At 38.9% G+C, this 71482-nt stretch overlaps 3 protein-coding genes across 4 annotated transcripts in view; all 3 read left to right on the plus strand.

The window, feature by feature from the left end:
- The first annotated feature begins 470 nt into the window (after positions 1 to 470).
- On the plus strand, positions 471 to 19941 carry LOC136553598 (interleukin-1 receptor type 1-like). The gene is made up of 14 exons (XM_066545252.1): positions 471 to 548; positions 1188 to 1451; positions 2499 to 2641; positions 4347 to 4578; positions 6129 to 6318; positions 7249 to 7423; positions 8589 to 8654; positions 12503 to 12623; positions 13937 to 14082; positions 14863 to 15006; positions 16068 to 16232; positions 16967 to 17885; positions 18766 to 19048; positions 19660 to 19941. Exons 3-12 carry the CDS (start codon positions 2551 to 2553, stop codon positions 17341 to 17343), a joined length of 1707 nt encoding a protein of 568 aa, XP_066401349.1. The 5' UTR covers positions 471 to 548; positions 1188 to 1451; positions 2499 to 2550; the 3' UTR covers positions 17344 to 17885; positions 18766 to 19048; positions 19660 to 19941.
- An 11294-nt stretch (positions 19942 to 31235) lies between these two features.
- On the plus strand, positions 31236 to 43412 carry LOC136571243 (interleukin-1 receptor-like 2). Its single transcript, XM_066571585.1, has 11 exons — positions 31236 to 31283; positions 33350 to 33419; positions 35893 to 36136; positions 36436 to 36622; positions 37394 to 37556; positions 37835 to 37900; positions 38445 to 38565; positions 40125 to 40273; positions 40564 to 40707; positions 42074 to 42235; positions 42735 to 43412. Exons 1-11 carry the CDS (start codon positions 31236 to 31238, stop codon positions 43124 to 43126), a joined length of 1746 nt encoding a protein of 581 aa, XP_066427682.1. The 3' UTR covers positions 43127 to 43412.
- A 23544-nt stretch (positions 43413 to 66956) lies between these two features.
- IL1RL1 (interleukin 1 receptor like 1) overlaps positions 66957 to 71482 on the plus strand; it is a 16336-nt gene continuing 11810 nt past the window's right edge. For both annotated transcript variants that reach the window (XM_066571586.1, XM_066571588.1), the window contains exons 1-4: positions 66957 to 67023; positions 69254 to 69455; positions 69723 to 69891; positions 69972 to 70134. In XM_066571586.1, coding sequence (XP_066427683.1) covers positions 66957 to 67023; positions 69254 to 69455; positions 69723 to 69891; positions 69972 to 70134 — 601 coding nt within the window. The remainder of the gene's footprint in view (positions 67024 to 69253; positions 69456 to 69722; positions 69892 to 69971; positions 70135 to 71482) is intronic.

Raw genomic sequence — 71482 nt, forward strand, 5'->3', positions numbered from 1 at the left:
GGTTTATAGGATTTTCTTCAGGGACTCGAGAAAGGTGCGGGATGTGTTTGTTTTTCTTTTTCAGAAATGCAGCACCATCCACTTAATTGACTTGGACCATTTGTACATGTTTGGATCCTTACAAAACAGGCTAAAAGGTCTTGCACAAAAGTTGCAGAAAAGTATTTTAGAATGCAGAATCCTTAATTCAGATATTTTAATTCTCATATTTTATGACAAATGAGATGCCTGTTACTTATTTCTTGGTATTCTTGGTTTCCTCTCTCCTCCTGAGATTAAGACATTATTTTTTTAATATTTTACGTCACTGTTTTTGATAAATATAATCTTGTCTGTATGAGCTATTCAGGTTCTTTTAAATGCCTCCTAACAGCACATTGAGAATATTACTGGATACTTAATAACTTAATTTGGATTTAAATAAAAAATGTGTCACATTAAAATTCTCATTACTTCATATTGACAGGTATCAGGAGTTAAAATGACATAGAAAAATATTCAAAGTATGGACTGTGAAATTAACTCCTTACACTTGATACTGAAAGAAGGTACTGTTTTCAATTTATTTGAATATTGATAAGGCTGCCTTTTTCTCTGGGGTTTGGATACACTTGTCTCCAGTTTAAACAAGTACACTTCAGATTTAGAACAGTTTATACTGTCTCAAAGTTGAACTGGAATTTAGCTTGCAAAGACCTAACTATTGCAGGCTTCTTTGACTGCATTTTGATGTAGCTTCACCAGAATGCCCTAGATAATGGGTTTGTCTTAAAGATACAACTTTTCTGCAGTTTGCAAGATTGTCTGGAAAGGAGACACAAGAACTAAAGTTTGTGGTCATTGTGTCAATGTCCCAATACCCTTATTATAATGCTAATTATTATCTTGCCCTAAATTTAAGTATTTATTTCCTTTTAGTTGTTGAACCTTTCTTACAAGATTGCTTGACAGATGTGTAACATTGCGTTGTTTTTGGCAGAAACTCCTTCTCTGGAAGATACTTGGAATTCTTGGTCACTCTCTACTGCAAGTTTTGTTGCTCTTTTAAGTCATCACTCTAATGTACAGGGGCATGTTCTTGCTTTTACATTTATGATGTCTGTAGAAAATCTAGTTTTGTATGTGTATGCTGCTGTCCAAACTACATGTTTTGTAAAATGTTTTTTCCCTTTCTCTGCTTTTTACAGGTAAACTGAAACTCCAAAAATGATGACCTGCTCATTGGCAAGTTACAGGAAAAGCAAGACAACTAAATAAGCACTGTGGTATGAGGATTTAGTCAGATAAACTGTCCAAAAGAGCTATTTACCTGGAGGCTGTTATATTAAATTACTGAGCTCTGCACTGTGTGACCCTCACTAATACCCCAACACTTCTGCATATGAAATGCTTCAAAAGAAGGAACTTCTGTGGCTTATTTGTGACTGAAGTGAATTACATTGGATATAAAAGTTAGTCACAGCTTACTTTTTCATGGAATAACTTATCTGCTTCCTGCCATTTGTGGCTGGGTAGAAGGCAAATATTAACTAGGACCTGTGCAATAAATGTTTTGCAATGGAATGCTACATGTGAAACCAGCTTGCTTTAGAGTGAGAGACAGCAGCATGCAAAACAATCAAAAGCTGAGGAAAGGCAAGGCTACTGAATGCAGATCTTAGCCTACAATGACTGCCAGAAGGGGAAGGATTTAATTGTTTGCCACCTGGTTGACAGTAGAAAGCTTGGGGAGATCTCTGATGACACCTTACCAAAAAAATGCTGGTGTATCTGAGAGGGAAGCAGGGCTTGATTAAGGTTCAGAGTTTCATAGAATCCACTTGTGGGCTATGAGGGCAGTGGTTGTGTGTTCAGTCATGTCTTTGTTGGAGAAAACTGAAAAAAAGACCTGAGGTGTGAATTGAAACTACAATTTATGGACACTTTTTTTTTTTGTGTCTGACCGCAGCAATTCATATTAGCTGTGGTTTCCACAGATATTTGGCTTTAGATGCCAGTTTTAAGTGGCAGATGACAATGAAGTTAGAGTATGCTTGTCCTTCTGCAAAGAACTGCAAGTTACTGTTCTTAAAAGCTGCCTCAGCTGTATAAGAGCAGTTCAAAGAAGGAAATCTTGTACATCTCTGTGATTGTGACTCCTGAAAGCATTTGGAAAGAAGAGTAAATTAATCAAGCTTGTTTTTAAATTATGCAGTATAGCTTAAATCACTATGCTAGCATAATTTTTCTTTGCTTGAGGGTTTTGGTTTTTTGGTTTTTGGTTTTTTTTTTTTGTTTAACTATGCTGGTAAAAGACTATTACACTTATGCAAGAGTTATTCTATTGGGATAGTTCTAGTTCCAGGAAAAGTTCTAGTAGAAAGCTGAAAACTGAGCAGCTGTTTGTGAAGGCCAAGAGTTGCTGTAGTTGAAATCTTCAGTAACTGGGGCTAAATTACCAAATCCATGTTTTCCCTCCCCAAGATGACTAATGCTTCTTCTGATTTTTTTTTCTTAAGGAGTAATGCAGGGTGCAGAGGGCAGTGCAGCTTGAGCACTCTTACCACACCAATGGAAAAAACTTCTGCTTCGCAGCAAAAAATGACATCAATATTTTTGCTCATTGGTCATCTCATTGTACTGATACCTCTTTTCAGTGCTGGTAGGTTAAATGCTCTGTTGAAATTGCCATTTTAAAAAAGAAAATTTGCATGAGATGAATTGTGTGTATTTAGTAGGAAAGAGTTACTGAGAACAAGTAGTGAGTTTGGGGTTTGTTTTTGCTTTAGCATATTGACAATAGCTGGATGCTTCTGCTGGGTTCAAATTTCACTGGGGATGTCATGGAAAAATGGAGATAATTTTTTTTTTAATTTAGGGCTCTGAGGCTTTGATTAGCCTCTCCATGTTTCTTATGAAGAAATCCCAAAGTGATAAACTTCCTTGACCTAAGGTTAACTATAGAGTGCCTTCTTCATGAGACATTCTGTATGTCTAGTTCTGAAAGCAGTAAGGCTGAGTTTTCTTTACAATTAAATTAGTAATATTTTTAATGATAGGTCTAGTATTTCAGTAAAGTTTAAAACTACATAAGTTAATTATGCTTGTCTTGCTACTCTTGGTATAAGCAGTCTAATACTAATGTCTGAATTAGATTGAACTATTTGGAGACTTACTTGGAAGTCTTTAAATGGGAAGGCAGTGATATTAGAAAGATTAGTGAAGATTTTATTTATTTTGAAATTGAATATGTTAACTTTGTATTTGTACAGCCATTCAGCAAGATTTAGTAAAATCAGTTCAACCAGATGTTTTGCAGTTTCATAAACATTCAGTGTTGGACATAAAATCACTGAATGCTTTGGATTGGAAGGGTCCTTAAAGATGATCAGTCACCAGTCCAACCCCCCTGCCATGAGCAGGGACACCTTTCACTAGACCAGGTTGCTCAAAGTCCCATTCAGCCTGGCCTTGAACATTTCCAGGGATGGGGCATCCACAGCTTCTCTAGACAAATGCATGCAGAAGCTTGACAGTTTTACAATCTGCTTTAGCCAAATGGTCAGCTCAGTTTGTGCTACAGTAATATTCTCCATTAAGTTTTTGTTTGCATGTTTGGACTCTTGCAACTTCTTGCAATATCTGTCCTTTTTCTCTGATTTTTTTTTTTTGGCTGGTGTTAAGAGAGATGCTTGCTAAGCTGCATGATTGTGTCCTGTCAGCTTGTTACACAGGCATAGTTATTAAAACTGTGTTTACATTGGCCTTTTCTGTGATGTTCTGAAAAATGGGCCTTCTGGTTAAAGGCGAAAATGTAGGAAGGAAATAATACATTATAGCCAAGACTTACTAATCTAAATACTTTTTCTCTCCAAATTTTTTTCCCTGATTTGTTTTTGTCCCCACAGTCCTAGTGGCAGAATACTGTCAGGAATTCTGCACTGCTGCTGTTTGCACTGTGCTTTACATAGATAGTATTTACTTTAAGAATCTGGCAATTCTGCAAAAGTACTAGCATGGTTAAATAACAAGGACATGACAGGTAAGTTGGGAAGCTTGGAGTTGCCTGATGAATCCCATGGATCATCTTACACTCTGTTTTGCAATGAGGCTGTTTGACTTGCATGTGCTTGTTGCTGGCTACTACAAAGAGGGAAGTTGTGCCTTAAGCTTGTAAAATATGTGATCATGTTCTCAACCGGAAGGTGGTAACAAACAAAAAATAATAGCCTTGTATGGTAAATTGTTACAGAAAGTTTTTCTAATTCTGTGTAACTTGGAATGGGCATTAATACTTCCTAAACATAAAAGTATAGAAATTAAAAGTACTGCTATTTTTTCATTTTTTTCTTTTTTTTTTTTAACAGAAGGGTGCGTTATTTGTGATTACTTTGTGCTTGTTGGAGAGCCTATAGCTATTACTTGCCCAATAATTACATTGCCAGTGCTTCACTCTGATTACAATTTGACATGGTATAAAAATGGTAGTGCTACAGCAGTGACCACAGAGAGAGATGCCAGGATCCACCAGCGAGAGGGCTTGCTTTGGTTTATTCCTGCTATGCTGGAAGATTCTGGACTTTATGAATGCAATGTAAGGTAAGGAAGGAAAAAATGGATTGCTAGTATGATAATTTGCAAGTGTGATAATTAATTTGTGAAACTTGAGTGTACAAAACTTCTTGTTTTAGGTAAAATGCTTGGATCAGTTGAAAGTGCTGTTTTCACCATGCCTTTAGTTTCTGCATGCTGCCTGTGTTTCTCTGCTATTCCATGCATTTAGTACTACAAAAGTGGTTCATACAGAAGACTCTCTTTATCTTAAACCATGACAGTACTAAAAATGGTCTGTGGGGGTGGTTGGTTGCTTTGTTTTGGATGAAGTGTAAGGTCACAGGAAAATGCCTTAACCTCTTTGGCTTTTCCTGTGTTCAAACTGTTGTTTGATACTGACAGATCAGAAGAACACTGGTTTCTTTGTAGGACAAGGCTAAATGTAGGAAAGTTCTAAGAGGAGCAAACGGTGCATTTTATCACCACACAGACTTTCTGGAGAGCTTAGCAACTTTTTGGAAGTCTTACTAGAAGTCCAAAAGTTAAAAGACTGAAAACAGTTTTTATGATTTATTTTAAAATATTTTCATTACTGGTCAAAAATGAGAATACATTAAAAGGGCAAAGCAGTGTGCTAGACAGCTTTAGAGACTGAAAATAATGTGTCTCTACTACTACTCAAATAATCTGAGTGCACAGAGAACTAAGAAGGAATAGATTATTTAAAGAGTATCTATATCTAGCTTTTTTAGTACTTTAAGCTCTGGCTAGATTAATCTAGCCAAGCACTGGACTTCACTATTTAGGTTGTCAAATCTTTTTTACAATGGTTGAAATTCAGTGTGTGCTGAACAGGAAATTAAGTTTGGGAAGACATACATAAAATGTTCCTTTCTTCTTGGTGTTCCCACAACACACTGAGAATAGCCAATACAAACTTTTCAGATGGCCCTAAATTTGATTTAGGAGTGTGTAGTTACATGTTCCGGTGTGCATAGAGTTGTGCTGGAGGAGTTTGGGCTGTGAATGATCAGCAAAAACTTCCAATGTCGCAGGCACATTCCTTCACTGGAGTTTACCATGAAACCAAAATTGGAAGTCAGAATACATGTAATCCATGCAAAGCTACCCAGCTGCATAATTTTAATTTAGCCTTTCCTGCTATGGTTTTAGTTACTTGAGATATGAGATGTGTTCCTGTGGGCACCTCACATCCTTGGCTTACATAATATCAGCAGAACAAACAACTTGCTAAGGTTCAGTCATATTAACTGTAAGCAACATTTTGTGCATCAGACACTTAAGCCTTAACTGCAGCTCTGAGAAGTCCTGATGTCCCTTCTCATGTGTCCAAAGCAAATTCCATTTCTGCTCACAACACAAACTCAGAGCTTATTCTCATCTCTTCACCTGGAACAGCAGCTGAGAGGCTGAGGATGGTGTTTACAAACTAAGGGAATATAGCAGGGGTGTTATAGAGGAAAGGCTGGTAGAGATGCTGAAGTCTCTCTCCCTGACTTGCTAGAAATTAATTAATTAATTAAATTAATTAATTATTAATTAATTACATGACTTGTCTGCTGTTCTAATTACAGGAGCCTTAACCACTCTAACAAAAAAACTATAAACTTAACCGTTTTTAAGAACGATAATGGATTGTGTTTTAATGGAAAAATGAAGTTTGAACAAAAAGTGACAAGCGCGAATACTGGAAAGGTTATATGTCCTGATCTAGAACAATTTAAAAATGAAGACAATAATCAGCCTGAAGTACATTGGTATAAGGTACTGAGCATGTATATTTCATATATACAAGATACAAAATGTGTTATTTAAAATGTCTTATGAAGTAACTGTGAAAAGCAGCTTTTGGAAGGGAATGTTTATTTTCTCTACAGTTTGAGTGTGGCATGAGTATGAATAAGATTTGTGCAATTCTGGTTTATCCTTTGATGATTTTATGTAGATCATAAGTTTTAAAACTTGTATGTTTCTGTAAATAGAAGGCTTTGCATAATTATTTCAGTTTCTCAGAATATTAGGCATTGTTGATCATGCTGTGGTATTCTTATGCTGCTTACTTTGGTTCTATAAAAGTGCTCTGTAGACTGTGCAAGCTTGAAAACATGTATTTTATCTGTTTTAAGGTAAAAATCTAAACAGTTCAACTCCTAATTCTGATGCTGGTATTAAAGCAGCTATATGGGCCTATACATGTTAAATAACCTATGTGCAGCACCTATACATCTTTTGAGGTGAAGAGATTCTCCACTGCTTGCAGGTCAAGGAGGAGAAGGAAGCTTTTTTCCCAGAGTTTATTGCCACAGAAATGGGGATACACCCAAACAGCAGGAGGCACTGCTACAGCAGCGCTTTCATCATAGAGAAGTAGGGGTGGAGAAATGTGTTCTCATAAACTCTGCTGCATGTGTAATAACTTCTACTACACCTGAGATAGAAAACTGTCAAGCTGTGAACTAAAGCACAGCGTCTGAAAACTTAAAGGGTTGGCTGCAGTGATTTTTTTTTAAGTGCAAATGAGCAAGGTGTTATCAGACTTTGTTAGACTGTAGTAATGCTTGGAAAAGAATCCACATCATGGCTTTCAAAGAACTCAGTGTTTGCCAAATATTTTAATCATCAGTAGAGTACAGTAACTGGTTTGTCAGATTTTTTTAGTTCCCTTTAAGTCACAGGTACCTTTGGTGTGTTTAGGAGTGTAAACCTGGATTTCTTGAAGACAAGCGACTTCTTTTGGCAGAGGGTGAAAATGCTGTCTTGATTCGTAATGTAACTGTGCAAGACAGAGGAAACTACACATGCCAGATGGTGTACAAATATATGGGAAAACAATTTAATGTTTCAAGAACCATAAGTCTGGAAGTTAAAGGTGAGAGCATGAGGTTATTTCCTTTTTGGTTCTGCTGTAAACATCTGTATGCAGGCATAAGATATTTGGCAAGCTACTTTTCAGCTCTGTGAAATTAGAGTTGTAAGCCTTTAATTTATTCCTGAACATAAAATTGAAAGACAGTGTCGTATGTTGCTACCCTTGAGCATTCCTTTTGAAGAAGAATTGTCATGGGGAAATGAGTAATGCAGGGTTAGGAATGAGAATTAGAAGAAAGCAGTGGTTCCTGGTGTGGAGGTATTGCTTTTGTCAAAACAAATAGTGCACCATTAAAGTAAATAAACTTAAAAATAGATGATTTTTTTTCCCGAGACTATCACAGCAAATGACCTGCTTGAAGCCCTGTTGGTGAACTTGCTTCTCCATTGATGGGAAAGGAGATGTGATAAGCTGTATAAATAATAAAAAAGTTAATAAACCTTCCTCTGGAAGGGGTTGGCTTACTGTTGGCACTTGGTTGTGCTTTTCTGCTGTCACTCTGCCAGTAGTGTAATTTATTGCACTTATCATTGTGATTATGTCTTTGTGGGCAATGTTGCTGGTGACCTGACTAGTAACATGATAAAAGTCCTATCAGAATAGTTGTCTGGAGAAAGCAGGTCCATCTTTTTAGGTTAAACCAAAATTCTGACTTTATATAGGAGATATAAGAACAGTGGGTTGTTTGCAACAAATCTGTATATCGTGCAGAATGATACTATTCCAGCCCAGTTTAAGTATGTGTTTTTTTAAACTTTTATTTAAAAAAATATTCATCTTATCTAGGAAGTCATTGATACAACCTTTTTCCTCTTCCTTATCCATCTCCAAAGAAGTTAACTGCATTTTTTGGTTTTATCTTTGTTTGTTGGTTTTGTGCTACTTTCATGTCTGCTGCCAGTAAATTTGAGATTTTTTTAAAGCATTTTAAAGTTGTTTTTTTTTCTGTTACCTTGGAAGCTAAAATAGAATAACTTGGAGAGAGTAGAGCAAATATCTTATGAGACATTTCTGTTGTAAATTTGAAACTTGTAGTAAGTAAGGCACTACAATAATACCAAACAATAAAACCAAACCCACTGTAAAACCAAAACTATTGTCAGTTGAACTTAGTTGTGGATCTTTTCCTGCCTGAAGGTTTTATTTTTCTTTGTTTTGCGGTTAGAAAAACCACTGCAGATGCAACCAGAGTTTATTTATCCAAGGAACAATACAATTGAAGTAGAACTCGGTAAGTAGTGACTATTTAAGAGATCATTAACTTTAATGAAACAAATAAGCTCCTGGTCTTTTTAAAAAGATATGTGAACAGTTCCACAGAGTTCAGCAAGACTGGGGGATAAGAATGTGGATTGAGAATATCTGGAAGACAGAGGATAGATAATAGAATGTGATTCCCGCAAATAATTTCTGGGGGGAGGTAACTTTGCCTAAGATTGGAGTCTCTTGACCAGCAATGTTGTGCAGGATGCATTTATTTATTTTCTGTTATTTCCATCTATCCTTTTTACCATTTCTCAGTGTTTGTGTCTTGATGTATCCTCAGTATCTGTGGAAATATGGCTTATGTACATGTAGCGCATTAGGATTGTTGGCCGTTGACCCGTTCAGTAGCTCTTTTTCTTCCTGTATGTTTCCTGTCTCCCTTCCCTCTCCACAACCTGGATTTTATTCCTTGTTTTAGGGTAATACAGATTTTGGATACTGATGTTTTGTGAAACAGTGAGCTGCTAGTTGATGCATATCCCAGGTACTGTTTATCTTGGAAATTTATTAAATAAGAGATTCTGGGTATAAAGAATAACTTCTTCACAGAGAGGACAGCTGGGCAGTGCAGCAGGCTGCCCAGAAAAGTTGTGATGTCTGTCTTTAAAGGTTTTAGAACCTGACTGAATAAGTCTCTGAGCAGCCTCATCTGACCTCAGAATCAGGCCATACCTTGAGCAGGAAATTAGATTGAAGACCTCGCTTTCAGAAGAGAACCTCAATTGTTTTGTAATTCTCTGGGCCAAGTATATGGTGTTGCAGTCTTTTCCCAAGTAAAGTTACACGTGTTTAAAGTGCACCACATATCAGACACTTGTGTTCTACTGACAAAGTCCAGGAGAATGAGATTCGAGCTGCTTAAACTGCACTTTTAAAAATCATTTTGTATCAAAGGGGGTGGTTTCAAACAAAATATTTGACTTAAAAGGGCATTAACTGATTTTGGAGAAGCGTAATTGGCTATTTACTAGAATTTCTTAGTACAGGAAACAGTTTTGTAATCTTTAGAGGAATTAGATCATTAGAGAAGCTCTGAGCAAAGGTTGCATTTGGACTCTTAACACCACATGGGAGGTCAGGCAGGAGCATTGTGGATTATTTTTACGTGCATCACCCTTTTGGAATCTCACATAACACATCTACTTTTGCTGTTGCTTTTTCTGACATTAAGCTTGTAAATTGTGTGCAGCTAGTGTTGTTTTCTCCTATTAAAGCATCATGTTTCTTTTTGTATCATGTGAAACATTTTTGTCTGTCCCAATTCTAACTTTCAGTATGTATGTTGTTAAATTGGACATCACTGAAACACTAGTGGGTTGTGTGTGTGTGTGTGTGTGTTTAGGGTTGTTTTGGGGTTTTAGTGGTTTTTTGTTCTGTTCTTTTCTTTTTGGCCTCAATGGCTTGTGAAAGATAAAGACTTATTCTGAAGTTGCCAGGTTTTGGTGAGGATTGGTAGATTTTGACCAGAACTGTGATTGTGCTTTAACAGAAATTATGATCTTCCAAAGTCCAGAAGGCTTTTTTTTTAAACGGTGAGAATATTTAGGATCTGATACAAAAACTATTATTTTAAAAGCTTACAGTCCCGTGATCTTCAGATGGTTATTTAATTCTGTTGAAGTAATCTAGAATCACTCAGCAGCCCATTCTTTTCTGGTAATTATATCTTCTCTGTCTTCATTACAAAAAATACATGCCTGAAAAACTTTCAGTTCTTTCACTGTTAAGGAAATTTGTTCACCAGATTTTGGATAATACAGGGAGACTTTCCATAGTAATTATGTTACCTCATGTAACCCTAATTTTTGTGTGAAAACTTGACTTTTTGTTTGTAACTGTAACTATGGAAGAAATGAAGTAATGTTACAGTCGGACTTCTCTGTACTGTATCTCCCACCCGTGAAAGTATCATGTAAATCTCATCCCCAGTTTTGGCTGGTAGTTATTTAATTCAGAAAAGTTCTTAATGATGCAGCCTCTACTTAGGAGGAGTCTGATCTGCAGGCTTTTAAATTTACTGAAGGCAGTGTCAGGGATTTTTTTCAATGCTTGATAGTATTTTCTGAGCAATTTATTAGTCCAGGGACTGGCTGTGACTCTCAGCCTGAGTCATTAAGACTGTGTTATGGGACAACTTGTTTAGACTCCTTATTGTAGAATTTGGTCCATATTTGTTACAGCTTGGACACAGCATTAATTAAAAGTTGTGCTGGTGTATTGTTAGGTGCTTTGGACCACCTAGGATGAGCAAACCTTGATTGTTTTACAGACATTAGAGTAATAGCCACAGGTGAGACTAAAAGGAGACTCCAGCCACAAAGTGGGTTTATTGTGACAACTGAGATCTACAAATGATTCCCTATTACAGGAACACATAGGGGGGACACTTCTTAAAGGAATTTGAGATTTGGTTTTGTTTGTTTTAAAATGACGTTGCCATTCAAATATTCAATATTCTCTGTCCAGTACCTTCAATGGGGTACTGGGGGAAAAAAATAAAACCTCCTACTGCATGTCTGGCTGTGGGGCAGAATCTCTAAGCAGCTGCATGAACACTTGTATGGAAACAGCTATATTTTTTTTGAATGAGAAGTGGCAGAAGGTGGTGTAGAAACTTAACAGTGCGTTCATGAATGTGTGGGCATGGAATGCTTGAGGGGGTTTTATTGAATAATTGTGCAATGCACTAAACCACATCTTAAAAAAAATTAACTATTGTGGTAGAAGGACATGAAGGAAGAGATTGGGGAGCATCTCTGATTTCTGTGCGAACTCTTGTTCAAGTAAGTGCTTTCCATGTGAGCTAAAGGTTTATTCCATACTTTTGTTAGAGACCATCCCTTGGTGGAAGCATCTAGATCTGATGCGGTTCTAGGAAATGAAAGACTAAGATCTTTACATAGGCCAGCTGAGAGAGCCCACCTTCTGCTATCAAATCCTAACTTCCATGGGTAAAATACAGAAGGAAAGGAATCCAAGAAAGCTGCTTACCTTCCTGTACATGGAGCTCACTGAGGTACATTGGCAATAAATACATTTTGCAAATTGGCTTGCTTAATACTGAGGTGTTCTGTAAGATCTGGACTCTTGGTGGCAAAGGAGCTGAGTGACAGGTGAGCTTGCTCTGGAGGTAAAGTGTGATAATATTCAGAAACCAACCCAGTGGACAGTGCTGGCCAAAAGATCCTGATTTGGTATAAAGATATACAAGGTCACTAAGAATGGGATTCAGCTCCCAGATGTAGGTTGTCTGCGCATGGGTATGTGCATATGATCTGAGGTCCTTAACTCAGGCCAGTATCAGCAGGAGCTCAATTCAGTGCCTACACAAAGAGTGCTGTTTTGGGTGGTCTGGCTACTCTAGCAGTGCGGTTTTCTTAAAGATCTGGAGTCCTGTCTGACAACTCCATATGGATACCTCGGATGCTTGAGAGCATCTCAGATGTCACCATAGGTGTACATGCAACTGATTCAAGCCCTGGAGATCTTTCAGTGGAGTCTGGAGAGTCATTCAGTTAAGGTATCTACTTTAATGTGAGTGGACTTCAGCATAGATGAACGCTGTTACTAGCTTAGACACCTAGCTTGTATGTAGATGTGAACATTTAGACACTTATATTTAGGATGGAATTTATACCCAGATTGTAGACACCCAAATATGAATTACAAATGGATGAGTTTTAAGGACTTTGCTTTTCATAAAGTAAGTAGATTTCTTTTATATCCCTCCTTTTCCCAGCTATTCCCTCATCACTTGATTCTGCTCCTATTACAGGACCTTCAGTTTCTGTGTTTACATTTGTTTTTTTGTAGGCTCTCATGTAGTTATGGAGTGTAACATATCAAGTGGCATAAATGGCTTGATTCCATTCTGGCAAGTTAATGATGAGGATGTTGATATCTTTGATGAAACCTACATGGAACAGTTTTATGAGTAAGTATCCTTATACATTGAATTTGTAGTGCATATGTAGGTGAAGTAGTCTGCAGTAATGTGCAGAGAATTCATTATAAAGTAGACTACTTTGCCACTAGTCATTGAAAGGCTGATTAGAAGTCTGTATCAAACACAAGTATGTTCTTATTGCTTGGTTTTAAAATAATAACATTTTATTATAAATAATGTGTCTGATACAAATAGAATGAAGCAATCATGTAGATTTTTATAATACTATTGTGAAATACAATTTTGTAATACTTATGTATTTTTTCCTTATGTGATTTTTTTTTAATAGTACGTTAAAGCCTGTCCTCTATCATTAATATGGGAAGGATATATTGTTCCAAAATAAAATGTCACCCAACGTACTTTTATTTGTGAAAATGGTCCTTTTTAAAGTACAGACACAGCTGCTAATCCTCAAGAACACAAGGCAGAAACTCTTGTTGCAGGACATTTAGGTTCCAATGTTTGACTAACCTGAAGTAAAAAAGTGTTCAGATGGAATTTCAGATGGGAAAGTCATTCAATTTGTGTTCATAGCCTCTTGTCCAGTCAGTGGATACTACTGAAAGGAGCCTGGCTCCTCCTTCTCCACGCCTTCCCCCATCAGGCATTAACTCACATTGATGAGATCCATCCCCTGCCCCCAAACCTTCTCTTCTCCAGGCTGAGCAGTCCCTGCTCTCTTGTATGACAGATGCTCCAATTCCTTATCTGTCACATCACTGCACATGACTTGCTCCAGCAAATCCATCCATCTCTTGTACTAGGCAGCCCAAAACTGGCCCTACACTCCAGGTGTGACCTCACCAGTGCTGAAAATCACTGAAGGATCATTTCCCTTACCCTGCTGGCAGCGTATTTCCTAATGCAGTCCAGGATGCCTGGGATCTGGTTATTCCTGCTCATATGAAGGATTTGCATTTTGCTTTGAACTTCATGAGTTTTTTTTTTTCATTTGTCCATCCTGTTAAGGTACCTCTGGATGCTGGCTGTTGTATCAGACATCCCTCTGAGTTTTGTGTCACCTGCAACACTGCTAATGGTGCACTCTGTCCAGCTTGGGGGGGGGAAACTCAACAAACTCAACCCCAAAAAAAACTGAAAAAATTAATCCCAGTATGTTTTTAGTTCATGAAATTGTTAGTTACAGACGTATATTTATTGTGCTTCACTAGCTTCTTAGGTTTATAGGGATAAAAAAATTAATATCTTTGTATTTGTGGATAGATGAATCTGTCTCGTATTCAGCATAGATATGCAGTTATGTACAGATGTTTTCCTTGTACCTTTTCTTATGACAGAGAGGGGTTGCCTCATGGACTTGCTGTATCTGGAACAAAATTTAACATTTCAAAAGTGACAGTAAAGGACTATGCTCATAAGTTCTTCTGCCACTTCATATATGGTTCTCAACAATTTACAGCCTACATCAAATTAGAATACCCAGGTAAGAGATCTCTTCTTGATAAAATGGTGATCATTGGCTTACTTGTCAGTTAGTTTGACTATGCCCTATTAGAATTAAAGCTGTGTGATATACTTTTATGTAAAATGGGCAGTGCATCTCAGTACCTTTCTTTGTGAATTTTTTTCTCACATTCTTAGCAAAATGAAAGAAAACAATGCTTTTGATTTGCTTTGTCTTCTCTCATTCAGTATTTTGGGACTGAAAGTGAATATGAACTCTAACTTGTTACATGACTATAATTTCTTCATAAAGATTGTCAGGGTAGGATTTAACTTCAGAAATTCTTTAATGCATTGACTAAAACATGCAGTTTGTGGGGGGTGTTTTAATGACAGTAAATGAGTAGGTTCACTGAAGGCAGAGACAATGGAATGCTAGCTGGTCTGGGGAGATTAGGTCAGGAAATCACCTCCCCACCTTTCAGACTTCCTTGCTTTCTGACTGATAGAATTTTGTACAAGAATTCTCATTCTACTGCTGTGCTGGGTTATATGTCAATATTTTATTTTGGTGTTTCAGCTGAAGAGAAGCCTCATTTATCATATTGTTGAGGTATTTTTTTCTCTGAAAGATAAAAGTAGGCTTATCAAATAACAGTAATGTCAGAAAGCATAAATTAAACAGCTTGTCCTGTTTTTCACTCTTTTTAAAACAAAAGTATTTTAATGATTAAACAATTTTGTACAATCCTTGTCTTTCCCTGGTTCTAGCTTATAGTTGTACTTTATTTGTTTTCTTTCCTATTCTGTGCTGCTGCAGCTCGAAACATTCAGGGGTACTTAATTGGAGGAGGAATTTCCTTGGTATTTTTAGTGTTTTTTACTCTCTTTATCTACAAGATCTTCAAAATTGATATTGTGCTTTGGTATCGGGACTCCTGCCATCCTTTCCTGGGGAAAAAAGGTATGTTTATGTAACAGTGCTGAGTGTTGTTCTGAGCTCCCACCTTTACTTGCACAGCAGTGAGTTACTCTCATGGATCATGATTGGTCTTCCTTGGGGTTTTTGAAAGGATAATATTGTTTTCAGGATGTTTAGAATTAATTCAGATGAAGAAAGCTGGGAAAAAAATGAGCAACTTCCCAGGCATCCAGAACTATAATTTCTTTTACTGAAGACCCACCCTAGTGGTTTGAATACTGCTCTGACAGCAGTTTTTCAGATCACTTTTAATTACTGTTGTTACAGAAAGCAATAACACATTAGAAGTGTTATGTGTTTTTTATTTTCTATAGATGAAACAGGGAAAATATAACTTGGTGTAGTTTTCTATTTAAAGGCACTTCTGATTATTTTACTTTCTGGAAATTTTGCTTTCCTGGCATTGAAAATAATGTTGAAAGGGTGTTGTCTATGAGAGTATGCTGAAGTATGGGTAATTTCCAGCCATCTGAGAGGAGATACTTTCTGTTTCTCTAGCCATGTATCTTGTGGAGGTATTGATATTCTCTTAGATTTTCTTCAAAGTCCTTTAAATTATGTCTTTCTGAAAAGTTTGATCAAAATTAACCAAAACAATTAAGATCTTGAAATTTGACACTTAATTTGTTTTTGTTGTCATGTCTAAGTGGTCGCTGTGGTTGAAACTCCAGGTTGCAACACCACCTTGAGTATGATGGCAAATGGAATTTTAAGTATCAGTTGTACCACTAGGTTCACTGTTTTTCAAATATTTCAGTGATGAATTTTTTGTTTTTTGTTCAAAAGAGAAAGTTTCAACTTAATTTTTCAGGTCTCTTTTGCCTATTCAGATTCAGCATCCTGAATTCTAGAAGGCCTGATCCTACAAATATTTCAGGCTTTGTATAATCCTACATGCTTAGCTAATATAGGAGGATTAGGACCTAAAACAATGATTCAAGTAAGGGAAAACCCCTCAGAGTTTAGAGATTTCCCTTGTTTGCTTGCTTGGTCTTGTATCTTTAGAATTTATTTTTATGGAAGTTCTATTGTTCACTCCTTAGTTTCAGATGAGAAGATCTATGATGCTTATGTTCTGTATCCAAAGAACAGAGAAAGCTGCTTGTATTCATCAGATATTTTTGCCCTGAAGATTCTGCCAGAGGTCTTAGAAAGGCAGTGTGGATATAAGCTCTTCATACTTGGGAGAGATGATTTACCAGGAGAAGGTAAGGTAGCTGAAGACAAATTTGACTTGAGTTTTCTTGTTGACCTGAGAAACAAGCAGTCAGATGGGAATCTAAATCTCTCTCATCATCAAATATCAAATGAACCTTTTTTTTTTTTTTTTTTTTTTACATTGAAGGATTTTGGTAGTGGTTTGAGAAGGAAGGGTTCCCAGAGAAGTAGAATCTAAAGTGCTGCTTAAATTTTTCAGCTTGAAAAAAATGCAATAGTCTGTTCGCAGGGTTTAGCCATGGGGTTTTTGTATGGTATTTACCATATTTCACTGTTTGTGACTTAACTGACTGGAATACCATTGATGGGGGGAATCTTTTTTTCCTCTTCCACTTACCAGAACAAAACCAGTTGAGCACATCAGAAACAGTCTGTTTAAGGTGAAAAGCTCCTGTGGTTCTGGAACTTGGGGTTTTTTTTGCATTTGTACCTATGATGGTAATAAAATGGCATTAGCAAGATAAGTAGTAGATAGTTGGTAGCTCTTCTCTGTTCGTGCAAAACAAGGATATAGACGTATAGACTCTGATGGGGTAAGATTGTGTTGCATTGGCCAGATTTCTATGGTAGGCTAACCCAAGGTAACTGCTTGCATGTTCACATCCTGTTTTGATGTAAAGTGTGTTGGCTTAAATATCAAACAGTTGATGAATCAGCTGCAGAATACTGGTAACAGAAAATAGAAATGTAAAACCTTAATTTTGCACAACCTTTTTCTCTACAGCTGTGATCAGCGTTGCTGATGAAAAAATCCGTCGAAGTAGGAGAGTGATAATTGTTTTAGTACCAGAGCCCTCCTGTTACAGCATTCTGGAAGATGAGTCTGAAAAGCAGCTAGCCATGCATAGTGCTCTTATCCAAGATGGCATTCAAGTAATTCTCATTGAACTTGAAAAAATACAAGATTACACAACCATGCCTGAATCCATCAGATATATTAAGCAAAAGCATGGGGTTATCCGATGGAAAGGGGACTTTTCAGAAAGGTCCCACTCAGCAAGAACCAGGTTTTGGAAGAAAGTGCGCTACCAGATGCCATCCAGAAAAAGTGGCTCTTTATCACAGCTGCATTTGTTACCAAAAGACTTGAATTTGCCTTAAATAACAAATGAGAAATTTAATGACTGATTCAGTTCACACAGTTGGTGATGGATTGACTGAAGGTCCCATGTATCTGTTTTGTGCAATCTCATCCAGATTTACTGGGGTGAAGGTAGTATAGTTTCATCTACAGATGTGAATGTTTTTTACTTCTGGCTGGATCAACAGAACACTGAGAAATATCAGTAGCACATGTAGGAAGCACACAAGTACTTTTCCAAGAATGATTCTGTGAAATTCCCTTGTATTAACAAAAAATTGTCAAAAACTTGAAGCCAATGAAGAAAATTTGATTTTTTTTTCTGCAATTAAAGTTTCAATATGAAGGGAATTACACTAATTATTGTTGTGATATTAGATAAGGTGCATGGCTGGTGCCAGTAAATGTTTGTTTCTTTTTTTTAATGAAACGACACAAACATTTTCTTTGTTACAAGTTTGTTATTTGCCTTGTTCAGTTTGTGGAAAGATAAATCCCCATGTTACTGCATCAGTGTGTTATCATCCAGGAGAATTCACAGAATTCACATCCAGGAGAAAAGGTAAGAGAATTCCAGCCCTCTAAAAGTGCTGTTGAACCTGACAAAGCTTAAATATTCTTACTTGATCTCTTTTACATGTGATAGATCAGTGCCATTTTGAGTCACTTTGTCACATGCAGATATTGTAAAAATACCTTTGTAATCTGTATCGAGTAAAAAAATTAATCTCCAGAAAACTTTCTTTCCAGTTAAATGGCTTAATAAATTTATTTACCCAAGTGGAACAATTGGCTAATGACACAGAGTCTGTCATGGGAGGTGCAGGATGGTTGACTTCATCCACCTTACCTTGAGGACCATGTCAAGGGGCAGAGAGAGAGAGAGATGCCCCTGTGTTACCCCCTGCAGCTGCTTGCTTTTCTCCTTTCCCTCTGCTCTGATATGTAAGGAATCTGAGATGATTGTGTGCTGAGGGCTGCAATCATGACTTTCCAAACAAAAGGGAAAGGAAGTTGTGTAAAATGTTGAATCCTTTCTCTTTCATATTAAAATATTTTTAATAGTATTTTGTATGCCCGAAGTGTTAACTCTAAAGTTATGTTTGACTTGAGGCAGTGATGTAGTTTGCAATGATCAGTTCTTTTTTTTGGGAAGGGAATTTATTTCTATTATTAGAAAAAATCATCATACCTCTTTAATGCTATGTTTATAGCTATTATTTTTATAGAAACAGGAGATGAGAGCCAAATTCCCCCTGTAATTTCAGTCTGTCCTTGAACGTTATGCTTTTAGGTTGTGAGATCTTGTTGTATAGGGAAGCCTCAGGAACTGATTGTTACTGCTGCTTACAACTCTGAATTTTTGTGTCCTATTAGCTTTTTTTCTTGCAGCACTTTTGCTCTCCTCCCATTCAAACTCCAACCTATATTTTCTCTTGCAGCTCCTTTATCTTGAAACAAGCAACTTGCTTTTGTGTCAACCTCCATCACTTTCCAAGCTCGGACAGAAGGCTCTTACTAATACAGTATTAGGCAGAAATTTTCCCTCTGGATCTCCACTTTTTTGTCTGAAAAAAATTACGTTCTGCAACCTTCAGAATTCATCTATTAATTTACACACTGCAGTGTTGGCTTTTCTTCTTTCATGGCTCAAACAATTTTCTTATGCCTCCATACTCAACCAAACAAAACTGTTCTGGGTGATAAGTGACAAAGCCAGTAGAAGTAAGTTCTTTTCCCAACTAAATTAAGTGTGTGCTGGAAACTAGAAACAGTGCTTTTGAGAGACAGTGCCTTCTGAGCTTTGTGAGTTGTGTGTGTTTGGCAAAATAGAATAAGAATCTCTTAATTTCTAGAGGAAGGGGGGAAAGTGCATTTGAAATGTCAGACTAATTCACACTGTTATGGTACTGAGGTGTTTTATTGATGAATGTCATGTATGTACAGACCTATGCAGATGCTCATAGTCTTTTCCCATTCTGTGTTTTAGTCACAAGAGAAGTGTCAAAGGATGATCAGTCCTAGTCATGAAGTGCCATATTTACTTAGCTGTTCATGCAGTCTGCCTTTATATATGGTGTGTGTTCTGTGGCAGCCTGTTGTAGGGTAAAAGAGCTTTGAGATCCACCTGAAGTTACTGAAAACCATCTGAACAAGGCTAATTGTTATGGTTCACACTGATAGAATAATCAAACAGGACAGAAACTATGGTTTGGTCACAAAATTCTTCTTTAAGAAGATCCCTGTATCAAATGTGAGGACCAGACACTGACATTATGGTATTTGTACTCTGAGAACTAGGGTGTAACACTGACTTTGTGCTTTCACCTTGACAGCTCACAGTCATGCAGGCCAGCCAACAGAGTTCCAGCGACCTCAATCCTCCTAATTACTTCTGCTGACTGGAACAGATTGAAAGGAGAACTGCTACTTGTTATCCCTAACTTTAGGAATGGAAGGTTATTTTACTGAGCCAAAATAGTGGTTTTTAAAAAACACTTGTTCATTTTGATATATTTATATAAATAATGCTAAAGTTTTCATGTGTGTTATGTAAAGGCACTTTGAGGAAGAGTTCATTTTAAAATTTAATAAAGGCACTACATATTTTTTTCATACACACTGCTGTTTCTTTTGCCCTCTTTCTCCACTAAAGCAGACTGAGAATGGACAATGGCAAGCAGCAGTTGTGACTCAGTGGCTTAACAAGACAGCTATGATAGATCTTCATTCAGGCTGCTGCCAGTCAATCTGGCTGTGGTACAACACTAGCACAAACCACCTCACCCTGCCTGGGCAAAGAGAGGCTGTGAGCTTGGCTCTGCTCTCTCTGGTACTCTCCTTGCAGCAAGGTGAAGCTACAGCAGCCCCAAGGCTGCTGCATTGCTCTCTGGGAGTGGCATGGTCCTCAACAGTGCCACACTGAGCAGCCTTTTGCTGCAGCTCCTCAGGAGCTGGGGAAATGCAGGAAGCCTCAAATGGGGGCAATATCAATTGCTTCTCAGCAGCAGTGGGGAGGCAGCCTTCTCTGCTCAGCCCCTGGGGCAAGTGCTTACTCTCTCATCTGCTCAAGGAAAGCCAGACCCTTGTGTTGTATGGGTTGGGGTAGCCCAGAAACCAATTGTGTCCTGAGCCGCATCAAAAGCAGCATGGCCAGCAGGGTGAGGGAGGTGATTCTGCCCCTCTGCTCTGGTGCGGCCTGACCTGGAGTGCTGCATCCAGCTCTGGGGTCTCCAACATTGACCTGGAGCAAGTCCAGAGAAGGCCACCAAGTTGGTCAGAGAGATGGAGCACTTCTCCTGTAAGGAAAGGCTGAGAGAGTTGGGATTGTTCAGCCTGGAAAAGAGAAAACTTTGGGGAGGACAAATAAAGGTCTTCCAGGGCCTGAAAGGAACTTACACAAAAGATGGGGCAAGACTTTACAAGAACATGTACTGACAGGACGAGGGGGAGTGGCTTCAAAGTGAAAGAGTGTAGGTTTAGATCAGATATCAGGAATGAGGGTGGTGAGGGACTGGAATAGATTTCCTGGGGAAGCTGTGGGTGCTCCATCCCTGGAGGTGTTCAAGGCCAGGTTAGATGGAGCTTTGAGCAACCTGGTGTAGTTGATGGTATCCCTGCCTGTGGCAGGGGCTTTGGAACTAGACAATCTTCAAGATCCCTTGCAACCCAAACCATCTCTATGATTTTGTGAGTCTGAGTAGTCTGGCTGACTTGTCCTTGCCTCCCAACCTGAGTCTCACACAGGCTCATGCTGATTGCAGTGGCTCCAGGGCATATATATGGGGCAGTGAAGAGGGGAATGCTGTGCTCCTGCGCCTGTCTCTTCTGCAGAGTGGTTTCACTGTGGGATTCAGGTTTTCAGCAGGTATGAGTGATTTGTCCCAAGTTATACCTCATCTTTTTTTTTTCCCTTATGTCTGAAGTTTCTTACATGATAGAAAAAAAAAGTAGTGAAACCAGAAAAATGAAGAGGGGAGGATGGAGGGGAGGATGGAGGCAATGGTAATTATTCCTTTTTAGAAGATTGCTTGTTTTGTGTTAGTACATCAGACAGCAGGGAATTTGATTTTAAATGCAATGCACTTCCCTAACCTTGTGCACTGATTTCACTAGAAGTTAATGATGAAATAGTCTTTAGGAAGTAAGGATGAAATAATGTAAATGTGACACACCAAAATGCTTAGTAATGGTTTTGTCTTCATTACGTGACAAGCTGTAACAAAATATGTTTAAATGTATTAGCACTTAGAAATACTGCTGGCTTTTATTACCATATTATTTATTATTTTGACTGACAAGCTTGAATATTGTATGTCCTTATCAGTAGTGTTTCAGAGATGAGAAAGAATACACTGCCCATTCACTGATACAGGGTGCAAGACATTAATCTGACTGACTCTACCTAATTTTTAATTATGGGATTTATTTTATTATGTTTAGACAAAAGGGGAAATGAATAGTCATGTGATCTTTTTTATAGCATAATTAAAATATTTTTAGTCATCTAAATGAATTGTGATTAAGTTGAAACTATATTGTGGCAGCACACATATCAATTTTCTTTTCAGCTTCTACTTAAATAGTAAATGCATCCTACTGTAAAAAAGCAAAGGTGTTTAAGTAAGAGTGACTTTTTTATCAAGCATTTGTATTTCTTGGTTGTTTAAATATGCTAGGTTATTTTCTCTGCCCTTCTTCAATTTCTAAATTGCATTTAAAAAGGACACCTTAATTTTTTGTCCATATAAACACACAAATGTAGGTGATAAAGTGATAGTTGTCTTGGCTAGAATGGCTCTAGAAGCAAAGGTGGCTCAGTGCATCTGAAGAGCATCACTGAGCCCCAGAAACTTTCCCACACACCTTGTCTTGATGGACTCCTCCAGCTCTGCAGGGGTTGTAGCAGGCTTCTCAGCAGCTAGTGGGCAAAACCAGCAGTTAACTATGATACACAAAGCGGGAAAAAAACCCAGTTTTCAGAGATGTTTTAATGTGAAAATGCTAATGTGAAAATTGCTATTGCTAAGTGGCAACAACAAATTAAACTTTCAGGAAGAAGAAGAAGGAAAGATAGGGAAATAGAGAAGAAAATATCTGGGTCACAACCCAGAATTCCAGCACTGTCTCTGGTCCAGTTCCTGTGGATGGTGAGTGCAGGGTTCACACTCTGCCCCTCTCTGTTTTGCTACTTATAAACCAGTCCTTGCCCATGTGCATTTTGTAATTCTTGAACTTTTCAGAAGGAGACTGGGGGGTCTCGTGGTTTCACATCCCTTCCCCTGACAGATACAAGTGCACTGCTGTCTAAGACTTGTTTTTAGAAATAGTTTCCCAAAATAAGCAAGTTGACCCCAGAAAAGCACTCTTCTGCCTCCACAAGACCCACTTTTTTTTAACTGCACCTTATCTAGATGGCATGGTAACATTCCTTTTACCTTCTGCCAAATGTTTGAGAAATTAACTCGTTCAGGTTTCCAGTATCTCACACTGATATGACTGAAAAAGGAGTGGAAGGAATTGCTTAATGAAAATCACATATGGTTGCTTGGGAAAATGTTATTTACATAAAAGTTACTAGTCAATCTTCACTCTTGTGTAAAAACATGATACAATTCCATTGATTTTTTCTGTAATTTCTTTATCTAAATCCAAAAGTTTGATGTGATGATTCTCTGTATTCACGAGGAATATTGAATTGAAACACCCAAGAAAATTGTTTTCTTCAATTATAGTAATCCTTTCTAAAATATAAAGTTGTAATAGAATTACTAACACTTTTTTAATAGTCTTGTGTTTAGAAGCACATTCAAATTCAGAGCCTAGGAACCCAGACATTACTCAGCTGCTCTTTAGCTGGTGCTTCTTGCAGACATGTAACTATGGACCTGATGCTGAGTTCACAAATAGTCTATGGACTATAGGTCTGGTTGAATTCAGAAGAGAGAGCTGGACTAATTAACAGGATTTATTGGCTGCAACATCTTTGGTTCTTTTGGATTGCCAGTGATAAAAGCATTAATAGCTGAAGAATAGCTGTATATAGCACTAACAATATGATTGCAATCACAAGCTGAATATCATGGATCAACACTCAGCATAGCTGAGGACACAAGATTTACCAGAAAGTATCCCTTCTGGGGAGGGCAAGGAGGACAAACCCATCAAACCTGTCCCTGCAATTTTGTGTCAAATTCTCATCCCCCCACTTAGGTATAAAATATACCTCAGTTTCATATCTTACTAATCACTATTTTGCAAAGTGCTCCAAGTGGGGCTGCAGTCAAACCTTGCATTCTTTGTTGTTGCATTATACATAATATTTTTCCATAGGAGGTGTACTTGGTTTGTACAAAATACTCCAGGGTATCAGGTAGGAGGATGAGATCCTGTGGCTTCCAGCTTAGTCCATGTTTGTCGCCCATGACAAATCACACAACGTCCTTTTAGTTTCCGTGATTACATTGTGGCTCCTCTGACTACTGAGCTTTGCATTATCCAACAGTGCTCTTGCCACCAGTTACTCTTTTCTAGTCAAATGATGTTGTTTATGAATGGAAAGTGACAATGTGAGGTGAAAATCACCATCCCAGAACTTAATCAACACTTATCAGTTCTTGGATGGCAAGTCTGGTGAGTAGCAAGCAGGTCGCAGTATGTGGTGGTTCATAAGGCTGTGAATGTGGGCAGTTTAGGTGCCCTGCTAGTACTGCATCACACCTTCATTGCCTCAGGGCTGGAAGGAAAGCAGGTTCAGGCAGCCAAGTCTTCTGGGGATGAGCAGAACCATAAATAAAACTTTTGAGAGCTGTCTGTGACTCCAGTATTACAGAGTGTTTTAGTTCTTCAGTGCTCTTCAGCCTAGCTGCCCAGCACAGCTGTATCCTGACTCCACACTGGGATGTCATGTGGATTCAAACCACCTCTTTGGCTTTTCATGGAAGAAAACCCAGTCTGCAGCCAGAAGGGGGTCATGAGCATGCTCTGTAGCAGAGCCCCAGCATGCAAATGGTCAGTGCTTTGAGAGGCTGAAATATTATGAGAATTTCCAGTGCAAACCCTTGATTAACATAGAATTAAGATTGACAGCCTTCAATTCCCATTTCACAAAGACCCAATCTGTCAGAGGCTCCTACTTCATTTTTCAGTCCCTCTTTTCAACTTTTGCTTGATTCACTCAGGAACCCTGAATGTTGCTCCTTTCCTGAGCAATCTGTTCTGCCTAGACTACCAGTGTAAATAAAAATATGGTTACAGTTTCAGTGTTACAGACTTTTTCCAGCCAACCACTGCTATGACTACAAACGGAGCAATTAATAACAGAAACCAGCTGTTTGTAAAAATCTTCCCTAATGTTACAGAAATGTTTTCTGTTGGCTTTTTTTCATGCAACTGAAAAAGGCACCAGGGAGTTACAGAAGTCTTGATGCCATATCAGTACCATATTGGTCCTTAGAATAGGTAATTATTCAAACAGTGAAAGGTGGTAGTGTTGGAGCTTGTTTGTTTCTGGCTTAAAAAGAAAATAATGGAAGCTTGGTAGCTGGATTGAGATGATAAACTAATCAGCAGATGAGGTACAGTCAAAAGACTACTTTTCTTTTTTCTTTTTTTATTAAATGAATAATTTTAATGTTTGTCTACTACATAGGTAAAGTATTTCACAAGAAAGCTGTATCTTAATATAAAATAATATTGTTCAGGTATTTCTAGTTACAACAAAAGGAGTTACAACATCCTCCTTTTCTTCCCTTGTCCATTATAATTTTGTTAGATCTCCTAGGGATTTTTTGGTTTAATGCTATATTCAAACATAACAGCCCAAACAAATGGAATGATATTTTAAAAATAGCTATACCAGACACAAATATGATAACAAATAATAAGAATTCATCTGCACACCTGTTTTTTTTGTTGTTTTTTTGTTTGTTTGTTTGTTTTTTTCTGTTCATTAGCAAAAGACAATGTCACTCTATTATCTGCTAGTGAAATTTCTAGGCTAGTGCTGTCCCACTTGTTTTGGTACATATTTTTAGGCTAGTGATTTTTTTCTCAGATAACATTTTGTATTTGCATCTTCAGGAGGAAAACGAACTTCTTTTTCCAAGAAATCATATTGAAATTAAACTTGGTAACTACAGTGGAGCTTAAGGGGGAAATGCCAGAGAGGAGACATGTCTGATGGGGAACATGCAAAAAGATATCTGTTAGAAATCTGGCATCTGGTAGAAACTTGTTTTAATGATCTACAGTGAAGTTCTTACAAAGATGCTGGAGTAATTTCTTGACTAGTTTTAAATAATAAAAGAACCCACTGCAAGGGGGAGATTTGACTGTCTCTGAATTGCCCTGAATTGCCTAAAAGAAACCCTTTTAGGAAGTTAGAGACCTATATTTTGTTTTGCATTTTCTTAAAAGTTGCGGTGATTGATGCAATACTTTCATTATGTACTTCTTTCCTGTTTCTCATTTAGCTCAAAGTTCTTGTTAGTTGGTTGTAGGACTCCTTGTACCAGCATTTTTAAATCTTACAAGATGGCATTAAACCCTGTCCTCTGCCTGCAGAAAGGGGTTATGGTTGTGTAATTGCACAGATAAAGTGCAGTATGTACAGATAAAGTGCAATCCTATGTCTGCTGAGAACATTTTAGCTAAGTAATTGTGAAGACTTGCAGGTGGCAACCTCATGGAGAATTTTGTTTGGTAATTTTCATGTAATCTTTTTATCATTTAAACGGTAAGGCCAAATCCTGCCTTCCAGTTTTTAGAGGACTTAATCTCAAACCTCCTAGGTACAATTTTATGACAGCGAGTGTCACATGTATTTGATTATAAATGCATTTTTTTCCTTGTCTGTGACCAAAAAATTGGTAGTAGATACCTGTGCAATGTGTATATATAGCACCTGGAAGGCTTGGGCTTAGGAAACACAGGATAGGAAGGGGCTGCCCCTGCCCTTTGGCTAGCTCATTCCTATCTCAGGTATCCAGTTATATTGTTCTCTCTGTGAGTTACCATGCTTTGTCCTAAAAAAGGAGTTGTTCATTGGTATATACTGGATGTATTTTTATAGGCAGAAGTTGTAATCTGTCTTCAATTTAACCTAGATAAGCCAAATTAACTTAAAACTTTCCTGAGATGTAAGCTTCTTATTTCCCCTAGTATAACCACAGTTCAGTGAAGTCTCTTGGGATTTGTGAACGTATTAACAGGACAGAGCACAGCATTTCATCTGAAAGTGGGCCAGTACCCCAAGAGTGTGGTCAGGGATGTGTGGGCATGCAGAAGTTACTGATCCATGAGAGCTGATGCAAGTGGGTGCAGGCCCTGGGCTGTGCTGGATGTATCCCGTGCTGCAGGTACAGGTGGAGCCAGCTCACCTGTGTGGGGGAGCTTTAGGCAGCTCGCACTTTGCACCTGGTGATGGCTCCACCTTTTGTCTCAGCTTAACTTGAAGTAAAACAGCCTGTTTTCATACACTGTCCTTTTTCGTGCCAGTGAAGATGATGAATAGAGTTTTCTACTTCTGAGGACACCTTTTAAAACCCTAAAGCCTTCAGTGCTGGCAAATGTCCTCACAGATAGGATTTGCATGATGCGGCATGTGCTGATGAGAGCTCTGCCTGAGGCTGCACAGCTCTGGGTTCCCAGCATTGGAAGAGACATGAGATTATCTGTGCTATCATCTCCTTTTACCTTCTCAGATTATCTCCAATAATCCCAATTTTAACCAATATCTCATGGATTCTGAGCACTTTTCTCACTGGACTCTATAATAATGACTTGCATCAGTGCATTGCAGGTGCCTTTACTTCTCTAACTCTACCGGAAACAGTTCACCTGATTTAAGGCAGCATTTAGTATATTTTTTTAAAATTTTATTTAAAAGATATAATGTACTGGTGAATCATAGGAATCTTGACCACAATTCTCCTTAATCTGTGATTCTGGATGACAAATGGTTATTTTTGTGTTTAAAATTAAAGAAAATAAAATAGTGATGTAATTTCTGAGTGCAGGAGGAGTAAATAGGTAAAAATCAGTATGAGCCAAGCTGTAGGGTCACATGCTTCTTTTCTAACTACTGTGCCATTAGTAAATTACATAGGAAAATTTCTGGTTTTTTTGTATGGCCAGGACTAATGAAAACATTGATATGAAGGCTGTGGCTAATCCTCTGGCAAGTTCCCTCCACGGCAGTAACTAGTGCCACACCTTGGCTTCTCCCTTTTCAAGCATCTGCTGCCATCTTTTGCTAGGTGGCTTCCCAGTCAGCCCTGCAGCTCTGGCTTTGCAATGAAGTTCAACTTTCTTTGCTCACCATGACAACTGGTTACCACAATGAAGGCAATAAGGATATTGAAACAAAACAACAGAATAATGTGATGCAACCGAACATTGCAACATTACTTTTATATTTCTAATTTCCAGTTTTCCTGTCCTAGCTTAATGCCTCTAAATCAAAATATTTGCATACCCTGCAGATTATACTGTTCTTGAATATTTCGTCCTCAATAGAAGATTTTTCTGTTCTGAAATCATGTATTACATATGTTTTATGCAGATTTAAGTGTACACTTATGTAAATAGATACCTTTAAGTTATGTAAATAATTACCTGCAATTACATTTCTTGATATTTTTATTCCTGTAGCTTTAAAAGATTTGTACATACAATGGTAATCCTTATGTCTTCATCAAAGTTACCTTGTGCAACAAAGCTTAAAGTATAAATGGTATAAAAAATTACATAAAGTACTTTAAAACTCTGTTAAGTTTTTATTTGCCCTGCTCAGTTTCAGATCAGAAAAATATAGGATGAATTCATATGTCAGTCAAACCAAAAAAAATATGATGGTTGCTATAAACCACAGTTTTGCCCTAAATATACTTGTAGTTGTCTTAGAGACATGGTATGACTCTTCTCATATAGAAAGGATGATTTACCAGGTGCAGGTAAAACATGAGATTACTGGATTTTATAACTGCCTTAAAAAAACCTAACAACTACATTTGCTTGTCATTGGCACTTGTCCTAAAAAAATCAGGGCAAGTATTGCCCTGATTTTTGCAGTTCAAGTCAGTTGGTGTGGAGGACCTGATGACCACACAAGGCATGCTTGAGAAGACATAATTTCAGACTAACTGCTGTCAGGTACTGTTGATGGGTCACAGATGTTTTCTGGTCATGCAAAATAATACAAAAACTAAAAATCTTGCATAATCTTGCACTGTTTGAGAATTAATGAGAAACATTTCCAATATTAAATATGGATAGAAGTAGTGACCAAAGAGAAACAAGCTGACTGTATAAATCCTTCTGTGTTTGCCAAGTCAGGAATGAATTAATTTTCGGTGTACCTCCCAACAGCTTTGGAAGTGTTACAATGTGCCTCCAGCTAGCACTACATACATTGGATTGATGTGAGACAGTTTATGCGGCCACGGCAGGGCATAAGCTTTCACCTTCACTTATCTGCAGCTAGTGGGCAGGATGTTTGAACGTTTCCATTTGATAAATATAATAAATAATAAAATAGTACCAGAACATTAAATGAAAGAAGTACCAAAGCAGGATGAAAAGGGGTGGAAGGGACAGGACATGTCTGGATTATTCTCCACAGTTTTTGTAGAATACTTGTAATTTGCTTCGCAAATGTTATTATGTATTTTTAACAACAATGAGAACATCTACCTTGATAGCTCTGTAGTTCATGATTGTTGCCTGCTTTGTGAAGAACATAATAAAGAGCTTTCCCCTACCTTAATATCTAGTTTAGTAGTTAGTCAACAAGTAAGTGGCAGTGCAGTGTTAAAATAGCCCACATTAACAAAATAGTTTGAGGAACTTCTGCTTAGAAAAACTCCGGCTCTAGCTGTGTTGTGAAACAGAGAACTAAGAATCGCCAGAACCTAGAGAACATACCGTTCCCAGAACAGCCAGAAGTTAAGTGATCTCTGTAAAATACCAGGACTACTTAGTAGCTGTTAAGTTTGTAGATAAAAACTTAGGGACTATATGAGACTAACCTGTAGGTTCAACTTCCAAATATCTCAGCGTCAGTCTGGGCAGGTCAGACCAAGCAGCCAAAACCGCCTACTGAATAAGCAAATAAATCAGCTGATGTCCCCGAGATGCTCCTGCCAACAACCTCCACGGAGTCCTGAAGGGCTCTTCCTCTTCCAGTGACACGGTCTCTTCAACTAGGGAGATTTGCACCTGTTCGTACTTTGAAAACAAACAAACAAACAAAAGTCAGTCACCTCAGATCTTGCAGTCTTGGAGGATTTCCTGCGGCGGAGGCTGAGCCCATCCCGCAGCAGCGAGGGGCTGGGGTGGCTGCTCAAACGCTTTGTTTTTCGGAGCTTGCGTTTAACCAGCACCGCTTACCTGACCCGGAGCAGGGAGGGGACGGGGGCTGGCCCTGCCCTGCCCTGTCCCAGGGCCACCCCACCGCTCTGGGGACAGCCAGGTTTGCGGGCGCGGAAGGTGAGGCGTCGCTGGGAGGAGCCGCCCGTGCCGGGGCAGCGCCGCCGCGCTCCCTCGGCTGCCGGGGCTCTCTGGGAGGCGGCAGCGGGGCTGCCCCGCTCCCGAGGACCAGGTAGGGGACTCCCCGGGCCCTGGCCCGGCCCCAGCGAGCCCTCGGTGTAACGGGGCCCAGGGTCTCGCCCGGCCCCGAGAGCCGGGGGCGGCCGCGGGTCCGGGCGGCGAGGCCGGGGAGGTGCGGCCGGGAGCGCTGCGCTCCGTGGCTCCGGTAACGGGGCGGGCGGCCTCAGCCGGGCCGGGGTGATCCGAGCAGCACATCCATGGAACTGCTGCGCCCGGGGTCGCACTTTGCTCCCACGCCTCGCTTTTGGGGCTGGGAGGTGGCTCGGAGCGAGGTATTGTCTGCTGGGGAAGCTGGGGCTGGGGACACTTTGGGAGTAGGGGTGAGACCTCTTGTAAAGGGTCAGCCCTGACCGCGGCTCGGATCCTGACCCAAAGCGAGCGAGCGCCTGTTCTCCGCAGCCCTCGGCCCGGGCCGGCCTCCCCGCACCGCCCAGCAGCCACAGCCCCTTCCAAGCTGTGAAGCTTCCAGAAACACGTCGCAATTTAAATGAAGCGTATTAAAGAATGATTTCCTGCTGTACTCACTGAGGGATGCCAGCGTTTCACAGAAGCACCATAGTCGCAGTGCTGTCACTACATCCTGACGGGGCTAACGCAGCTCTTCCACTTTGACTGGGTATGTCCAGTGAAGAAATGCATGTGTTTGCTGTCATCATTTCTTTCGTGATCAAAAGTGAGAGACTTGATTCATCTCTTTAGAAGAGGCATGGTGTACCTTGCAGTTAATAGGCGCATTTAAGGTAGTTCATACTAATTTTTTATGATTTAAAATATTCCTAGGTTTATATACCAGAAATAGTGTGATACTCTGACTTTTGGTTGGTTCTCTCAGTTCTGAGGACTGTTACATGTTTGAATCAGTTTGTGCTTTTGAATGAGATTCAAATAAACCTGCCGCAAGTTTGCCAGAATCACTGAAACCTGTGATCCTTTGAAGTTTTAGGGAGACTTCTTTTTTCAATTGAGTAGATCAACTTTGAAAGGACTAAAAAGCAGATTCAAAGGTGATTATGCCAATTTAATGAGAAATTTTAATGAAAATTATGCCTACAGGCCATCATCTATGCTGTGATTGTAATTCAGGTGCACATATCATTGAAGACAATTGATGGGGGTTTTTTTGGGGGGGGTGGTTGTAATGACTTTTTTAACTGCAATTGATAAAAATATTTCCTTTCAGAGTGAAACTTTATGGACACGGCTTTGCATACCTGAAATTTTTTCCCCTTTGGGAAATCTGGGCTGAAGTCTGTTGTGAATGAAAAGCTCCACAGGTCGATTGAGTGCTCAAGATGTGGACAGAATGGCTGGGGAAAGGGAGAAATTTAACTGTTTATCATGGCAGAATGGGGTAGGAAAAACATTTGCAATTGGTTCTGCAGTTGTGTGTATTTTATTTTCATCCTTATTTATGTGAATGCATGCACAGAGAAGAGCCTAATTTTACTATCGTGTCTACTTTCCATAGAAATGGAAATTTTTTATCCGGGAAAGTGAGAGATGAGGGAATCTCCTCAAAGTAGTGTGTATGGTCTTGCACAAGGCTGTATATACGTTTGCAAGTCTTCTATGTTGACAAAAGGGCAAATTATAAATTTAAATAGAAAGAACATTGAAATTATAGACAAGCAGGATTGTGCAAGACTTTCTTTCAGGATTTGGTAAAATACTACTTCTGCATCTGCTAAATCTACTGGTGGGGCAAAAAACTTTTTGAGAGAGCTCTTGTGAGACAGACCACTAGAACAAGAGCAAGGTAATTTTGTAAGAGAGCAGAGTTCGTGAAAAAGCAGTGATTCAGAGAAGTCATAAAGGAAACACCTGCTCATAAGTGGAGTCTATTCAATCCTGTTTTATCTTTAAATTATATGTTACAATATTTTCCTCTTCTTTAAAATAAAAAATGATAAATTTTAAGAGATTCTGTGCATCATGAATAATAGTAAAAGTTGTAGCTTTTGTACGAACTCATATAACCTGCCTCCTGAGATTTTAATGTTTTGTGTCAGGATTCTTTCAGGGACTCATCCCATCTTAGAGCTAGGCAAGAAAAGACCTGCCTGGTAATTTGAGTGGAGATTTGCTAAGAGGGAGGAGGAAAGAGAAAGGGAAGAAGGGAAGCAGGCACTGCAGGAAGCAGTGTGGATGACTCAATAGATGGCACACTTGTGAGTCAGTCTGCTGAAGTGGGACACAGCAGCCGGAAGCATCATCTTCGACTCTTATAGAAAGTGATGATGAGAAAAATGTTTGTCATGACAGGATTGGGTGCTCCTGCTCATACTTCAGTTGGAATCGTTGCATTTGTCCTCTCACTCTGCTGTGAAGCTCTGTGGTAGGCTGCATAGAAACAAAAACAGTAAAGCAGGTCAAGTTAAGCAGGAGCTTGCCAGAGGCATGCAGCTAAAAGATACTTCTCCAAATGTGTTAGGGATCAGAGGACTGCTAAATAGTCCTGACAATCATTCTCAAATATATAAATAAACATGTAAAAGATAAATGCCTAGATTTTAGGTGAAGAAACATCACTACTGGAGTCCCAAACAACTCTTCAGCATGTATTTTGATGATCTAGACAGAGGGAATCTGTTTCAGTGGCAGAATTTGCCAACAATACAAAGCTATTCAGGCTGGAACGTGGAGGTGTAAATTGCAAAGAATGGCACAAAGATGTCACAATAGTAAATGACTGGGTAATAATAGCAGAAGAAAATTGTTGTAGAGAAATAAAAGAAAAATTTAAAATTAAAACATATGGCCAAAATCCTAACATCATGTGCTCAACAGCTGACTGAGTTTGCCTGATTCTTAGTACCCAGTGATGAGATCTTGAAATTTTACTATAGGCCTATGGAAATATCAGATCAATACTCAGTAGTACTCAAAGAACAAAGATAGGGTTAGAAATCATTAGGAAAAAAATACGGAAAAAATATCAATAATTGTCTTTGTTCATAAATCCATAGTGCACTTATGTTTTGAAGACTGTATGCAAGTTATGTCCTGTCCTCCCCATCTCAGACAGGCTATAGCATAACTGGATGCAGTACAGAAGTGGGTGGGAAAAAGTCAGACTTATGAAATCAGATTCCATCTAAGTGAGAGTTAGAGAATCTATGACTGTAGCTTAGGAAAGAAGTGCTTTCCTAAGCACTAAGGGGAGGTGTGTACTAGAGATGTAAAAAAACCCAAGTGCTTGACAAGCTGAAATAGGAGATGTTCACTCTTTTTTAGGAGCTGTCAGGTAAAACAAGCAGGTGACAGGCTCAAAACAAGTTAAAGACAATTCCTGTATTTCATGTGTCCTCTTTAAACTGTGTAATTCCTATATTAATTATGTAATGCAGATGTTTACTTTAAATTGTGGAAGTTCATATTGGAAACCACTAACTGAAAGTTTTCTTTCCATTTCAGCAGGGAAACATGACAGCAAAAACACTGTTTTCATATAACATTGCAACAGCATTTCTGTCCTTAATTATTGCAAGTAAGTCTGTTAGTGGCTATGGGAAGTCTTGTTCTGAACTTTTAGTGGAACTTTTTTTCACACAAGTAATACTAACTTTCTGTGGAAGTGGCCATAATAGTGAAATTTACATGCATGCCAATGGGTTCTTTTAAATTGTGCCTAGAGCAGGAACCTATAAAACATAATATGTGGTATTTAATGTTCTAACTTATAACAATCATTTAGGTTGGAAAGGAGCTCTTGACATATAACTTTACAGGGTCAAGATTTTGAAAACCTCTGCAAATGGAAACTCCACAACTTCATTGGGCATCTTGTTCCACTGTTTGATCACCCTTACAATAAAAAAGGGTTGTTTTTTTGTGTTCAGATGGAATGTTTTATGTTTCAATTTGTGCTCATTACCTCTTGTCGTGGCAGTGAGCAAGGCTGGCAAAAGTCTCTCTCTTTGTTCTGCATTCCTTCCCATCAGGTATTTACACACAGTGATAAGATCCACCCACACACTCCTCAGATCTTCTCTACGCTGAGCAGTTCCTGCTCTTTCATCCTCTACTCAAGTGAGAGGTGCTCCACTCCCTTAGTCATGTTTGTAGCTATGTGCTGGACTCTCTCCAGTAAATTCAAATCTGGCATGTCCTAATGTCCATGTGTTCATGTGTCCTAGTGTCCCAGGACACTGATAGCCTTCTTTTGCCATGAGGGAGCATTGGTGGCTCATGATCAGCTTGTGGTCTACCAGGACCCCAATGTTCTCTGCAGATCTGCTTTCCAGCTGAGCTGTCTTTAGCATGTGCTGGTGTCTCTTACACTGGTACAGAATATTAGCATTAATTGGCAGAAAAACATTTTCAGTTCCTGTGGCCACAGCGTATCATAATCACCACAGTTATTATGGGGCATTCAACTCAGATACCTGAGTAATTCAATGTTTAGATAAGTAATTTGGAAAAGATCTGTGGTGAGGTGATGAGAACTGTGGATGACACAAAATTATTCTTTGGTGGTTAACACTGATGGCTTGCTATGCAGAGGGTGCCTGGATATCAAAGAATTTAGTGATAGAATGTCAGTCAGTAAAATCTAGTGGATGTGAAGGGGCATGAAAGGGTCATGCACATATAGCAGAAGTAAGTATGCTGTATGTATGTGATGTGAGCATCAAGTTAATTAATAGCCACTTGGGAAAATGCTGCTTTAATATCTCTGGATGCTCTCTGGAATCATTAATGCTGTCATCAGTGGTGACCAGAAAACCAGAATTTTTGGAAAGCAGCAGAGCAGAGAACAGAAAGCCTCATTGTGCTACACTTTAACCCCACAGAGAATGTGTGCCAGTTGAACTCTGCAGTTCTGGTCGTTACATCTCAGAAAGATGGTATCAGAAGAGGTGGAGAGATGAGTGACAATGTTGTCTGATATGGGATGGCTTCCATATGAGAAGTCCCCAAGTGAAGGAGGATTCTGAGGTAAAGAGACAGAAGCAAGATGGGATGAACGTCTATAAAAATGTAAATATCATAGAATAGGCAGATAAGAGGAATTTTACCATTTCTCTTAACAAGAAATGCATGATACTCAGAGAATTTATAAAATCCAGTGAATGGTTTTGCATGCAGAACGTAAAGGGACTGAAATCAGAGCAGTATTTTATTTATTATGTCCCCTTCTGGTCTGCACCTTTGCCACTGGTGGTTATCAGAGACAGGATTTTGGGCTAAAAAGACACTTGCATGACTCTCTGTGGCAATTCTTATAAAATAACAAAGTGAGGAAGTTTCAATAAATGTATTACTGACTTAGGAACATGACCATGGTATCCAGAGCTGGTGCCTTTTTTGTTATATTGCAAAAAAGAAAAAAAAAAAGCCCAAACAAAACTCTTGGTTTGCTCCTTTTCTGCATGAGTCTGTGTCAGAAGTAAAGAAAATGAGCTCATTGGTGATTGTAATGACTCCTCTCTAAATGCTCATAAAATGAAGGGTCAGTTGAAATTCCCATGGCAAACCTAATATTTTTACAACACAATCTTTAACTTCTGTGTCCTCTTAGGACATTTAAATATCAAAAGCATAGTCTGTCTTAACTACAGTTAAGTAAAGTTAAAAAATAAAGACATTAAATGTGAAATTTGTGCGCATGTTTGTGTTTGTGTACATGCCCACAGAACAGACTGGAGAAACACAAGTACTTTAGCAATTTGCATCTGAAATAAAACATGCAAATGACAACTCTGCTACAAAGGCTTTCTACTGAGTGAAGATTGCATTCAAAAAACAGCATTTCATTTTAGTGGCATAACTATATCTGTAAACTACTGAGTAGTACTCTCAGCTGTAAAGATAAGGGATTAAAATTATATTTTTAGTAGTTGACTTGAGAATGGAGGTGAAAACTCCAATGAGGTTTGTAATTTATAATCAGGAAATGAGTTCAGTATATTTTTGTAGAGTGTTTGAGTTTTTCTTTAATGCTTATCTCTTTCCTTTAGAGAAATGTGAAGCCTATGATGTGATGTTGAAGCAGAGTCTTGTGCCTGATGGGCAGCCTCTTGCTATTAAGTGTTCACTGGAAAAGAGTTTGAAAAGTGGAGACTACAATTTAACATGGTATAAAGTTGGTAACAAGAGAGCTGTGTCTAGAGACAAACTGTCTAGAGTTCATCAGCAGAAGAATCTAATTTGGTTTCTTCCTGCCACGTTAGAAGATTCTGGAGATTACGAATGTGTCATAAGGTGAAAATTAGAAAAAATTATATTTTTACAGAAATGAGTTACAAAGTGAGTAACTTTTAAAAAGCAAGTAAAATTTTGTGGGTAAGATAAATTGTAATGAAGAAGAGGGAATGCATCTACAAAAAATAACTTTAGTTTGTGGAAATTAAATCTAGTTTTGCATTTTTTTTCCTTGTAAGCAAAAGTAAATCTATTAAAGAATCTGTAAACATTTTTTCTTCTCCAAACAGAATGCCATACATTTTGGACCTGCAAAATGTGTCAAATGGGTTAATTTAATTGTGTTCTATTAATTGCAGGGATTTGACAAGCTGCAAAAAAATGTGTACAAAAGTAACAGTTTTTGAAAGGATTGATGGTTTATGCTTAAATGAAAAATTTGCTGTAGAGGAGGTGATATTCACATCATCTTCTGCAAAAGTTGTTTGTCCCCACTTGGATTATTTCAGGAAAGACAAGAATATTCATCCTGTTCATTGGTATAAGGTGAGAATATAGTATTTTATTCTGTCTTATAGCTGTCCATTATTTATAATAAAAATCAGTGATCTTTGAGAACTGGAACAGAAGAACTAAAGATTTACTGTAAGTTGGAGAAAAATGCTTTTAAAACAAATTGGAAGAAGATTAAGACTTTCTGTCTTTTAAAGGTGTTCTTGATTATCAGGGCAGAATTTCAGCTGAGGTGTGGGAGTGATGCTGACCCGCTACCCACCAGGTGGCATCTGTTCACCTGCCAGGGAAACACGGCCTTGGGTGGAAACAGATTTACTATGGCATTTCCATTAAGTGCTCAATACTGTTCTATTCCATTATTCTAGTTCTTGTTGTTCATGCTCTTTTAAAGGCTCTTTCTGTTGCAAGAATGTAGTGCCTTCTGCCAGATTCCTGCCTCTGGCTCATGCAGTCCATGTGGTACCAGTAGCATTGAGGCTCCTTAAAAAATAAAGTCTAATTATTGGGTGATGCTTCACTGATGAATACTTTTGCAAATACTAACAACCCACATTTTAATTTATTATTTCTCTAATATAAAAAGCTGTTTTCCAAAGGGAATGAACTGGGGTATCTTTAAATTAAAATCTCAGCTGAAGTGAAGTATGCATTTCTTCATATTCTGCTGCCCTCACTCTTCCTCAGCCTCTGCATAACCATCCTTATGCTGTGGTCCATTGAAACTTCAGATTGTATCAAAGAGAGACAAACCATAGAAATATACAGAGATGTGAGTTAACAGAGTTCTCTACACACTTTTAGGACTGCCAGTTGCTGGAAGGAAAAAGGTTTGTCCTTTCAAACAGTGACCTTATAATTTTCAATGTAACTGTACATGATGGAGGGAACTATACGTGTGAAACAACATATACCTACAATGGGAAACAATATAATATTTCACGAGACATCAGTCTGATTGTAGAAGGTAAGTAAATAATTTCACTGTGTTTGTGCTCGTAACTAAAGTGGAAAGACCTAATTTGTGGATGGACATGCTTAGGACTTCTGTTTTTCACCTAAATGTGCAGTAATGACTACCTGAGATATGGTACTTTTGGTACAGAGTCATACTTTGTTATAAAATGGCTGACAACCTTGTCTTTAGTACAAGGGGTGTTTTTAGGTTGTACTTGCATTATAGAGCATAAAGCAGACTGCAACTGCCCCCGGTTTTCTGAAAAGCACTTTCTTTCTTTTGCTTAGTGACCCCACCAAAAAAGCCTCCAGAAATTACTTACCCAAGAAACAACTCCATTGAAGTGGAACTCGGTAAGTAGTTTTCTCTAGAGAAAATATGAATTTGTATCCTAGTTAAAATGTATTCTCAAGAAGTGTCCTATTCTGTGCTTTCTTGTTTTTATTTTATGAAAAAACTACTTCAGTGGTCAGTTTCTCTCTGTTTATCTCCCAAAGGAGGAATGAGGGGTGAGAGGGAAAGAAACGAGGCATGTTGCTTGCAAAGTCCTAAAGAAATTTCTCACCTGCAAGGAAAATTGTAGGAACCCAAGTGATTATCTGTCACATCTGTTGCTTTCCATCACTCTGGAAATGATTCTAAGAACAGATCCATCTCAAATCTGCAGGCAAGGTGATGCCCCAAGAGGAGCATCTCCTTCCTGGATTCTTCCATCCTACCATTCTCTTTCTGGACCAGCGGATCACTGAGAGTACAGACCCTCTGTTAGAGTAACTTTTTTGAAAGGGTGTAGTGTCATCCTTAGCTGGTGTGCATGTGTGAATCTGAGAACAGGATTGTGTAGACTTTAATTAGGTCATGGAAATTAACTCTTTACTTTGTAACATAATTTTATAGGCTCACAGGTCGCTGTGGATTGCAACACCACAGGTGCTGATGGGTATGAGGTGTACTGGACAGGACACGGTGTGTATATTGATGTATTTCACATGAGCAGAATTTTTGCAAGTCCCTATGAGTAAGTATCTTTTCAGATTAGAAAATATATGTGTTGGCAACCAAAGTGGAACTTTCTCCCTTTGACATTAAAATATTTAGCAACATTTTTCCCTTGCTTTAAACAGCATTCTTCTTAAAAACTCTAATGCTTGCCTTCTCTAATATACTTCTTGCTTTGAAATAGAAACTTTAAACACAGTAGACACATGAACTTCACATGTGATTGTATGTTTCTTGCTCATTGTAAAAAATCAGTCTGAATTTCCAGTGTTGGGAAAACGTGTTTTGTGACAGTGCCATAATTGTAATACAGTTTCTTTTGAGCAAGCTCTGGCCTGGCAGAGACCTCTTTTGGTCAAATCAGGCATGTTCAGGTGCATGATCTTCAGACTGTCTCTTTCTTCTGTGTTCCACATCTGCCTCCCTGAAAGGTTTCAAGAGGACAAATCTGTGCTATACAGGAAAAAATCAAGATTTCTAGGTTTAAGGGCATTAAGTTAGAGAAATTTAACTGAGAGAAACTGAAGAGATAATGGAAGACTTTATTGAGGGCATTTGTACTGAAGCTTAGGGGTTAGAGGAGAAAAGGGAGACAGAATTCCAGTGATGAGCTGGGTTTTGGGAGGACTTGGACTGAGTAAAGCATGTGAAGGGCAAGTGGGAGATAAGGTCATGGTGAAAAGCAGGTCAAATGGAATTAGAAGAAGAGAAATTATACCTGACTGGAAAAACCAACTCAAATTGGAGCAAGAGGCAATCTGAAATTTTCTTAGACATTACAGGTTTTGAACTAAAGATTTCAGGTTTTTTTGTCAGCTCTAACGGTGGCACTGTAAAAAAAAAGTGATAATTTTTGTAAATTCTGGAGCACTATCTAGGACTAAAAAACCAATGCAGCAAAGAGAATGATGTCTGCAAAGTAAGAATATAGTTGCAAGAAATAAGTTTTCATCATAAAACAAAGGGCGAAACAAAATGCTGACTTATTTGGGTGCTCACCAAGAGAAAACACTATGCAAAAGTAATATATTATACTGTCATAAAGAATTATAGTGCCATAAACAATTGGGCCATAAAGCAGTGACACATGGTCTCTGAACTGATATTGCAAAAGCATTGTTATTTTTTGTACTTCCTAACACTTACATGGTTATCTTTGGTCACTTGCATTAGTGATGTTGATTCATTCATTCCCTGAATGTCATATCCCATTGTGAAATATCTATGTCCATCTACTCTCACAGGGATTGGCAAGCCCATAACAAGAGTTTATTTAGGTTTGTAAGGCATATTTTTGAGCTTCCAACTATAGAAACCTTATGTTCCATTGGGGAAACACAGCTGCAGATAAGATAACGTCTTGATGTCTTGATGCTTTCCAATGCACATGCTTAATGTCAGTACCAGGAGAGGTCTGACTGCTTGGGTTTCTTTCATATGATGTAATTGTTCATCTGTTGGGAAGTGTGGTTGACATTTGCAGAAGGAAATAACCACTGTTGTGCTGCAGATGTTAGAGATGAAGCCATTCCTGAATGGGCTGTGGTTTTATGGTTCTATTTGTCACCTTCTGGACAGGGGAGAAACTTCTTACGACGGGCGCCCTATGCATTCTGTGAAGCTGATAATTTCAGAAGTAAGCAGTGAAGACTATGAACAGCCTTTTGTCTGTCAAGCTTCAAATGCCTTTGGGCAAGTTGCATCCTATATTATATTAAAACACAGAGGTAAAAAATACTATTATTTTGAGGCCTGTGATTATCTGTACTTCCCCAGAAGGTGTTTTGATACCAAATTCTCGCATATCATGTTGAAAGAAAACAGATGTATTACAGTTTGCAGTATGCATGTGCCTGTGCATAGGGAAGAAATCACTATAGCATTGTATTTATCATTATTTAAAAAACAAGGTGAATAGGAATGAAAAATGTAATATTCAAATTTGTATTGAATTTATATGGAAGATCAGATTTGAACAAATCAACATTTAAAACAAATTTCTTATATTTTTGTGCAGTTCCTGACATACGACGATGGCTGACTGGAGGGCTTGTCTCTTTGTTAATTTTAACATTTATTACTTTAATAATCTACAAGATTTTCAAGATTGATTTGGTACTTTGGTACCGTACTTCTGTCTGTGCCCTTACAAGTAAGGAAGGTATGTGAATGTGACCAGGCATGTAAGTGTAATTAGCCTATTGATTTTTTTCTCTTGCCTTTACTTCTGAGAAATAATGGGATTATTTAGTACAATGTACGTAGAACTTCCATAAAGAATTTTCAGATATGCACAAAGACATTTTGTGCAGGATTTTTCCAGTCATATGGGTAAAATATATAATTTTTCTTAAATTAATAAAAACTGTGTAATATTGAAGGCAATCATAGTGAGATAGGCCAAAAGAACTGTAGGTTTTTCCAAAATGAGCATATTGTTTTTTGCTTTTCTGTAGTTTCTTTACATGTAGATTTATGGTCACTCTGATGATGAACAATAGGTGTCAGCAGAGCTACATCCTGTAAACTGGATGTTTAAAGACGTGCCTAAAATATTTATTTTGAAAATCAGACTCATTTGTCAGATATTAATTTTATTGGTCTTTTTTTTTCCATTTTGCAATTTGTCTGTTACCTTCACTTTCCTTCTAAATCCTGTCAATTATGGTGTTGACATATCAAAGAAAAAATTTGCTGCTAGTTCTGTGTTCTGGGATTCTTCTAATGTGTTTTAGTTTAATGCACTGTAGGCAGATATATTGGACAGGTGTGAAAAATTTGAAATCAGCACAACATCACAGATATATTTCATGTCAGTTCTCAGCATCAGACTGTCTGAAGTTCCCCATGGCTTGAAAGTGAAGGGATTACATACATTAAGGTAGTTAATGTTTACTCATGGCTGTGCTAAATGTTTTCACAGGAAAATAATTTCAACTCCTGGTTAAAAATTCAGTTTTACTATAATACCGTAATAGAGTTTTAATTAAAATAAAAAAAATATCAAAGTTTTTAACTTGTTGAGCTAGGTCTGATTTTGGCTTGGTTCTTTCAGTCCAGCTTGCTAAGCAAACCTTCAGAAGCCTTCTGGGCTTTTCTTCTACCTGAGAAAAGCCCTCTCAGGATTATTACAAGAAAGAATTGCCATTTTCCCACCTTCTTGTGGTTAGTCAGAAGTGGAGATAACTGCTCGTTAAGTTTCCTTCAGGAGAGGTGGTGAAGAAAGTCCTGTGAGAGGGTACTTCCTTAATGTCCTGGCACCTCTAGGATTGGGAGCTCCTTCCTGCAGGTCCTGCACCCAGCTCATTTGGTGATTTTCATCCCCAGGATGGGAAAGGAAGTCAGATGCTCTGGCTGGTCATCTTTATTTTGATTCATAGATCATTTTACTTCTGTGAGGTGATTCTGTCAGAAAGGTGAAATCAGCCCCACATTACTATTTCTAAACAGTCCAAAAATGGAACTTTGCAATAAAGACATTTTTCTGACTTTTACTTTTTTAATAGAAATGTTTGTGTTTCTTTTAGATGGGAAAATCTACGATGCATATGTCCTGTACACAAAAAGCAGTGAAGGAAGAAGTATATGTTGTCTGGAAACCTTTGTTCATAGGATGCTCCCAGATGTTTTAGAAAAACAATGTGGATATCACCTTTTCATATTAGGAAGGGATGATTTACCAGGAGAAGGTATGCTTTAATTAGCAGAGTTAACAGGTTGCCTTTTGAAACATTGTTCTCAGGTTATAAGTTTATCTGTGCAATTGAAACACGCATTTTTTGGAAAAGAAAACTGTATTTATTTAGTTTTAATGGACAATTTGCCCAATGAAAATTTTTTCTTTTTCCTTTTTTTTTCATAACTTTTTTTCATAACAGAAAATTCTGTTCTGATGTTATGAGGGTCTGCACTTTCTTAGTGATGAACAAATGAGGACTTGATAGCATTAATAATATGGTTGAGTTTTTTTGAACAATAAATTCTCCTGAGGGATGAAGAAAACAATTTTTTTAGAAGTTATGTCATGCAATGGATCATGAATCATGACTGTGAGTGTGAAGATCTTAAAGCAATCACTGCTCTGAGCTAGCCACAGCTTCACATGTTTGCAATTTTAAAATAAAGAACTATTTTACACCAGTTGTAAAGTTTCTGTGCAAGCTTTGATTGTTCCTTCATCACTTACAGCTGTGGTCAGTGTTGCTGATGAAACTCTTAAGCAAAGCAGAAGACTGATGATTATTTTGGGATCAGAAACATCCAGGTGCTGCCTGTTGGAAGACACCTCTGAGCAACAACTAGCTATGTATAATGCTCTCATCCGTGATGGGATCCAAGTGATTCTTATAGAAATGGGTGAAATACAGGACTATACCAGCATGCCAGAATCAATCAGATACATTAAGCAAAAACATGGAGCTATTCAATGGAAAGGGGACTTCTCAGAGAAATCTTGTTCAGCAAACACAAGATTCTGGAAAAATGTGCGTTATCAAATGCCACCCAGGAAAAAGGGATCTTATTCTGAAGTGTATTCCTTTCCCCTAACATCAAACAGTTCTGCAGCAAAGGAAAGTTAAGAAGCACTTATTTAAATAATACTAAGAAGGTAATTCTGAATTGGGATGTTTCTTGCATATTCTTTATACTACAAAGTGGATGTTTTCTTTGAGGAGTAGAAACTGCTCATCTCTTCCATAAATTACACCCTAAAGGAAAAAACTCTGTGCAACTTTGTTACTTCTGGGTTTGGATAGTGCCACAATTGATTGTCTTAGTCTCCATTAAGTATTATAAGTAAACAGGGTGATGATGATAGGTTATTAAGTAGCCGTGGTCCACATAAATTTGTATGAATAAACAGCTGTGAAGTCCATTTTTTAAAAATCAAAACTGCAGTTGATAAAATTAAAAGTCTATTTCTATCATCAGCATTCTCTTTGTCATTCTGTTCCAATTCTTGTTGCCTCTCCATGATTGTCTCATTTCCTTATTGCTGCAAGAATCTGCTCTGTGCAAGCTTTGTCTCCTGAGCAACAGACCTTACCCTTGCTTCTTGAAAGGGTTGGGGAAATACATGACATAGCATATATTAAAACTCATCACAACACTAAATGTGTTTCTGCTGAACAGTTGGTACTAAATGTGTTCAGCAAATGGAAGGGAATGAAATTTGTGGATTTTTAGAGTGCTGAACAATTCTGTAATATCTGGTGTATGTTTACTTTTGAAACTTAGTCTCTTGTAATGCTTGGGAAACTGAAAATGGTTCGTACTTTTTGAGAATGGGAAGCTTTCTAGACTGTGCTGCTACTCTGGAAACCAGATGTTCTCATGGTGTGTCTCAGCTGTGCTAACTGCATGCACAGAAATTCTCTGAGAATCTACCAAAGAGCTATGCTTGGGCTGGGTATCCTGGAGAGTGGGAAATGGCCAGTTCTGAAACATGACCAAATTCTAATGGCAAGAAATGGTATCTCATCTACTTGTGAAAGAAAAAGTTAAAGGCATGTGGCTACATCAAACTTCTTGAGAGTAGCTTGGTATTTCTGGATCCCAATCCAATTTTGTTGTGCATCACTGTGAGAAAATGACATGCTGCTTCCTTTTCAAGGACTTTTCATGCTCTAGCTTTGAAGAACATCATCTAAATGCAAATATGAATTTTGCTTGCTTTTTAAAAATTATTTTCTGAAGTTATATACGTTCTAACATCGTGTTTCTTGCCAGGATAGCATCTGTCATGGAATTCCTTTCAGTTGTCTCTCAGAGGTATGTGTATCTAGAATATGTTCTTCATTGGGCTGCATTGATGGGAGAGAGAGCAAAATCTAGGAGTGGAAATATATAATCAAAGGGAAAGATTTCCAATAGCATTTCATGGTACTTTTTTTCTTTGTAAAGGTGTAGTAAATACTCCTTAGGAGCAGTGTCTCATTCTCCTGGACGTGGGGTTCACAACTGTGTAATTTTCCACAGCCTTCACTGACTAGAGACTTGTTCCAAGGTGTCACCAGGAAAACTAAGAACACGGTAGATCCATCAGATGAGGCACTATTGTCCTAGTAGATGTTGAATCCATGCTCTTTGGAAATGCATGATATTTAGGCTGGGACATTTAAAAAATAAATTTAGGGTCTTAGATAACTCAGATAAACATTATTGTCAAATTTTTACATTGTGTTTAACCTTAGCTTGCTCAAGAAAGTGTTTAAAATTAGTTTCCTTCTTTCCTTTTTAAAATTTGTATTTAAAAACAGAACCTTCTTATTATCTGTGTAGAAGGAGAAAAATAATAATGAAATGGTGTTGAAACTGTGGTAGATTTTTTCAGCTTCCTTATTTCATGTGCTTTGAAATAAAAAAAACCCAAACAAACTAATGACTAGGACTTGGAGTACTATATAAAAGTAAATTGATTTGCAATTTGTGCTGGTATTTTTTTTCTTCTGTGAATGTGCTGTTATGATATCTGGCTGCTTTTTTTCATAGTTCTTTTCAGAGGTTTTTCACATTATTCAAGATAATAATTTTCCCATTTCTCTACTAAATGAGACTCCTAATGACTCGTAAGTGAAGAAGGACGATTGTGAGTCAGCATTGATTTCCCTGATACTTTCGTTCAAACAATATTTAGTATGATTATTTTGTGTCCTTGTATAAAAGTGAGTTTTCTCTCCTTGGAGAATGTTTTTTGCAAGTCACATTAGAACATGCAAGTTTTTTTTGTTGTTGTTGTTTTTTTTTGGGTTTTTTTTTTTTTTTGGTTTTTTTTTTTTTTTTTTTGTGGTACAATAAAAGAAGCCCCATAGAGACAGATGTGCTATTATTAAAAAAAAAAAAAATCAAATCCCAACAAGTCCACAAATGATTAGTTGGCAAGAGGTTTGCCCCTGAAAACTTGGCAGATTCAGAAGAAAAAGGCAAATGCAGTGTAATCAATGGAAGGGTATTTGTTCATCACTTTGTAGTAGATATATTTATTGTTTATGCTGACAGAGAGCAAAGTCTAAATGGTATGTGGTGTAAGATACATTGAAAGCATTCTTTGCACCATTTTTAGCTTTTCAACCATAGCTACGTATTTATTCTGTTGGCTTGCTCCTGTCTATTTATTTGGTACTCCAGATTGCATTGTCCTTTCCTTGCCTTGTGATGAACTTGTCTGAATTTGCTAATTCCATTACATCTTTCCATCCATATTGTGATGCTGGTGCTTTCTGTGAGACTTCTTTCATGATTGTTCTGTGATCATATCCTGCTTTCTTATGTCTATGGTAAATAGCACTGAGATGTGGCCTGTTTCATGTTCTAATGTACACATCCCAGCTAGCAGCCAAGCCCCACACAGACACTCACTTCCCCACCAGTGGGATCAGGGAGAGACTCAGAAGGGTAAAAGAAAACTTCTGAGTTGAAATGAAGACAGTTTAATACGGAAAGCAAAAGCCACACACATGAGCAAAGAAAAACAAAGAATTAATTAACTGCTTCCCATGGTCAGGCAGGTTTTCAACCATTTCCAGGACAACCTGACCCCATCATGTGCAATGGTTACTTGGGAAGACAAGCACCATCACCCCAAACATCCCCTTATTCTTCCTTCTTCCCCCCACTTTATATACTGAGCACAATGTCATCTGATCTGGAATATCCCTTTGGTTGGTTTAGGTCACCTCTCCCAGCTGTGTCTCCTCCCACCCTCCCACACAAAACCAGCACAGCATCTGTGATGTATTAATTCATGGATAGAGATTTACGTGACTGGGAGGAATGTGCTCTGAGCTCAGAATGAATTTTTAAGATTTTAGGATCTGGTAGATTTAATGCAATAGCCTCAGACAGGACAGCCCTGACTGACTTTGAGGTTTATTGTTTTTTTTTTTTTTTTCCTTTTCATTTAAATTTACCTCTATATTGCACCCTAGAATGTAGAACAGTGCAAGAGCAATTTTCAGTCTTACATTTTCCCTTTATCTGGGTGCCTTGAGATTCTGGTTGAGAAGTAAGCCCATCCTGCCTTTTGTTCAGACAGTATGGTAGCTCAGTGGCTCTGCTTCCTTTCACAGCTGCAGTTAGTTTGAAGATGAAGCAGGCAGGATAAAGTTAATAGTTATGACATCTGTGCTAAGGAGAGACCTTTTCCCTAGAAGTACCAAGGAAGTATTATGTTATAGAGCTTTGGAATACATGTAAATAAAATCAGTGGCTAGCAGCTTTCCTTCAGGGTATTTCCAGGTCTCAGGTTTAGTCAGAGATGCTACAACTCGTGAACACAGGAGCAATAGCATTTCCTCCTCTCATCTTTACACTCGTTATTCTCAAGAGTAAAAGCAAAGCACACCATTTGATGTCCATGTTTATTCTCTTTTAATTTAGGATAATATTAACTAGCACTCAATGTGTTTGTTGAGACAAACTGAGCATTAGTCACTAAAAGGGAGCTAGAAAATAGTAGTAGAGATATTTGCTTCCTCAGCCCACTCTAAGGTTGCTTCCCATGTTAAAATTGATTGAAAAAAAGGAGTTTGATGTGTGTTGGGATCAAGGGGCACAGTTAAAATGTACAGCTTGTGTGACTCCTCTGAGAGAGCACCTGGACACTGTGGCATTGCAGCTGGAGTTAGAGCCCTGCTTGGCAGTGTTTATCAGGGGTTACTATCTCATCCTGAAGAAAGGTAGAAAGGTCACCAAGTCATTAAGGTGAATTTTTTGCTCCAAAAAGTTGATTTTGAATTGCTGCTCCAGACCAAGTGACTTAGATGTGTAAATATTTCTGGTTCATTTCTGCTGTCAGCCTCTCATTTGGTCTTTGCCCCAGTTTGATTTTTTTTCCTTGAGCATAGAAGTGGCTGTAGTCAGAGGGAAATTTTGAATGCTGTCTCATTGTTTCTTTTCTTTCTTTTTGAATAAATACTTTCCCTGATGGGCTTTATTTCTGTTGGCAATTATTAAAATCCATGTTCTCTCTTTCCCTTATCTCACTGGCTATATGCATCAGTGGAGTGCTTCCTTTTCCTGCACTTTCTATAGTAACACACCCCAGTGCTGCTTCATCACTTCTCGAGACCTGATCTTTAACACTTTCTTTCTCTGTTTATCTAATGTCCCCTGCAAGATGTAAAGAGAACAGTCCTTAAGAAGGCATTTTTTTTCTGTCTTTGAACACATTGTTTCTAATATCCACACTGTTTGTTTATTTGTTTGTTTTCTGTTTTTTTTTTCCTTTACAAATATGCATAATGTTACTATTCTGTGCCGTGGAACTGGGGGACTTGGACAAGCACTGGATTTGGAAAGAAATTCAAGCTATCTACTCTTTTCTGGCCTCTTGCTCCTAGGGAAGCACACTCAGACTGTATCAACTAGATCTGTGTTTTTTAGGTAAGGTGTGAAACAACTACATAATTTCAAGTGGAACATAGCAGAAATGGCAGGACAAATGCATCTTTAGGACCCTGAGATCAGCTCAGTTGGTCAGAGGATGGTGCTGATAAAGTCAGGGTTGCATATTTTATCCCCATATGGGCCATTCACTTTAGAGTTGGACTTGGTGATGCTTGGGGGGTCTCGTCCAACTTGCAATATTCCATGATTCTGTTTAAAGACCCTACTGAGAGGTAAAGTTTTTAAATCCTGAAATGGTGAATAAGCAGAGTATTTGGGAGTTACAAAAAATAACATTCATCTGTCCCTTTAAAACAGAAAAAAACCTTGGCAGTTAACTCCCCTACATATTGCCTCCAGGAACAAACAGGGAAAAAGCTAAAGAGCTGTCTGGACAGGGACACTCACAGTGGGAAAAAACTTGTGTGCCATATGTCCCCTTTCCATCTGTGTATGCTCTCTTCTGGGTCGTGACATCTGGTTCTGCTTGATATCTGGCTCTGATTCCTGTATTTTTAAAGTAAATGGGACTTAATTTTCCTCAGAGACTGAAGAGAATAGACCACATGCTGACTTTTAAAAGAAAAGCCAAGTTTTTCATAAAAATATGTTTCCTCATCCTAGATCTGAATGGCTTGATACACATATGCATTTAAATGAGCCAAAGATGTGCCAGCACCGTCTGCTGTCACTTTTAAAAAGCTGCTAACTTTGGCATGTTTGACATTTTTGGAGGGTTGGACCATAAAGTTTGTTGGGTACCTAAATTAGAAGATGAATTGGCTTATTATTAAGGAAAGGATCACATCCAAGAGAGCAGACAGCTGAGGATGGGAAAAGATTGAGTGTTCCAGGGTGAGCCATAGAAGCTGGCTGTAGGGTTCCTGAAACCCCGGGAGCTGTGAGCCACACCAGCCTTGTGCTGTGCAGTGCCTCCACCTAGTGATGCCTGAAACTGAAGCTCTCCCCTTCCAATAAAAGCCACTCTGTTTACATGAGGCCATAATGAAGTTCTGCTGCTAATAATGCCAAGCCACAGCATTAAAAACAAAAGCACACCCCAGAGGGAGCAAAAAAAGGAAGATACTTTGACAGCTGCTGTTCTGAATTATACTGTAATTATTTTTAATGCTTTTTCTGTCCTTTGTAAGAACTAGCAGGGAATTTAGTGGAAAAGAAGAGTTTTGAGTCTGTGCAACTGTCAATCCAGAGCCTCAGAGCTGATTGGGATATGGGGAGTAGTAGAGCTCTGTAGAGCTGTGTTTCTTGATCAGCCTCCAGCATATGTCAATTAGATCTAATCAAGCACTCTTGCCTTGGTTATTCCAAGAAGAAGACTATGACTGGAAACCACTTCATCTGGCATCTGCATTCAGCAGATCTGCTGTGCATAATGGCTGGAGGATCATTACTGGCCCAGGCAACTGTGAGTCCTAGAATTTACTTGACATAGTGATAGATGAGGAATTTGTGCCTAATTTAATGATCTAGTCCCCTGGGCTGGGAATAAATGGATCCAATAGTTACATGGTGAGAAAATCTTGGAGTCTTGGGTGCTGAATTGTTTATAAGAAACCAGACAGCAAACAGACAGTAGGCCCCTGGAGTCCATGAAGAACTCAAGGCTGCCATCAGAGAGGAGCAGTCAGTGCATCATGAAGATCATTTGAAATGGAATGTCACAGCATTCTCGGGAGCAGAAAGCACTGGCTGCCTGAAATGACCAATCCTCAGTTCCCAATCCTTACCTTGGATAGTGTGCTCAGATCCCAAGGAGCTTGCAAGCTCTTTTTCCGAATGATGTGTAGTGCTTTTTGTTTTTTACTCCCTAGTTAATAATCTATAGCCACAGGGTTTGTAAATTGAAGAGAATTTGCAAAATGAAAGTGATCAGGAGGTTTCAAAGTCTATCCAGGACCTTTGTCTGTTAAAATATTATTATTGTTGTTTTTAATATTGATATCAATAATAAGTGCAGCCAGATAAAAAATCCTGCCATGGCTATGGCTCAGGCAAAATGTTTCTGAGTTCCAGAACTAATCGTGAAGATGAGACTACAGAAAGTGATTAAAGCAATTAGCTCAAGGAGGCTGGGGCAGTGTGGTTCATAATTCAATAGCTCTCAGTGGTAATGGATTTTGTAGTGAGCACTCAGATGGTCATTCTTAAAGCTTTGTAGTAGTATATGCATTAAGATACATGAAGGTCCTCTGATGACTGAAGGGACCCAGAGCAGCCCCAGCCATGCTCCTTGTGTGCACATGCACCCTCAAAAATGTGCACATTCACCCTCAAAAATGCAGAACTGCCATGACTAAATTTCTGTCCCAGCTATGGGAGGCTGTGAGCAGTTGCTGATATCTTTGGACAGGCTAAGAGTTATGGAAGAGAAGGGCTTGGTGAGGCTTCAGGAATCTGCAAGTCAGGCCATGCATTTGTTTCTGTTCTTCATTTTATCTCTCTTCCTTGAAACCCACCAAAAAAGATGGCCTCTAGCTGGCCTCATACTCAGCATCACACAGCTGTGTCTCTCAAAAAACCAACCTCTTTACACATATATTTGCACTTGTAAATTACAAAAGCTCCTAGCTGGGATTGGCCTAGAGTATTTCAGACATTTCTCTCAAGGATGTGAATAATACAGGCTATTTCCATTTCTAGAGTAGGTGGACAGTATGAGATGGCCTTCCATAGGAAATGAAATGAGAATTCTTGGCCGCATCATAATGGGAGTTAAGTCAAAGTATGCATTTTGCAAAAGAAAACATGTCATTTTAAAAAATAGCCATATGACTTCTTTGGTAGCTAAATACTATCTCAACTGAGTAAGATGCTAATTGGAAAAAACCCAAAATTCTTGTAATGTTTTGCAAAAATTTGACCTGGACTTTGCAGCATTATGAAGTCTTTGTGACCTGGCCTGGCAAAGAGGGGAGGAGGTGAGGAAGAATGAAGACAGCAGCACTGTACATAATTACTGATTATGATCATATGTTGCATTTTGAGCTACTTGTGGGACACGTGAAGCAGGAAAGTGCCATTTTTTCTTTGTACCTACACCTCTCTAACCACAAATGTACTGAATATGGACATATTCATTGCTCTTGGCTTTTTTCTTTGAAGATAACTCAAATGAGCCTGATGATCTTTAGATTGCCTGAGTGGGGCCACCTTCTGGATCACCATGTTCCTTTACAAGCCTCAATGTAGCGGAAATTCCCTTCCCTTAGATGGGGAATGGATTTTTTTCTTCTACTAAAAGCTCCTGGTTTGGTGTAGGCAAAGTATTTTCCAGCTGTGAGTATGGAGGTGGGCCTTTTGAGGTGAGCTGTAGTAGGAGTTATTTTTGACCTACAGTGAAGAGATGCACCCGTATATAAGGAGTGGAGGGTATACTAACCTGCAGGTGACCATAAATCCTAAGTGAGGAAACCAAGGCTTTTGTTGTGTAATGAAGTTTAGTTACAGGTGCTGTGAGTCCCCACGTTCCTCCAGCTAGGGGTATGTACGGGCTGGAGGGAGATGTGCCAGCTGCAATAGCTCCAGCTGACTGATTCCTCTGGCCAAGAGCTGTCTCACAGCCAAGGGACACAGTTTACTTCCAAGGGCTGATGGGAAAAACAGGAACAACAAACACTGGAGGAAAGCATGAGAAATGCTCTGCAGAGTCAGGCCCAGCTAACCCAGCCAGGCATTCTGCCTCCAGCCATGGTGAAAGGAGTTCCTGAAAATCAGACTGGCATCTCACCAGCTGCCCCAAGCTGCTGGGCTGGCTCTCACATTTGAAGCTCCACTGACAGAGGACACTGCAAACACAAGAAGTCCACATGGGTTCCTGCAGAGACCAGGCTTTGAATGGGAATAAATAGACAAAACATTAACAGGCTCAGGACATTCCTGGTGGTGGGAGCCTTTGAAGGCTAGGGCAGTACTGAAGTAGAGTTACAGTATGTGTTGGATATTATTTTACCCTTTGTTTTTCTTAATAGTCCTTACCTCAGAAGTACTGAGTTAGATGGTCCGAAGCAGCACAGCTGCTGTCATATTTCTATGACCTGAACTATGAAAGCAATACAAGGATGGAGCTATTCCATCAAAGTTTGCTGTCACTGTTGGCAAGCATTCTTTTTTGTCTATTTTTTTTTCATGTGTCATTTATTGATAGCTTATTTTATAAATGGCAAGTATTGGAAGGAGAAATTTTGTCTGAATTTTAAACTCATCAAAATTCAGCATTGTCTACTTTTGTCTATCACTGCCTGTTTCTTTTTATCAACAACATTTGTTGCCATTGTCCATTATGTTGCCTCAAGAAACTCCACAGTTGCTTTTTATCCTTCTATAAATTTGATATTTTGCCATAATTTCAGTAATTCCAACTAGACATTTGTTGTTTCAAGATCTGGTATTTCCGTTGTTTATTACCATAAATTTATTTGTCTTTTCAAGATTTAATGGACCATCTGAAGGGACTTAGTGAAAATCACCTTGAAATCTTTTGCAAGGGCAGGTTCTATTTCTGTCATCACTATTCTATTGTCTTAGTCTTTGGAACATAAATATTTATTTCGTCTTGATGCAAATGATACTCCCTCCTGTTGGACTTCACATTTTGACCTAAATTTCTGGGTTCTTCATCCTTGTCATTAATTATCCAGAATTTCAGTCACTAGAAGTTAACTCCTTCTTTCCAGACATTACTCAACTCAAATGATCAAACCAGAAGAAATAGGTAGAATATTTTTAATAAGAAGACTAACTCAAAGACTTCAGTATCTCCCACCTATTTTTTTAAGATTATATAATGTAGCAATTGATTTATAGATATGTTTTCTTCGTTGGTTTGTCAGCCAGGGGGTTGCTGTTCTACTTACGACTAATTTATATTGTGTCTTTCCAGCCTTTAGCATATGAATTCATAGAAAAAGAGTGCTAGTGATATAGAGAGATAAAATCAACTTTCTGGTTATATTTTTATGAGAGACTGCCTTTTCTGCTGAGCTCTTAAAATTCAAACCGTGGCTATCCAAAGGTCAGATCTGACACCCGAGGTTTTGCTGGGGCAGAGAACCAGCTTGACAGAAACATTTTGCTGATTTACCAGTATTGATAAGCTTTGTGATAACAGCAGGAGGAGGGTCTGTGGAAAGATTCTCCACACATGCATTATCATTCAGAGTTTGAGCACACTCACAGCTCCCAAAGGGAGAGGGATGGTCCAGTCTGGTTAGTGGCAGAAGCTGAGAGCCTCTAAGAAACCCAGAAGAATTCTACTTTCTTATTTGGCTACTCTTGATTAGTCCTTATTGTTGAATTTAGAGGTAATTAATAGGAAATACTTAATTCCACCCCCAGTAATGATATAAGCTGGCCATCTGTCTTCTAAGAATAGATGTTAACAGAGCAGAAACAGCTCTGATGATACAAAAAATCTGATTGCATGCTGCACCCCTGTTCAGTTTTTCATTCTCATACTGGCCTTGTGGTTAGAGCAGTCATTAGGAAACTGGTGACCTCCCTTGCCCTGAAGAAGAATGTGCTCCCCCACCTTCTCCTAGGACACTTTCTGCTTCTTCTGAGGTACCTGGCTGAACTTGTACCTGGTGGTACAGATTTGCTTCTTGAAAGCAAATGTGTGAGAGCTCAACCCACTTAAACGGAGCCAGAGCCTCAGAATATAAATTTCTTATTAATTTCCATCCCCTAAATGGCTAGAGCCAAATTCACTCTTGGCTGTTCTCTGTTTTCCTCATGACTTAAAAATTCCAAACAAGTAGCATCCCAGTTTCAGGATACAGGATGGAGTGCTATTCCTCAGATATAGAAGCCCTTACAGACCTTAGAAGTTGGGTCTTCTGGTTTCTGGTTAATTTTCGGACTGAAAGCCTTGTCTGGGCATTGTGGATTGTTCTCAGTCTGAGTTGTAAATCACTTTTCTTTTATAAATCTTGGTACTGTCTGGGAGTGCAGTGTCTGACCCAACTAAGTCCATGTCACCCACCTGTCCTGTGACATCTGCAGCAGTGTGGGAATGTCTGCACTGAGGCTGCTGAGGAGTATGGAGCACCCTTGGCTTGGCCTGGCCTATGATCCATGTGTTACCCGCTGTGCAACTCTGTAATGTTCCCTGAGGATGTCAGGCAATTTTTTTAAGATATAAGAGCCTCAAGATCCTCAGTGAGCTAGTCAGTGCTCTGGACAGAGGGTGTGACCCTCACTTGTGCAGTTATCTGACCAAACATTTAGGGCCGCCTGCACTTGCTTGGGAGTCCAGTACACAGTGCACGCTTACTCTGGAATCAAGAGTATGTGAGGGCTTACCTGCTGTGATTTGTCGGTCTTTGCAGGATGAATATTCACTGAACTCATGCATTTTTTCCATTTCCTTCATAATTTCTATTACTTACTTCTACATTAGGGATGTTGATGTACCCTGAGAGATACCAACATGTCCACATTTGATGATAAAACAAAGTGTACTTGAATTTTCCTTCTTTTACGCTTACTTGCTTCAGCTGCTCTTTTGTAAATAGAAAGGAGGTGAAATATGGTTTCTCCTTCACGCTGAGGAATAGTTTCCATAGCAGTGGAAGGACCCAGAAGTGCCCAAATCTGCTCTTTTGCATGCACGTTTTTTCCCCAAATTCTCCTCTCTAATGCAAACGGAGCCTGCAGTTGAGGCAGTGACCTGCCAAGCTGTGGAATGTATCTGCAGTCTAGACCTTGCCTCTGTGGAACAAGAGCTCCTTCATCTCTCACTGGCAATTTGAGCACAAGGCAGGTTTAATTTCCTTTTGCACTCTCAGGGTGCAGAGTGACCAGTTAGCAGAACCCAGAAGGTGAAGCCATGAGCAGTGAGGCAGTGAGAGAAGACCGTGGCTCCAGAGAAGGGCTCCTTGAGCAGGGTGCCCACAGGCCCTAATGCCCAGCCTAGGTGAGTGAACTGAGCTTTCAACAGAGCTGTGTGGTGCTGTGGGACTTAAGTGGCTAGTGAGAAACACCAAGGAAGAGACTGCCAGAAAGCCTGTTTCCCAAAAGGGCTTTGACTCAGCACTAGAACTGGGATTTGGAATGGGGAAATGTCTGTTGGTATAAAATATTAGGTTTCTTTGCTTAGAAATGCAAAGTCTTGCTACTTTACATTTGTTCTCAGTGCTCAAAATTCATCTGTTTAATTGTTCCCTCTTTGGAGAAGCATTTTTTTGCATATATCTGCATTACTCTATATTTCTGAGCCACAAAGAATGGAAATTTGTTGTTGTGAGCCTTTTTATTTCTTTTTTTTTTCTTCCCTATAAGGTTTTTCTACTCCAAACTAAGAACAAAGGGGAGGAAATGAGCAAACTTTCCCAAAAGCACAACTTGAGACCTTACAGGAACAGATCTCCAGAGTGCAGGAATTCCATGGAAATGGAAAAAATCCATGGAAATGGAAACAAAAAATCTCTTTTGGCTCATAGCAGAATTATTATTAATCACAGTTCTTGTGAGATGAAATTAAATAACTGAAAAAACCAAAAAAGGAATATAAATTCAAATGAGTGAATTTTGCATTTCTTCTCTTTCCCCGTTTCTGTAATTATTTTCATACCAGCTTGCACAGCCTCCCCCACCCACCACCCCCAGGTCTTTATCCTATTGCCAACCAAAAGCACAAGCCATCAATAATGGGTGAAGAAGAGCATGATAAACTCTGCCAGTGTCAACCACAGGGGATGGACAGCCTCAGTTTAAAGCAGCTTTTCCAACAGCATCTTACATGGTAATCAGTGTGCCTCTCCTTGCGTCAGGCCTCTTGAAACCAACTGTGCATTTACTAAAAACTTCACATTAATTTTGGGTTTTATTTATGTGAAAGAGTGGTGTTTTCTGCTTTAACTGTATATCTGATAATTTCCTTGTTTCCTTTCTCATGAGAGTTACTGAAAGATAGTTTCCAGTGTAATTTTTCCTGGTCCTCCCCTTTCTCAGCCAAAGAGCACCAGACAATTTGGTTTATTCTTATAGCAAAAGCCCTCTTTGCCTCTGATACCCTTACAGCTCTTTTTAATAACTTATTTTCATGCTACAATATCTTTTTTGTCCGTGAAGACCAGAATCACACCCAGTGCTCAAGATAAGGATGTGTTGCATCAGTATGATAACATTTCCTGTTTTGTTCTCTGTTCTTTTGCTAGTAACTCTTCACAATCTCTTTGCCCTCTTGGTAGCTTCTGAACACCAGGCTTTTTTTCAGAGAAAATCCAAAATTACCTCAAGATGTCCTTTCCATGTAGTGAAAAATGATCACTTTGTATGTGTTTGTAGGATTATTTCCCTAAGAATAGGACTTTGTTTATTTCAACAGCTGAAAGAAACCAAATAAAGCTGGAGGACACCTGATCTTATGGCATTTCCCATGAAATTTATCTACTGTTTGAAAGGAATCATTCTGCTACAGAACTGACTGGCATTTCAGTTAGTTTCACAGGATCTAGGAAAATTCCGGTGTTTGGGCCTCATCCTGGAGCCTCAGTCCTGGACTGGTGTGTTTGGAAGGGACAGGTGGAGAGCATGGCTGTTGGGTTCTGGCATGCGAGGCTGAGATGTGGTGCAGGAGGACAGAGAGGTGGTGCAGGAGGACAGAGATGTGGTGCAGGAGGACAGAGAGGTGCACCTGCTCATGCCAGACAGTGCAGGGCACACTCTTCACTGCTGACGTGGGAGGTTCAGACCAGCTTGTTTCTGCAGGCTGTCAGCTGCTGAGGATAACTTCAAGAAGTTTGGCCCGTGGTCATGGAGACCCTGAGAGCAGTTGGGCAGGAGTGCTTGGAACCTTCAGCTCCTTGAAAGCACAGAGGTCCTCAGGAGCTGCAAGCAGCCTGCAAGCTCTGCTGCTGGCTATGGAGATGAGGTGGAAGACAGATGCTTACAACTGACATTTTTGGAAACAGCCAAGAACTGACCTCCACATCTGGCTGAACGCACACTGAGGACTCGTATTTCTAGTGCAGGCATTGATTAGCTGTGGGTTAACCTCCCCAGGGAGGAGGCAGGAGCTTGGGCTCCACTGCCTCAGAGAATTGCCCCACAGAAGTCATGGACCCAAAATGTGAAGAATAAACAATGTTTATCTTATATTGATTCCATCATTCAGCATTGTTTTCCTGTAGAACTGTGGATTGCTTAAATTGCAATGCCTACATCCTATGGGGAAAGCACATGGGGTAGAGTTTCTACTGTGTCTTGACTGCAGTGTGTGCTTTTTACTGGCACCTTGCAGGACGAATTTTTGAACAAAGATTCACAGAACTGTGAAGAACTCCTGGTGAAGACCTGCCTGTGTTTGCAACAGGCCATAGTTACACATAGGTTCTTTTCTATGTGGAACCCTACAGAAATTAGGATTTCGGCCTGGTTGATAATGGGAAAGTGAGTAATTGATACACCAAGACCATGTTATGTGGTGGTAGTTGGCATGGTCACTAAGGATAAGAATAAATAGCTCATTTTATATTGATGGGAAAAGAAGATTAGCTCCTGGAACAGCTCATCTGCCAGGAAACCTTGCAGGAAATCATGTGGAAAACTGTAAGAAGGTTTTTGATAAAGAAAGGATTCTTGGTTAGTGAGGGAATGCAAAACAGATTATACTGAGTTTCTATTTTCATGGTGGAGAAACAAGACTGAAGTCTGGGGTAATAGGTGCTAAAAGGCACTCTTTGGTACCTCTACAGTTTATAGAAGTAGGCAACAGTCTATAATCTCAGAATTTCTTAAAGCTGGCCAAACTGGGAGCATAGAGTACAGTTAACAGCCCCTTTTCTGACATAGTCCATTCTAATTTCCCTGTGAATAGCTGCCAAAAGCCAGGCCCAGAGAAAGTTTTCAAGTTCACAGCCCTCCTTGTTTTGACAGGTGCTCTAAGGTCTAGGAATTAAGTGCTCCAAGAATTTCTGAACTCTAGCAGAGAAGTCCTTGGTGTTTGGATGCCTAATGTTTCAACTATACAAAAAATAACAAATACGATGATTTTTTAATTATAGAAAAAAATTACTTGGGTGATATTTCATTTTTATGAGAAGCCTTGTTTTTCTTTCCAAAATACTTTAAACTTTCAGGGAATGCAAACTCCAAGCTGCAGCCACATCTGATCAACGTAATTAGATAATATTAAAGAGACAAACAGTTCTTCCAAAGACCCAGTCCATAACCTAGAGAAAAAAAAGATATTTTCCTAAGTAGTGGTATGGTAAATTTTTTTTTTACAACCGAAACTCTGCTTTTGCATGCTGTCAGTACGTCATGACCCTCTTCTCTCAGTAAGACATTAACTTCCAGTAATTCATATACATTAAGGAGCAAACAAGACTATTTAGTAAGATGTCTTTATAAACAGTATAATTTGTCAAGAAATTATCTTCAATTACTTTCCAGAGAATTGAAATTCATTTTAGTTGTGTAAATCAATAATTATCGTGTCTTATGAATCCAAGTCACAATTTCCAGAATGTCACGTATTTGTAGATATGTCTTCCTAAGAAATTGTATGGAAAAAACCTCTTTGTTCTCAGGGATGAGGTCAGATGAGAGCAACAATGATATGCTAAATATTTGTTTCCACGGCAAAGAAAAGTGGAGTGGGTGCTGCATGGCAGGAAGTTAGCTTCCCATGCACTCTGAGGGGAGCGTTGGCTGTAAGGACCTGGGAGGTCTGGAATGTGTCTATGATGCTGCACCAAGAACTGGCCTCTTCAACTTAAAATTTGGAATCTTTCACTTATGGACATCTTGTTTCTGCCCTGAAGTTATTTGGACACAGAGTGATAGTTACTTCAGAGTTGTGTATAAACTTTGGATAGGCTTTTGTGTATAAACTTAGGATAGGCTTCTTGCCCAAAGATAATTGCCTGTTCAGACTCATCATCACCTCTGTACTGTAAGGCACTCTGGCATCTAAGGACAGGACCACCTGTGGGAATGGAAGATTCTGGAGCCTCAGCAAAGTGTTTTAATTTCCATAAGAGCAACAGATGTGCTGCACAGATCCTTTCTGTGGTAGGGTTTTTGGTCTTCCCATGGGAATCCTGCTGGTGGCCTGGTGACATTCAGATATTCAGAACAGCTGCTGTTATTTTTCATTCTGGCTGTCTGTATCCAGACCCTATGGGATGACAGTGCAGCTGCTTTTGTTTTGGGGCAAGGCACAAAGCAGAGAAATTCAGAATTTCTTTAGAAAAGGAAACCAGTTTTAAGATAAAGGCTTTGTTAGTGATATTATGGTTTTTGCTTGTCAGGTTGGCCTGACAAGCAAAACTATCACTGTTAGATCTTTTATAAACTGCTGGTGATCAAATAGAATACTAAGTAATGTATCAACGTGTGAGCCAAAGGAAATACTTGCCATCCACACAAAAAAGTAGATGTGATTCTGGTTACTTTATCCAATTACTTCCGCCAAGAGAGTCACCTCTATTTTACATCCTCTGAACTTTATTACCCTATCTGGCAACTACAGTGGATTTGAAAACCTTATAAGATACTTTATATTTCTGGCTTGGTGGGATGAAGGAGTGAGATGAGTAGGGTAAAATTACTGATGGTTTTGTAACACTTAAGTTCTTGTAAATCCTTTGCTGTCTACATGCATGCCCTCACTTACTGCTGTGTGGGAGCCTGCAATGCCAGTTGGCCTTGCCTGGCCACCACGGCCCCACCAAGCTGCTCTATTACCCTCTCAATAGGACAAGGGAAGGAAATACTGCAAAAAGTCCATGGGTTCAGAAAAGGACAGGTGGATGACTTACCAATTACCACCAAAGGCAAATCAGACTCAACTTGGGGAAATTATTTTAATTTGCCAATTATTAACAGAGTAAGATAGTGAGAAAAATCCCAGACTAATCCCATCCTCTCCCACCCCCTCCCTTCTCCCCAGGCTCAATTTCACTTCCAAGTCTCTTATCTCCTCCCCCCAAGTAACACAGGGGGATGGAGAACAGGGGTTGTGGTCAGTTCATAACATTTTGAACGTCCTCCTCACACTACTCCCCTACTGCAAAGGGGGTGTCCCTCTCTTAGGAGACACTTCACAAACTTCTCCAGTGTGGGGCTTTGCATGGGCTAGAGTTCTTCACAAACAGCTCTAGTGTGGGTCTTCACATGGGCTGCAGCCCTCAGGAACAGATTGCTCCAGTGAGGGTCACCTTCCAGAAAACCTGGTCTTACAGGGGCTCCCCTGTGGCCTGCGTTCCTGCCAGGAACCTGCTCCAGCATGGACTCTCTATGGACTACAGCTTCCTTCAGGTCACATGCACCTGCTCCAGTGTGGCATCCTCCATGGTGGCAGGAGGTCAAACTGTGTCATCGTGACTTTCCCCATGGTCTGAAAGGGAATCTTGGCTCCAGCACCTGGAGCACCTCCCCGTCCTTGTTCACTGCAGGGTTGTCTCAGCTCTCACTCACAGTTGCTGTGGAGCAGATTTGACCTTTTCTCAAATGTGCTCCCACGGAGTACTTAGCCCTGCTGCAGACGAGCTGGGGTGTGGCCAGCGTGGGTCTCTTTGGGAACTGGCTGGAACTGGCGCTGCTCAACATGGGGGCAGCTCTGGGTGTCTCCTCACAGAAGTCACCTCTGTACCCTCCCAAGTTTTGCCAAACCCAATACACCCTGGTTAGGAATGTATCCACCAACAGTGTCTTGTTCGGGTAAATGTCTCACACTTCTCAATGACAGGAACCATCAGAGCTATTTGGGGACCAGCCCCTCCATCACCCACAATATGGGTGGTATTAGGGCTGCATGATAAAGGCTGGGGGAAACCTTTTCCTTGGAAACAGTCCATCTCTATTAGAATACTATAAACCTTGAAGAATCTTTCCAATTTCCTTTTTACACAAAACATGAGATGCCTTTGCTACCTACAAGGAGGGCACCATGACACAGATGAACAGGAAGAACTCTGAAACCTCAGCAGGGTGGATCCCCACCAGCCAAAAAAACACTAGACCTGACACAGGTGTGGGCACAACCCAACACCCTGCCATCCCACCATTTTCCAATTCCGTCAGAGCCCCCTGGGGTGGCCTTGATAAATAGAAATAGTGAAACCTTTCCTGATAGGGTCACTTGTGTCTGAATGTTTCCCTACTGTGTCCACTGACAGTCTGCAAGCAGGGTGCAAAAACTGTACCCAGAAAATGTTTCCTGGCTAACAGAGTCAGGTACTAGGCAAACAAGGCTAATGTGCTGCTAGGCTAAGCACTGCTTCTTGGAGCAAAGTGAACTCTGATAGTGCTGAATTTCTGTTTCCCTATCTCTGCTTTTTATCTCAGGACTCTATCTCTTTCAATCTCATTGTTTTTCCTCTTGCATACTTGAACTCCTAACTATTAAGATGTCAGTAACTTCATTCAGTCTGGGTTTTCAGTTTTTGTTTCTTGTGTGACTTTAACTTGCATATTTTTCACAGGAGTAATTTTGCCAACACATTTGAGTTAAGTTCATACACTCATGCTGTGGCAAAACAGTCATTGGATGACTGATGCTTTAATCTCTGGATCATTGACTCCTAGTGTCAAGGACCTGTGGGGCCAGCTGCATTCATTTGATACCAGTACTAAATTGTTCTTTAACACCGAGTGGCAGCTCCACTAAGTTCCCAACAAATTTCCAGTGCTTCACTATGTTACCTTAAAAAGATTTTTCTCCAGTTGTGCTTAACTATCCCCTGTTTCTGTTCAAAGCCATTACTTTTCTCTTTGCTTTGAGAGCAGATGATTTCCTTGCTTGCTGTAGTGCTATGCATACAGGCTGCCAAGGGAGCAATTAACCCCTTAAAGAAATCTCAAGGTATTTCTGTAAGCTCTTTTTTCCATAAACTTATCAGTAGGATTTTTAGGAGATGGGCCCTAAGTTACAAGGCATTCAGCATTGATTTTAGTTTCTTGTGAAAGCTACAGAATGGCTTTTGCTCAGCTGGCAACTGTCCTCTTTAGCCAGGAGCTCAGTTTCCCATCTGCACCATGATCTGGGAGAAAGCTGGGCATGGGGAACAGACTACAGGGTTGAGGGCTCTTCTGAGGTATGAGCAGCAATATAAGCACCTCTGATCCAAGTTTCAGTGGAATTTGTGATAGAATAACCTTTTAACCTTTAGAATAACCTTTATGCCCAGAAAATTGAAGTTAGCTTTACCCGAATATATTTAAACTTTCCCTAGATGAAAATGAGATGTTGTGGTTGGAGGATATTGGACCCACCACTGAATGCAGATGGTTACTCCAGAATTTTCACCAAAGTCTCTTATGTCAGGAAATGAGAAAGGCCTTGAAAGATCTCACAAACTTGAGCAGGGAGTAATTTGTGAGCTTTTGAAGGTAGGAATCTGAGCTGCTTAAACAAAACATTGTGAGATTTCATTGTTGCAGGTTGGTTGGCTTCTTTTTTTAGTTATTTTGCCTTTTTTTTTTTTTTTTTTTTTTGTCATATGGGAAGTACAACCCCCAGACCACTTCAAAGGAAATGCTACACCAAGAACTGGGGAGACCATGGGTGTGACATAGGTAAGGTTTTTGCAACATCTTTGTGTATTGATGTGGAGTTGTTGCATGCTGACACTAGAGTCCCAGGAACGCTGGAAGGAACAAAAGGAATTCACAACTCTGCCAGGGAAGGGAAACAAAGTTTGAATGACCATAGGGTAAAATCTTTCCCTCACAGACTTGATTTAGCTGTTGGTGCAGATAATTGTTTTTTCAGCACCTTCTTTGATCAGCCTAGCTTCAGTGAAACAGTTTCCTTCACTTCATGAAAAACTGTTCCTGATTCTCCAGAGACTTTTCAAGCTGTTCTCAGGGAGCTGCTGCTTGACTAGACCATGCAAAGCTGTTACTTGTTTTCAAGCAAAATCTGTTTCAAATGCCTTCTGCCATCTGATTGTCCCCTCTCTCCCAGTGTTCCCCAGCCAGCGGATTTATTGCACTATAATTGTGCTAAAAGTAATAAAAAAACCCTATGGTAGTGGTTAAAGATATCCGATTAATTGGAACTATGAGATGCTATCTCTTATAGGTCCTTAAAGTAAATTGCTACAGTAATCTGTTCTATGTTCTGCTCTATTCAGTGGGAGGTGTCTCAGAATGGAGCTGTGTGCCTTGCTGCTGCAGATAGGAGCTGCCCCAGCCAGATAAAAAGAGCTCACAGTAATATCAGGTACCAGATTAGCAGAGAAATCTCTGTGAAAGACCCATCCACAGAGAACAAGCCACTTCTCTGCTTTCTGAATTTTCCAAATGGTAGGTCAAATTTTTATATTGTCATTTAACCAGAAATAATAGAAGCATTTGATAAGAAAGTTTATTACAGTTCACTTATGTGCTTCTTTATCTCGAGAAATAAAATTAGATTAAAATAGTGGGTATGCTTCCATGATAGACAACTAGTGTTGGGACTAACAAAAATTTACCTTGTTGTGAAGTGTATTTAGAAATGGATTTTGCCATCAGTTTCCTGGCCTATATTACTAATTAGTCAAAGACACAGAAAATCTTTATTCCCCAAATGATTTTTCAGAGTTTAGCATATTTATGTATTTTGTGCTTAAAAATATTTTTTAAGAATAATGTGTATATCAATTCTAGAAATTCTATGCTTTAATGCTGAAATTCCTACATTTTACACCTACACCTGTAACTAGTGTAATTGTTAACTCTTGAGAAATGCTAGTTTTGGAATAAGTTCAGTTTTAATGTTGCAATTTTAATAGGGTATTTTCAGTCAGAATGGATTTTCTGGTTTGATAGAAGAATGAAAATCACTTCCAAAAGGTGTATGGATGTATATATCTGTAAAAAAATTCCACAGAACTGTTCTTTCATGGTATTTTTACATTGTAAAGTTTGTTACTTTTTTTTTGGGTAGAAATTGAGATACTATTTCCAGGTTTTGTTAGTATGCTATTATACTAATTTTGTCATTTCTATAAACAGTATTATGAACATTTTGTTGGAAAATAGAATTTTGGAAAGAAAAGCAGGAATATGTTACTAACACAGCCGCCTTCAGAAAACTACTGAGTTAAGCCCCACAGACCACTGCTTCTGCAATACACACAGTGGGTTCCCCCTTCTCTCACCTTCCTTTGGTATGGTTCATTAGGAGCTAGGCTTTGACCCACTCCGACAGTTATCCCGAATTTTGGGTCTAGTGCTTTTCCAGCACCGCACTGAAGTTTTTGTTTGCAGAGCTTAGGTTTACACTCCTACCACACGGTCATCTGAAGCTGTTGGAAGGAGCTGTAAGGCACTGCAGAACCAGTCCTTCTCTTGCTGCTTTCTGTCTAGACCTGCAAACTCTGTTTCAGTTCATATTGAGGTAATTTGGTGTTTACTGCTTGCTTTGGAAAATGCAAACAGAATGCAAATCACGTTGCTTTTTCTATTGGATGAGCTCTTTGGATTTTCAGGAAACATTCCTCTTTTATTAGAGCCCTCTATATTTTACATATTCAAACACACAACCCCCATACCCTACTTAAACTGCTGCTGGTACACAGCAACTTAAAAATGGAGGGAAATTCAATAAAGCAATCATCATATTTGGTGGGGAGCATCTCAGCTCAAATATTTTGCATTCTTTTGGTGCAGGCTGGTAGCCCAGTATGTGTAAGGTCTCTCAAAGACATATTTTTTTCAGTAAACAGAAGGCTAACTGCAACAGCTGGCAAGTATGGAGATAGGAAATGATGAATTTCTTACTCCTGAAACATTCTGGCGCTTGCTAGAAAAGTTGGTGAGAGCAAGTAACTGGCTGTCTCCCTTCCTAGACAAAACTGCATCTTAAAAATGGTGAAAGCACATCTCCTTGCAGCTTTCTGGTAATCACCAGCCTTCCATTTCTAGGGCTGCAATAGCACTGGCAATAAGGGACTTGCCAGTGTCTCCAACAGTGGTATTACTTGTGGCTAAATTCCTAATAAACACTTACAAATAAAATATCAAATGAGACAAAACCCCTCATTTGAGGAAGACTCCAAACTTAGTCTATGAAATATATTTTTTTTAAAAAAATCAACCAGTTTAGTTTTTGTCATCTTGCTGAGGTATCACTCACTTAAGACAGCTCTAAAAAATAGAAGGGCAGTTAATATAACTGCCTTGTTGGGGGCAAATAAGTTGCTGAAACAAAACCAAACACTTGGTTGGAAAAGGCTTCCAGTAGAAAAGGAATATTCTGGATATTTTTGCTCCCTGCTAGTGTTAGAAATGACTTCTAGGAACAAGCCTCATGCTCTGAATGATGAACAAAGATGAATGCTTTGCTATGCTGATGCTGTCAATTTCATTGAGCCATTTTGTGATGTGTCTTTTTCTCCCAAGGGTCTGTCCAGTCCCAGGTCCCTCCTGAGCCCTGTTCTGAGCCACCTTGTTCATTCCTTCCAGGGCAAAACTCTTGATGTCAGTGTTGAAAAGTACCCTCAAAAAATCTGTTCACCGGGCCTAAGGTTTCCTTAAAATTAAAGAAGTCAGTAGATTTGCACTTGTAGTGGTGCTTTTCTTTAGCAAAAATGAAAGCAAGTAGATCTTCACACACAATATTTCTTCTGACTGGTCACTCACTTCCTGTAAAAGGCATGGCATCAGCTTTGCTGTGACATTAAAGCTGAGATGCTGCACTTTTTGGTCTAAACCTCATCTTTTTGAATATCCCTGTGAATATCCCTGCACAATACCTGCAATGAAATTCTCACACTTTTCTCTTTGAACACTAAGTTTTGTTACTGTTTTTTCAGAGGTTAAGAATAACCCTCTGGATATTATTAAACCTTCTAAAAGAAGAAACTTTCCATATCAAAGCTGACGATATTTCTGAAAGCTCAAAACTGAGTTTGCTCTGAATTTTAGACTTGGCAAAAACACAGGACTTGATAAGTCTTGTCCATGTTTATTTAGTCTGGAGGTTTTTGGCACTGAAATAAAAATTCCTTGCAGTAAATGTGACGACAGTACTTAAAATTTCTTGCCTGTTTTTTACTACTCCCCTTATGCTCACTATCTGCGAGATAAATGATATTTTCTTTCTGACTTGATTTCTCTTGAAAATAACTTGTCTACACTCTGTAGGACCCAGTGGCTGCTGCTCACTCATGCATGACAGTAGAACCCACTGCTCTGTGATCTGCAGTGAAGAACTACATTCAAAGTTTTTTCATGGTAAGTAGAATGCTTATAATTACCTAGTATAGCTGGGTTGCATGCCTTCTGTCTCCTGAGATATTCCTGGATTAGGTCAGGAATTGGGATCAGCTTAATGCCCATGATCAAATGGTCAGGTTTTTTAAAATAAAGGGGTTTTCTGGAGAGTTCTTGAGCCACACCATGAACTCCAGCTGGTTTGTATCAGTTAGACAAATGCAAACATCAGTGAGATACAGGATCTGCCCTGCTGCTGTTAGCTAAGTAATATTATGCTCCTTTACCTTCCTTTCCAGTCCATTTCCTCAGTTCCCCTTCAGTTTAGCGTTGTTCATGATACTCACTTGGTTTTGATCCTACTGCTCAACTACTTACCTAGAGAAGCTGTCACTGAAGATAACTCCCCTTTCATAAAAAGACAAAAAAGTATGGTGCACCTAAGAAATTGGTTGGATGTAACCTTAATTCAAAACCAGGGTTTACATTTTCAAACCCAGGATCTGTCCTTTTCTAAGTTGGGGTACAGTTTCTCTGCACTTGACTGTGAAGAAAATGCAATGTACATTTATCTTCCTTTTAAAAAAAGCAAGTAAGTTAAAAGAGGCTTCTATCTGAGGAGCACCATGACAAAGCAATTCCCTGACTCCCACTAAACTAAGTCATATCTGTAGTTTCAATGGTGATAGAAGAAACTGCTGCACACACTGTACAGAGCAGCTCACATGATGCAGTTCATCAGTGCATGGTATCATTTTCTGTTCAATTTTCTGATGTACATCAATACAGCATTACTGATACAGCCAGAGTATATTCTAAGATATCAATGTTTTTTCTTCCTAGTTTAGAAATATGATGGGGCTTATAGATTTGATCCTCCTATCTACCTTCCTCTTGGTTTCCATGACATCTGAAACATGTAAGTCACATTTTAAAAATACTTTCTGATAAAGTTTGTTCTGTACAAATGCGTAGGCTGTTTCCAAATTGGTGGTTTTATTTTTAAGCCTAGTGAGTTCACCTCAAGCCAGAAATCACAACTTAAAATCTAGCTTTTAAAGTATATTAAAATGCACCAAACACTGTCCATTTCTATGACAGCAAGTCTAGGTTCAACTTCTGCCACCTGACACCTCTGCAAGCAGAAAGAAAAGGGTCTTGAAAGAATTTGAGAGTAGCTGGTGCTCAAGTTCCCAGCTGGGCACAAACTGCAAAAACATGCTTTAATTGCACTGAGCAGCATGTAAGCATATGCACCCTGCTGAATCAGGGGTGTAAATGGGTGCTGTTCTCCACAGAAATGCTCTTTAATGTCCTAAATTTGGGGGTGTTAATTGAAAAATGCAGTGTAACAATAATATTTCCCTGCACAGGGGGAATGTCCAGAGCAGTAAACTATTTATGATGGGCCAGCTCTACTGACTCAGCTATATAATGCTGGCCAGGGACACAATGTTGTACAGTGCTCATGTACTTCTATTCTTGAGCTGAGATGCTCATTTATCTGAAAAGTTCTATAAGATATGATCTCTAAATATTTCTCCATATTGTCAATTTTACAATAAGAATGCTAAGATTCAAGCAAAGAATATTTATTAAGGTGTCAGATTCTGCTGAAGAATTTGCCAAAATGATTTTCATGAATGTCATTGAGTTTAGATGAGTCCTTTCTTTTTCAATGTCTTCCCTCTCCACACTATTTTTCCTCAAAGAAATCTGTATTTCCAATGTGTTCCACCTTTGGCACGGCAATTTCTGAAAATGCAAATTTGCATTTTCTGACCCCCCTGATATATCCCAGTGACTTTTCAAGGCTTGTGGGTGGGAAAACTGTTAAAATTATGGGGTTGGGGTTACTCATACTCATAGCTGGCTAATTTAGGAGCCCCAAATTAGTACGTGAGATGACAATATCCATGGAGATGGACCACTTTAGAAAGAATGAGAGCAGAAGTGTCCATCATGTGGAGATTCTCACCTCCTGATTTGTGCACCTACACGTCTAAAGCCACAACTGCAAAGTGTCATTTTTGGTAGACACTGTCTATTTTGGTTAGCTGTTTGGTTATCTACTCTCATTTTCATGCTCCTTTATCAACTGCAGCCCCTCTGCTAATCTCAATCTTTGTTCTGTCACCATCCTTGCTCATACTCCCATCTTTTGCTTCTTAGAATGCAATTTAACTTTCAGATGGTTTGTTTTCAGTGGCCAGTACACTATTCAGGTACCTGAGCACTTAAGTATTTATCACAATTGCTTGATCTAGTTTCTCTGGACCAATTTGAGTATTCCAAAGTAGAAGTACACTCAGCTAAAAAAAAAACCAGCTTAAAATATTAGTGTCTTACTCCCAGATTTTCTTATGTGTGATCATATGTGTTTTATTTTTTTAAGCTTCTTGTTTGTCTCAGTTATTTCTGTATCTTTTCACCTTCCCACTTTCTCATCAGATTCTTCCTTTCAGCCTATCACATTGCTTTCATTTTTTCCCACCCTATTTTCATGAACTTCAGAGAGGGGCAGTTTTTTTGTATTTTATTTTATTTTATTTTATTTTATTTTAATTTATTTTATTTTATTTTATTTTTCCTGAGGATCTAATCTACAGACTTCCTTCTATGATTTTTTTCTTCCTGAAAAAAAAAATCAACTTCATTTCTCTGTATTAAAAAGGCAGGACAAAAAAGCACTCATCCATTGCATAAATAAATATTCATTATACTGAAGTTAGGAAAGATAACTACATTAAAGCCATATTTTTCTTTGTTTTAATTCAGTTTTTGAATAGAAACTGTATTTTAGGCAAAGATTTACATAATAAGCTCATTGTAAAAAATCACTATTTTTTCAATTAAATCCTCTTATTTTTACTGCGTCTCCACTTAGAACCTAGGGATCTGTTTGTTTATTTGTGCCTCCCACATTAGTTACTGTTTTTGAAAACAAATGGCTCCATAACTCAAGGTAAACAAAATTTTTGTTGAAAAACCATCTAGTGAAAATAAGCTTCCTGTGTATCATCTCCGAAAGCTCAAGGAGGGTAGAGGGACATGACTGGTCCACTGATCCAAGAATGCCAACCAAGTTCTCTGTCTCACTGGACAAAGGTTTAATTTATCTGAGATTTTAATCTTTTGCTCAATTGCAGTTGATCCTATGGAAGGTGAGGCCTTAGTTATAAAAGGTCCCAAATGGATTTCATCAGTGAACATCACCTGGTATCGCACGGATACTCACAAAAAAATTCCTGCGGAAGAGGAGGGATCACGAGTGTTTTCCATAGAACGATTTCTTTGGTTTCTGCCAACTTCTAGAGAGGATTCTGGAAACTACACTTGTGTAACACATTTGTAAGTGCCACATGGAAAGTGGAAGGTGTAAGACTGGCAAGAATATATGTTTTGATAATATATTCTAATTAAACTTTTGGACATGATGATTTTTTTTATAAGTTTTCACCCTGCAACTGCTATTTTTATGGCAGATCATTAAAACCAAGCTGTGACTGAAATACAATAATCATCCACATATTTATAGAATGACACACATTTGTTATAAACATTGATATATTTCATGTAAAAATGAAGTCACTGACATACCTTATTCCATTTTTGAAGTTCAAGTAATCGCACAAAGTCATACAACGTGAGTGTGCAAGTGCATTCATACAAGCCAGGAGAATGTTTCCCAAGTCGGATTCGTTACCCAAATGACACTCGGAGAGGAAAAATTGTTTGTCCTACCATTGATAACTATAAGAATGCTACTATTGTCCAGTGGTATAAGGTAAATAAAACCCTGATAGTGACAATGTAGGTCAAAATACTGAGAAGCTCTTTGCAACCAAAACCATTTTTCTTTTCCAGGACTGCAAACCTCTTCAGGGACAGAGATACTTCAAGAAAGAGAAATATATTTATATTGAGAATCCAAGAAGGGAGGATGATGGTTATTATACTTGTCAATTTATTTATACCCATAAAGGAAATGTGTTTAATGTATCAGCAACAAGAATTTTCATAAGTGGGGGTAAGACAATAATTCTGTAACTTGCTAAGATTAAAAGACTAATGTCATTTTAGAGCAAAGGAAGCTCCTTTTGTACATTAAAAAGAGAAAGCATTTTGGTTTGATTTGTTTTATCATCTTATTTAAGATTTACATCAGCTTTATTAGATGAATTTTGTGGATGGTCACCAAGATGGGGTAAAGTCAGACCTGGTCTCATTCAGATTTTTGTTTAAAAGATTCTGATGACTCTGGTTACATGCTGTGGTTGATAGAGTTCTCTGGTAGCATATTTCTGAAATGAAGGATCTCCTCAGTGGAATGCCACTATGCTCTGCTTTCTATTTATTGAGGGCAGCAGAATCTGTGGCTAGTGAGGACTCTCTGGTGGTCACTAGATCAGTCATGTGTTGATGGCCTACAGCTTAATGCCTCGTGGTCTGTCTCAACCATCTAACATTTATTTGGTAGTAGAACTGAAAAAACTTTTAAATTTGTCTTTAATGAGACAAAATGAACAAGATATATATAGAAATAGAAAATGGATGGATCTCAGTGATTACTATGTCTCTGTGATTTTGAACATAGCCAATATGACTGAGATGTGTGGACTTTGGGTTGCCTCTAGCATGCAGTCTCCTCAGGAAGGCTTTGTATTAGGATGGTGTTCAGGAAATGGCACACAGAAATTTATAGTTTCAGATTGCATCAACTTGCAAAACTTCAAAATGCTTCTTCAGTTCTGTAATCAGATTGGTAGAAAAATAGTCAGAAAAACCTTTTCTTGGGGGGTGGTGGAGGGCTTGAGTTTGGCTCATGTAGTTATTTTGTTGCTGTTTAGTTGTTTTTTTTAAAAAAAAGGTAATGTTCATTTGTAGACTGAGCATCAGGCCTTTTTGCTCTAGGGAGGCACACAGCTTGTGGGCAGAATGCAGAGCTGGAGCGTGGGAGCCTTGGATGCAGCTTTTGCTGCTGTGCCCAGATCTCAGTAGCAGAGTTCATTCTGCCTATTCTGAGCTGGACAGCAGACAGCTTGAGCAGAGACCTAGTTCAGTAGCTGGGAAATGTTGTGCTTTTCCTCCTTTTCTACCTGCTGCTCTACAAGATCACAATCAGGCTTTCCATGACACTTCTCTGCCTAACAATTTTTGTTTTAATGTACTTCCATCAAAACTTCTCTAACTGTTCTGGAATACTGTTCTTCCTGGGTTTCAACAAAAATTTCTGGGTTTCATTTGGCCCAAAGACATTCAAATTTATAAAAGCCTTTGTTACATCCAGACAGATCTTGAAGTTCATCTAACTTTCTTTTGAAATCATTGCAGAAAGAAGAGGTCACAACATAACATGTTAAATCTGGGCTGAGTCT

The sequence above is a fragment of the Molothrus aeneus genome, chromosome 2 (genome assembly GCF_037042795.1).
Source record: "Molothrus aeneus isolate 106 chromosome 2, BPBGC_Maene_1.0, whole genome shotgun sequence".
In the NCBI taxonomy this organism is placed as follows: Eukaryota; Metazoa; Chordata; class Aves; order Passeriformes; family Icteridae; genus Molothrus; species Molothrus aeneus.

Excerpts from the sequence above, each read along its gene's own strand:
- LOC136553598 (XM_066545252.1), top strand. The coding sequence starts at position 2,551 with ATGGAAAAAACTTCTGCTTCGCAGCAAAAAATGACATCAATATTTTTG. Across the intron at positions 2,642-4,346 it reads GATACCTCTTTTCAGTGCTG|AAGGGTGCGTTATTTGTGAT; the intron begins GTAGGTTAAATG and ends TTTTTTTAACAG. Across the intron at positions 14,083-14,862 it reads CATCAAATTAGAATACCCAG|CTCGAAACATTCAGGGGTAC; the intron begins GTAAGAGATCTC and ends GTGCTGCTGCAG.
- LOC136571243 (XM_066571585.1), top strand. The coding sequence starts at position 31,236 with ATGGCTGGGGAAAGGGAGAAATTTAACTGTTTATCATGGCAGAATGGG. Across the intron at positions 31,284-33,349 it reads GTTTATCATGGCAGAATGGG|GGAAACATGACAGCAAAAAC; the intron begins GTAGGAAAAACA and ends CCATTTCAGCAG. Across the intron at positions 33,420-35,892 it reads TCTGTCCTTAATTATTGCAA|AGAAATGTGAAGCCTATGAT; the intron begins GTAAGTCTGTTA and ends TCTTTCCTTTAG.